Source organism: Alosa pseudoharengus, unplaced genomic scaffold (genome assembly GCF_046254945.1).
Source record: "Alosa pseudoharengus isolate Yale_2024_CS ecotype anadromous, Long Island Sound unplaced genomic scaffold, YU_APseudo_1.1 YU_APseudo_1.1_scf_16, whole genome shotgun sequence".
Lineage (NCBI taxonomy): Eukaryota > Metazoa > Chordata > Actinopteri > Clupeiformes > Clupeidae > Alosa > Alosa pseudoharengus.
The window spans coordinates 24,665,879-24,737,967 of NW_027468630.1; the positions used below are offsets into that span (position 1 = coordinate 24,665,879).

Here is a 72,089-nt window from a genome sequence, read left to right on the forward strand (position 1 = left end):
TAATAGTGTCTGACTAACAGAACCGCATACAAAAACGGCATATAAAATCTTATTTAATTTGTCCAATGATGATTCAATTACAACAAACTTGGTGACTATATAGACTACCATGAAAATCCCAGAATATCTACAAAGTGCTTGCTAGGCTTTTTTGAAAGTGTTAATGATATTATTTAAATCAATTTTATTTCCAATTAAACTCAGATTATTATAGTATACAGGTCACGAATGTCGGATGCATGCACAAAAACAATGCGAATGCGTTACTCCCGGCACAACCGCAAAATTGAAAGAATTGACAGGCTTACCTGCAGCTGGAAGTAGAGGACCAGAAAATGTAAACACCTGAAGGGACGGGGAAGAGAGAGAACAGGAGGGGTAAATCACGAGTAGGCCTAATTACACTGAATAAATATGTACCTTGTCGGCATCAGAAAGCTGGCTTTTAGCGACTTCTATTGGCAAGAATGTACGAGACTTAGGAATCGAAAGGAATTAAAAAATGGAATCCTTACACGTAGATGGACCTTGAAGGTAGCAAAGACATCTTGACTTGCTCGAATACACCTGTTTCCACAGTTTGAAGCCCCGAGAAACGCCGAAGAAAGCCCCGCCAGTCTTCTTATACAAAGAATCCCGGAGGAGCTTTGGAATCCCAGTGTGATGATAAATAGATGAAGTACAACTGCACCTCTGTAAGCAACATTAGGTGCTTCCTTGTTTAAAAAGATCGATCCAGTGGAATAAGTGTAGTCTACAAATAAGTTTCCACCTCCCCAAATCCCCTCGATCCACGGTCCTCTGTAGGGTGTATGCGGCGGAGACTTGCGCAGCGCGGAAAGGTTCAATTTGCCCCTTGTTCCACTGAGCGCACCTCTGTCCTCCCAAGGGTGCTGCTCCAAAGATCAGAGAAACCTCAATTCCGCCCGTAGCTGCAGGGGACATCTAAATGTACACCTTGCATATATGATCTTAAATCAGCGGAGTTTGCGGTAAATAGACTCAAAGAACAATTCTATATACCGACCAAACCTGTCAAAAAAGACACGCCGCGATTAATGCCTCGTCTTGTGTTGAAAGTTGACGTGTATCCAAACGGTGTTGGTATAAAACCTTATTCAGAGCTGCGACGGGTCCTTGTAGCACGGATGATGGTGTAACGCCTGTCAATGAAGTATCTGCCGCTAAGGATTTGGGCACAGTGAGGTTTTTTGTTGGTGGTGGGTGGAAACTTGTCAGCGGTTTGCACCTGATAGGGTAATCTTTGAGAGACCATCAGTTTTGGGAGAGTTTTTTTTCCCTCGCTCAAATGATTGTGGCAGGGCAGTTGCTTTCAAAGGAATACGAATTTCTTGGTTCAGTGGAATACGAATTTCTTGGGTTTCTCCTCCTCAACATTCCCTCTGCGATTTCATTTGATTTCAGTGTAATTTACAACGTATTCGTGAGTTGTTGCGTGATAAAATTGTAGATGATAAAATACCAGTCTTAATCAGTTCAAAGTTTTAATATGTCTTAACACGTCTCCAATCTTGCTAAAATTAGTATTATTATCATTATTATCTTTATCATTAGCCTATTATTAGCCTGAAAGCTAATACATTTTTCATTATGTCCCATAGATTGTTTATATAATCAAGACGCATCAGTCAGGCTGAATACAGGCTTTGCAGCTTGTTCTTCAAATAATCCGAAATGAGCTTGTTGGTCGACTTCCCTTCTCCTCGGGGTCTTTATTGGACCTCCTGGCGTTTGTTGATTCTGCGTTGCTTTCCCAGACACCATTGAGATGCAAGTTGTTGTCAAACTCGATTTTTTTGTCAATATTGTGCTATAACTTACGCATTTAAATGCCCGGGAGGTGTGAATGCCTGTAAAGCCACCCAAATTCGCTCAGTGAAGATCCACTTTAGGTTTACCACCCGTCGATCTCGCGTTCATTCTCACATTGGATTTAAAAGCTTCCTTTTACGCTAAGTGTCCTTTAGGCATGGGTTCCACTTGACAAGAGGACCTCGACAACAGCCTCGGGGTAATTAGTTAAAATATATATTAGCATTAGGCTACTGCACGGCTCTAAAGAAATTACCTGCATGCAGATATCCACACAGCACATAATATTAAAATTAAAATGCCTAATATAAACAGGCATTAGTCCATGCTTTGCTTGTGTGTTTTCATCAGTTTACCTGAGGCATCAGTTTGGTGGCTCTCCAAAATGCTTATCAGCAGACAGATGGAATGAAGGCTGAAGCGTTGCCTGGAATATGTGAATGACAAGAGATGGGAAAGTGATTAAACCGACGGGTATTATAAACAACAATTATGGCGCAGCACCTTAAATCCGGCATTGTGAAATCCGTCAGCATGTCTAGTGTTGAGGCCTGCGACCAGCCTACAGCATAAAAAATAAATCAGTGGCAATGACACGCGGGCTACGGTTAATGCGTCCATTCACCTCCAGAAATAAATCTGGAATAATTTATTAATAAATCATCCAACACAAACAGCATGGATGAATCAATAAAATCACAAAACATATACATCCTCAGGAAGGGAAATTTATAATTTAGGAAAACCACTTAATGTGAAATGACACCAGAAACCAGCATTTACTGGTCCATCTAAGATTGGTCTGTTGACAGACATGGAATAACAAATTGGTTGATTACAAACACCTACCAACATTAAGTATGGGTTTATAATACATACATAAATAGTGGCCTAAATAAATATCAGCAACTATTTTGTGTCCCTGCATTATGTAGGCTCTGGGATGTTGGTAATTATTGACATGGAAAGCAATCCATGAATTTATTTCTCTAAAACACTGTTGAAAAAAAGTTTAATGAAAATTAGACATGGTTCTAAATTAACCATTGAATTAAGTGTTGGGTGAATAAACAACTTACTTGCAGAGCAAGTAAAACGTTCTATGTGTCTTCAGTTTACATCACAACCGAAAAGAATAACATTGTTAACATTGTTAAGTCCACAAGTGTAACAAAGGCTTTTGGCAACATCCTCAGAAAGGGAACATTTTGTTAAATCATCTGTTAAGATTGTCTGTTGCCCAGCAGAACAACACACATTTTTCTCCAGTTAAAGTTTACTCTCTTGGTTTGCAAGGGTTTGTGGGTTATTGATTATCAGGAATGTGGAGAGAATCGCATCTGTGAAGTTCAATGAGGGGAGTTGGGGAGGGGTAGGGGGGTGGTGGGTGGGTGGGAGAGGAAACCCTTCTTCCAGGGGCGGTCACACACAGTTGTTCAAAGGCTTACGAGACCTTTTAAACCTGACAAAAGAACTTTGCAGTTCTATAAGTAAAGCCCAGTATACTACATTAGTGTCAGAATCCACCCCCACCCCCACCTCCACCCCCATCTCCGTCCCCAGCATCCCTCATCAACTCCACCCTTTTCTCTCCTCCCTGCCCACGGACACTTTCATCTCTGACACAAACACATCGACAGAACGGATGGAGGGGGGGGTAAGAGAGAGGCGTGAGAGTGGAGTGTGTGTGTGTGTGTGTGTGTGTGAGAGAGAGAGAGACAAAATGGGGGGTGTCGGCATCTCATTCAGTACTTTAGGTGAGTTTTGTGGCCTAGGAGAAAGTTCCCATCAGACCATGTGTGTCCAGTTGGAGTCAGGGCTGACTGTGTGTGTGTGTGTGGGCGGGGGGGGGGGGGGGGGGGGGGGGGGGGGGGGGGTTGCTGGGGGCACGCTTCATACACCCCCCCCCCACCCACAAAGGAAAACGAAATTCAAACCCACCCCATTGAAAGCAAGTTAAGCAAAGGCCTAACACACCAGCCACCAACCTTACCAGCAAACACACCACCCTACTCACCAGCAAACTAACACACCACCCTACTCACCAGCAAACTAACACACCACCCTACTCACCAGCAAACTAACACACCAGCAAACTAACAGCACACAGGCTTTCCATGTATGTGTGTGTGTGTGTCTGTGTGTGTGTGTGTAGGAGTGTATGTGGGGGGTCACCACAGGGTCATGACAGAGTGGTGTGAGAGGTGGTTAAGCGAGAGAGCAGAGGGACGCGAGTGTGACGCGGCCTTGATGCCCCTGGAGGGCACTGAGGGCGCTGAGGAGGGATACGAGCGGTCATCTGTCGCCCATCACACATTCTCGTCATGGAATCATTTACAGCAACCAGCACCCCCCCCCCCCCTCCACCCCAAACACACACACACACACACACACAGGCACACACATGCACGCATAAATACTGTTTGCAGTTAAATGAGGCCTGACATGTTTAGTAATATAGGTGAGTGCATGTGTGTGCGTGTGTGTGTGTGTGGTGGAGGTGCAGCAGATAATTAAGCCGTCATTCCAGCACAAACCACCGCTTACATACAGAAAGCATTTACAGATCCTTTACCCCACCTCATAGCCTGACGTTAATGATGACATTTCCCCAAACGGTTGCACTGCCGTCCTAAAGCTGTCTGAGCGCATGAACACTCTCTAAGGATCCTTGGCGGCTAGTTGCTAACATATGTCTTAATTCTCATGACTGCATGCACTTCCATTGCTCACTTAGCTCTTCTTGTCTTAATTATTCATTTATATAATTGTCTAAGGACAAGGGGTTAATAGATGTTAAATATCCAGCTGCCACACTATTAGACAAAAAGACTCTTTAAAACACACACAACATACATATACATACATGCACGACTGCACGCATGCACACACACACACACACACACACAGAAAGAGAGAGAGAGAGAGAATAAGTAAAATAGCACTATAGGAGGGGAAACCAGAATGTAATTGGGCCATACAGTGCTGAGCTGTATGGAGTTTCTCGGGCTGTTGCGGCGGCTAATCACCTGGCTTAAATTTGGCTCTGCCCTGCGTCAGTGTTGAGATACACAGGGACCGAGACTTTGGGAAACAGCGTGACTCAAACATGGGCGGGAGAGGTGCCGAGGTCACCCAGTGAATGATGTCATTGTTTTGTTTTCCTTCTCAGCAAGTGTGAAGCAAGTGCAAAACATGTCTAGAACAATTTAAGAAGTAATCGGAAAAGCATCATGCTTCAACTTCTTCACTTAGAAATAATCGGAAAAGCATCATGCTTCAACTTCACTTCACTTAGTTGAATTGTATGATGACAAGGATTGCTATCAGAATTTCCTATATTTAAATGGTAAATATATTACATATTAAACATATTTAAATACTGCATAGAGACATCAGACACACCATCATCATCAGACTTATCATATCAAATTTCAAGAAGACTGCCCTAATATGTTTGTGGAATTTTATATTATGTTAAATATCCAAAATCTACTTTCGCTTTCCCACTGCACAGAAATACAAAACACACATTTGTATATGCTGACATTTGTGCAGAACAGGTGTACGTACGTAAGTACACACACACACACACATACACAGACACAACACACGCACAGACACACACGCATGGACACAATCACACCCAATCACTCTTTTTCTCTCTTTCATGCGCGCAACACACACACACACATGCATGGGCTCCATCACACACACAATCACTCTTTTTCTCTCTCTCTCTTGCATGCACACACACACACACACAGCCTCACTCACTCACTCTCTGCTCCTCTCACCCAAACACATGGTGTTCTGGTGTGTTCTGTCCAAAAAGTTCTCACTGTCCCTCAGTGCTCTTCTCTGGACCTCTCCTGGACAGATGGCGGTCCGTGTGTACGTGTTTGTGTGTTGTGCGTACGTGTGTGTTTGTGTGTGTGTTGGGGGTACGGTAAGCCACTAGTAGACTAGGGCCTAGTCCACACGTACCAAACCGATCTTTTTTTCCTCCGTCTTCCCTGGAACCGTATCAAGAATATTTGCGTCCAAACGGATCCATCTCAACACGACTCAACACGTTATTTCATATACCAGGCCTATAGGTGGCACTGTTTAGTACATAAATTGACCAAAGCTTGCACGCTGTGTAGGCCATACAAACAGACAGAGTAGGCTACAACGAAAATGGCTAGTGCAAGGAAACCAGAATTGTTTGTGTGGACTTATAGTATAACTGTCAAGTGTAGTCAACTGTAAAACTAATAAACTTCATTTTTACGGTTTGTGAAGGATGCAGTCCCATCCTTTATTTGGCTAACGCAGGTACACATAATCTCCTTTACTTTCTTTGCTTGTAGGATAGTCCGCGATTCACATTAAGGCTAGGCGTAGCCTACCCAAGTTCTAGGCTATTCCGTCGCCACATTTATAATATTGCTATAATACCTTTGTTAGTAACAGTGGATACTTTTGCAAATCAAATCGCGCATTCGCATTTAGTGCGCATCTACCATAGGCTTAACATGAGTTCTAAGCGTCTTTGTATGCTCATATCTGACTTCACTAGACTATGAATGCATTTATTTATGTTGTAAGACATGTAAAATAAATGAATGACACCGGCACTACACACAAATTAATTTAAACTTACACCGCACTTCCCTAATAACTTCTGACTAGTTCTCTCGCATCACTGACAGTAGCTAGAATGCATAAAAAAACACCGGGAAAAACAGTGTTCAGTCCACCAAGTCATAAGCTATTGGCGCTGCGCAGCACCAGTTGTGATATTTATCCTACTGAGTGTAATCGTAGGTATTGTCATGTATGAAAACTAGTATTGTTAGGCAATACTATAAAGTGTCAAGTCCAGGGCAGCTGAGGTGTGGCGATGACTTCATCAAGGATATGCGGTTTCCCCATCCAAACGAACTCTACGCTACGGTTTCAGATTTTTCCACCCTGGGACCAGGTTTCAAAAAAGTGCGGTTTCGGGCAGTGAGTTTACAGGATTCGTTTGGACGATCGGCCAAGACGAAGCAAAACTGGTGCTTTTAACCCAAAAAGCGTCTCCGTGTGGACGGGGCCTAGATCTAAGTGGTGTGTGTGTGTGTAGCAGCGTGGCGCGGCACAGTGGAGTGCAGAGGGCAGTATGTCCTGTGTGGCCCTTCAGCTGGCCAGCCCCAACCTGTAGTGCCAGTGGAGCCTAACGTCCGAGGCCAATCCATTCCTCCTGTCTAACACGTCTTTAGAGACGGCGCACCCCCTTTGTTCTGACAATACACAAACGGCCATTCAAATGTGGACTCTGTAATCAGTGAAATACTGCCCTCCGGGCTTTTTCAGCAGGGTGACGGGGTGGGGTGGGGTGGGTTGGGTGTGGGGGTAAGGGGCGAAAGAGGAAGAAAAAAAATCCATCCATGACCAATCAACTCTCTAACTACCTGTCTGGCCTTTATGCAGCAGATGTTATTTGGGGGGCGGAGGAGCGGGTTCCAGATGTAGGATTTAGGGTTCTACAAAGACTTGAGATTGGTGCCATCACTTAAAACTAAATTGCAAAAGAAGCATGGAGTTTCTGTAAAGTGCTTGGAACCTACTTCAAAGTTGCATTGTGGAGTCTACTGGTCAAATGCGCAGGGTGTTGCATGGTCAACTCCCCCGTGTGCGGCAGTCATCAAAACAAACAAAGAATCGTTTTACAAACAGTTACCAAACTTAAATTACATGCCATCTATAGCATTATGCATCGTCAAAGTAAAGAAAATCAGTCTGCTGTCGGTGATCAATGTCAGTTTTCTGCGCCTTTAAAATATCCCAAAGGGGGAGGGAGGGCACTATGCAAACTCATTTGTATTGCTTATCTCCAACCCAAAGTGTTCTTAACAGCAACAGCATGCTGTTAAATGGGGTTAAAAAGCCTGCTGGGCAGGTCAGGAGAGTTCTCTGCCATCTCTTTTAAAGAGTATGGAGTCTTTTTCAAATGTATTTACCTGACATACACTATATCCTCTTTGTTATTGTAAAGTCTAAAATTTCTTGTGAACGTGCCTGTGCTCCCTTCTTTAAACAGCTGAACGCTGTTGAGACGATAGACAGAGGTAATCGCATGGGCACAGAAAGGCTACAAATCATATGGCCTGTCACAGACCATTTAGCCCCAAATGGGTTACATACATCTTGATAAGAGCCTGCAGTGCCGACGTACTCCTGCCGACGAGAAATCGAGCAAAAGTTCTCATCTCTCTACAGGTGCCCCACTCCCGAGCCTCTTCCAGACAGCATTTGAAGTGCAACATTGCTCCAAACCTCAAGGGCTGCAATCACAGGCTAATACAAACTCTTTTCCCTCTCTTTTTTTCCCTCCCTCTCTCGCTCGTAGAGAGATGTAAGGGAGTGACAAATTGCCCCTGTTTTAACTCACTGCATCATGAAAGGCCGTTTAGTCAAATGCCTTTTTAAACCCCAGGCCTGGGGTGGTGCTGGGATGGCTCGAGGAATCGGAAGGGGGGAAACTACAGGGGGTCTTTCCGAGGCAAATGAAGGATCTCAGGCTTTTTCTTCCCTCACAATTACAAGTCATTAGGGGAGGAGAATGTGTCATGTTGTTAGTGTTCCGACAAAACCTCACCGTGATCAGGCAGCTTGTATTTTCATGTAAACACTCTAATGTTATTCAGCAAAAGCATTACGTGAGAGGAGACTAAGACAGGCCTACATTAAACTGTGCATAGCTTGGTGGAGATGGCATTTAAAACCCAGTGAGTCATGCCACAGGATATTACAGGAACCTCAGACTGAGAAACATTTAACTTAAGTGACCACATGTATACAATATTGCTTCCTTTGTGCTTACTTAAAGTAGCCTATACATTGTCCATGTCTGACTGTGGACACAGTCTTAGAATCAAGGCCATAGACAACAAGCGCTGGCTTGGATGTGCACTACTGGAGCTGCAGAGTGGGACTGTTCCCTGCGTGTGCGTGCACAGCGCTTTCGTGAAGCAGCCCTCGGTTTCTAGTGGGTAGAGGAATGCGGCACACATCTCTGCCATAGCCAGCCGCGGATGTAATGTGCTCGCGTGTCGGCGCATGTCGAGGACAGCGCACCTCCTCTCGTTTTTAATCACCTCTGTTCTACTGCTGCATCAACGCGCCCTGTTTATCCAACCGCAGTGCCCTGGGTAGAGCCACGGCAGACGGGTCTCACCACGCTCCACTTGTCTTGTCACACTTCCCCTAACTATAACATGCTTTATGTGGTTTCCTACAGTACCATAGACCACATAGACCATGATGACAGTGGCTTGTATGAACCATTTAAATGTAGACTTGAGCAATGAATCTACTTCTGAACAATTTTTAAATGAGGAGAAATTATGTAGCTTTGAGAGGTCTGGATGTCAAACGTGTACTACTCTGCATGGGGGGAAAAAAGCCTGACAATGACAATGATGGCTTCCTCTTCGGCTAATATAAACATACCAGCATGATCACTTCTTTCCCCTCGGGCAAGCGTATTGTTCCAGTTCCATTTTGAAAGCTTTCCACAAATGCTTCAAATATTTCCTTCATTTTCCCCCCTCTTTTTTATTTAGCTGTATCTAGGTGGTGTGGTAACGTGTCAGTTTTGAAGACTCGTTTCACAACAAACAACGTGGAGTTTGAAGACAGGCCAAGACAGACTGTACTCCACAAACTACTTGTCAACAGACGATAAGCATGGGCCTACGAATGGGCCAACAAAAAAGAGGAGATATTAAAATGTCACACGGTGAAAAACTCACTCAGGATAGAGAGGCCAACTGCGCTGACACCGCACCCAAAGCTTGGCTCCGAGAGCTCGTAGACTCTGAGAGCGACTAAAAGAATGATCACAATGACAGTGTAATATTAAACAGCCATTTTTTACTGGCCTGGCACTCGGAGGAACGGTCCTGTCACAGGCCATGCCCCCGCTCACCAAAAACCCCTGCAGGGAACATGGAAGCACTGAGTCATGACTGAGCCTTTTACAAGACCATCGGGGTTCGATATGAGAGCAAAGAGCTCATCTGGCCGCTCCAGCGAGACATAAAACAGACAAAAGGCATTTTTGTGGCGCATCTGGATTTTGGGCTCTAACAATGTTTTGCGAGACAGGCCGATCACCATGTTTCATAATTGCTCCTGCAGCTCAGCCAAACTACAGCGCGCTCTCTCGATGTGACTGCCTGGCATGGTCCAGCTGTTGTCATGGACGTCAGCAGTGACAGAGAGATGGGCCTGGAACGGTGTATAGATTGGCCACTGCTAGCTCCTTAATTGTTCCTTCTGCTACTAGAGCCAGGTTGCTCACCCCTCTCTCTCTCTTTTTCTTTCTTTCTTTCTTTCCCTCTTGCTCTTGTCCTCCAGGTAGCAGCGAGCGCCTAAGAGGGAAAAGATTGCATAATCCCTACCCTGGGAATGGAAAAAAAAATGCCTGAAGTATGAGAGTAGTATGCTAATCATTCTGAAACTATTGCATTGGAATCCACATAGGGACAAAGGGCCGTCTCACTGAGGGGAAAAAAAGACAAGGGGGTTCAAGTCGCGTTCAAACCCAAAAGCCGGTGATGGCTTTCCAATCCCTGCCTCTGCCTCAACCATTCTAACCAATAAGTCCTGTGCACACAGGGACACAACACAGTGAGGACAACTCTTGAGGTCTCCCTCGGTAAAATATGCAGTGTTGTGGTTCAGCACCACTTCCACACCTGCTTTCAGCACCTCGGGCAGGTGATTGTGGTCAACACTCCTTATGCTGTGGTCATAGGCACTCCAAAGCACCTTTTGTTCACTGAAACCGCAATTGACTTTCACCCCGCACACCCTTCCAGTCCAGCCCATGCTGGAGGAAGAGAGATAGGGGCAGATGTCAGAGCGCTCCTCTTGGGAGGAGCGGGGTGGGGTTGAGGGGATGAGCGGAGGGTGCCCGTGTGTGTGTGAGAGGCACTGTGTCGAATGCTGCGAAGACCTCTCCAGGCGGCGGTGATTTCCGCGTTTCGGGAGTCCGCGTGTCCCTGTCCCGAGCAGCTCACATAGCTCACATTTTGCACATTGCCCCGGTCAGCGGGCAGCATGCACGGTCCCCGCCGCACGCCACCGGTCTCCACTGGCACTAGGGGCTCCAGAGCAAGCTCAAATGGGAGGAAGTAGAAGGGAAGGCTTTCTCTCTTGGAAGCTGGTGCCACCGTCTTCACCTTCACGCACAGGCAAACACCTGTCCACATCCCCAAGAGCTGCGATGACACGGGAACAATGCTGAGGAGGCAAGAACATGTCCTGAAACATTTCCTACCAGTCACCAGTCACAGACACGCACAAGCACTTAAACACACAGACTGTCAGCACAAGAGCTGTTAGTGATCAAACAATTCAACAATAAAGCCGCCTAAGCACTGGTCATTTGATCAGCAGAGCTTACGCACAAGAGGACATTTACCATTAACTTTCATTGTCTGGGCTGGCATTCAAGTCTAATGCTTCCAAGCCGACAGGTCCCCTCCCTCCCCTTCCCTTCATCCCTCACCTCTCTCTCTCTCTCTTTCTTTCTTCTGGCCCTGGAGCGACGGGAGTCTAGCCCCAGCCTGGAATTCTCCTCACCAGCGGAGCGCGGGGGATTTCCACACTGCCTGCTAGCCCCAGCCACCAAGCGCGCACGGCTGCGTCACTCTGCCTCCAGCCTCCTGCGGCCTGCCAGGACTTCCTGGTTACCAGACGTGATGGGCAGCGCTGCTTGGGAGACTGGGCTGGAGGGAGGGGAGTTGCTGTGCGGTGGACTGGGGTGAAGGGGATGTGATTCCAGGTAGTGGTTAATTAATGGGCTGCTCTGCACCACAAATGGGACTATGCCGCTTGTTAAATCATAAAGTGCTACTCATTATCGCCACCATGTGGTGAATGACACCATGCCCACAGCTCACTTATCGGCTACTTTCCGGACTGAAAAAAAAACAAAAACAAAAAAAAAAACAGTCAATATGACCTTTGTTTTGCTAAAAAATGCAAGACTGCTTGCTCTTCCTTGCTAGAACATTTGGTTGATTATTATTAGCAAGCCCTGTGAACTCGAGTTCGGGTGAGGCAATCAACTGTCAATTGATTCTCCAGACTTAAAATCTACAAATTGTTTCCACCCATGTTAATGTAAACACTGGGATGACAGATCATGTTATTACAGTGGCCAGACACCAGCTTTGCAGCCATTGGTTATGCAACGTGTCTTAAGGTCAAATGCACGCTACAAATGCTAGTCAAAAGAGAGAGAGAGAGAGCACATGTTTAGCCATCTACCTGTTATAGCAATCAAAGCACATTAAGGAAGTAATCTACGACGCTATACGGATCCATCAAAATCGTGAATGGGGTTACTGTTGGGAGGCTGAGTGATGTGTTCAACATATGACTGCTCTCTAAGAGTCGCCTGTGCTGCCAAATGGCCTTTTCCCCCTAATGAAAAGAACCTTTGTGACAAACGCGTCAATTCACACACACTTTAAAAAAGAAGAAAAGCCAATCAGAATCATTACCTTTTATTTATGTATACTGAAATTATTTGAAAAAAAAAAAAAAAAGTTTGCGGAACAAGCCAAGCATTAACAAGACAACCAGCATTCCCAATCCTCCCCCTTTGGGATGTCCAGAGAGAGTGGACACTGTGATTGCTTAGATATTTCCAGAAGGACTGGGGTGGCTTCGACTTCAGCAGGTACATCTAAGTCACATTTAACCATTGCAGGACATTTCAGGGGGAAAGTATACCCTGACAAGATCATATTCTATTCTATAAAGCTATTGTTAGGTATCAAACATCTACAACATCTGAATCCAAATCTGAGCTGAACTGAACATCTTTCCTGAACTGATGTATAACAGAGTTGAAAGAAGTCAAAACAAATGACAAAACAAACAACAACATAAACACAAGCATCATCATTATATCATTTCACTGTCCCTTTACCATGACAAATTTCAAAACTCAGATTTCATGGGAATCTATAATGTCCGTTATAAGCATTGATAGAGCACAAATCTATTACAAAGTTCAATAACATGAAAGAAATCAAAAGCAAAAATGCTTGTTAAAGCAAAAATGAAGCAACAGAGAATGACATATTCCAAGCAAATGTTACAAAAAAAAAAAAAAAAATCTTCCAAAAGCCCAGAATTAACACAAGCTTTCACAATAAACCCAAACTGTTGTACATGGCCAAACCAGATGAAAAGCTGTTTTTTGTTTTCTTTTCAACTCTGCACCCTCTGCTTGGTTTCAGCGGAGCCCTTTTGCGTTGGATGTGAGTTATGAGAGGGGTCTTTCCCCATGTCAGCGCTCCCTGGCCACGTGCCATTCTCTGGCCGACGCATTAAAAGTGCTCCAGCTGCTCAGGGTTGTGCGTCTCGGAGCTGCTGGGGTGAGCCTGAGGGGACGGGAACGGGAATGGGATTGGGAATGGGCTGGAAGTGAAGTCAGACGGAATCGGCAGGGCCAGACGGAACCCTTGGCTCAAACAGAGACGGAATCTTCACTGGGAGACGGAACCTTTAGGTGCAGAGGGATGGACCTCACAACTGGCCCTGCCAAAGCTGCCATTGCGAAAGTTTTTCACAGGTGTGTAGAGTGGGAAAGGGAAAGGGGTTGGGGGTTGGGGGGGGGGGTCTAGACCATTTGCTAAAAGGAATATTCTGGATTTGTTTTTGGAACTACAAAGGCTCTACCTAATTAGCTGTCTATTGCTAGACAATAATATCTATGTCTATTCAGAGGACGGAAAACCTGTTGACTATAAACACACTCACAGGGATCATTTTGCACAGTGACTGTGCAATATCCGTCAGAGGGATTTGAAGATTGTATCAAACTGACAGAAATAGACCTGGGACGTTTCTTACCCTTGCACTGTCAAAGAATCAAATCAGCCATCACATGTTTCTTCATAGAGCCCACACTTCCACTTAGGGTGTGAAGTCTTTTTTTTCTACTCTGTGGTAAGTGCAAGGAGTTATGCCAGTTACAGTAAGCAATTGTCTGCGGTAATGAGTTTGCTGCCAAAGCAGCACATACAAAAATACACTTGAAAGCTGGAACATTAGCCTATACACTACTTAGGTTAACCAAATCCAATAGCAGAAACAAAATAAAGAAATACATTTAATGTTAATCCTGTTACTCTAAATTAACTTTTTTTTTTTAAAAGAGCAGTGTTTTCCCCCCTCTATTACAGTTGCAGTACTGTAGCAATAAGATTTTGTATCGTTATTAATTCCTTACACAGCACTTTAGGGGGCAGAGTCAGACTCAAAGATTAGGGTTGGGATCCTAAGCGACTGTCTTGAAAGCGTCCATGTAACAGCAATAATCCAGATTACGTGGCTACTTCACGTCCACTGATTCCTTGCACTGTCAATAACTCACGCAGTGGACGGTATGAGACTAGTGAGAGTCAGAAGTCGTGGTGTGGTGTGTGAGCCCGTCACACATTGCTGAGTGAGGACACACACCTCTGTCCAGGTCTTCGTAGAGCGTTGAGGGACATAGAATCGCACGGGGTGGGACAGTTACAGTAAATGACAGGGCAACGGCGGCACAGCGGATAATTATTTTTTATCCGGTTTCAGCGTCTGTAAGAACTTCCAGAGGTCTTTCACCACCTGAAAAAAGACGAAAGAATGAGAGATAGCGGGGGGATGGGGTAAGGAGGGGTGGAGAGAGAGAGAGAGAGAGAGAGAGAGAGGGAGGGAGAGGGACAAAAGAGTGAGTCAGAGGAAGACAGGAAGAGCGACTGAAATGCAGAAGGTCATTAGGATGCTTTATAATTAGAGATGTATGAGTCAGTTGGGTTAAAAAGATCCACATTGCTTGTTGCCTGAGGAACAGTGAAAGGCAAGTTGGGTGGAGGTAGGAAAGAAGGGATGAAGGGTAGAGAGAGAGAGAAACAGAAAGGGAGACAGATAGAGAGCAAGAGAGAAAGAGGGAGAGAGAGAGAGAGAGAAAGACAGAGAGAGAGGGAGGGAGGGAGGAAAGGCGGCAGGGGAGGGGGTCTAATTGTACATACCAGAATGTATGACTAGTGCTTGGGCCTGACAGAAACATGTCTTACGTCTCTGCTTAGTTTTTGGACCAAAGTGGTTCCAGAGATGTTTTTTTCTCCTCCCTTCTCTGCACTATGATCAACAAAAACAGACCCCGGCAGGGAAACACACGCTCACCTGCAAAAGTGACCACTGCACGCCACCTCAGCACACACAAAAAACTGGGCAAAGTGTGATGTTTTTAACTTTTAACTTATTAACACACACACACACAAACACACATCCAGAGGAGGAAACACATGCACATGGACTGAATGTTAGATAGGAAGCACCAGCCTACACACACATGCACACGCACATGCACACACACGCTAAATCATTTTCAACTGCTAGAGCAAACTAATGAGAGGCTTAGTGCAAGCAGCTTTTTAAAAGAGGGATTTTGCTCATTTGACCCGAGCATTCCTATTTGGAGAAGGCTGCTTCGGTTTATACCGAGATTCCTCCGTAAATACTGGCCATCACTCTTCCTGCTTTACGGTATGTCTACGTCTAAGACCAAAACACACAGCCATTTTCCTTCTCTGCCTTTGTCCTGTCCCATGCTGTATGGCAAGCCACTCATCAAAGTCGCCTGCACCGTAAAAGCATTGGCCAACATCGTGAACCTGAACACTCCACCTGGAGTGTTCCCATCAAGAGATGTGTGCACCATCACGTATCACTCTGTGCCAGTGTATATGGCAACGTGATTTCATTTCAAAGTCAGTTTTGGCGAACAGAAAGTGAGACAGAATATGATTCTGCAGAGTTATGAATTGCATGCAGCCTTGGAGTGAGCAGTGTTGGAAGGAGGGCAGTATTGTGACCTGTCTCATCTCTGGATCCGTACGGATGAAGAGTCCAGCCGGGTCAGCGTGTCCTTGAACCTTCCCAGAGCGCCCGGTACCATACGCATACCACCAGTCCCCTCATTAGAGCAACAAGAGACACTTTGCGCCCGTAAATCAGGAGGGGAGAGGTTTGCCTTGGCAGCTCCACCCAGCTCCACTCTACTCTACGCCAACCCCACCTACAACCGCACTGCAGCGCCACCCACCGCCTTCACCTCACAAAGAACCTCTGGCCAGCAGCACAGCCATGTTTCACCGTCCACTTTCACGGCCAGCTCTTTACTACAGCCTGTAGCCGTGCACACGCACACACACACTCCCTCCCCCCCGTCTCTCTCTCTGTCTCTCTCAGACACACAAACACACTCTTATCACATACACACTTACTCACACACACACATATACACAATAACACACATAGCACAATATTACGCACTTACAAGCTGACTCACTCTCTCTCTCTCTCTCACATACACAGTAGACAGAGACAGACAGACAGAGAGAGGGAGGGAGGGAGAGAAAGAGGGCTGTTGGACTGGGATAGCCCAACTCTCTCTCCAGTCCACCCAACCTCAGTGTGAGGCCAGCAGAACGGCCAGCTCAGCGTGCATTCCTGCATGGCCATGTCCCAGTAGGCACGGATGGGTAGATTCTTCCATCCAAGAAGAACATTGAGATCTTGGTGGAGGTAATAACCCGCAAAACAAATTCTTGATAAGAACGATTAATACTCACTTGCTTGTCTGTGATCCTGAAGGAAAATTTGGCGTAATTCTCAAACTTCTGCTCCGTCTTTGGGAGGGATTTGCCCTGGTAGGAGGAGGAGGAGGAGGAGGAAAAACAGTGAGAGTGGCGCTGGTCACCCGGACCGGTCGAGCCCACGTGCTCACAGACCGCGCTGGAGAGACAGGCCGCCGGGCAGGGGGGTCGGGTCATTGGCCGTGGCGTTAAATTATGCATTAACATCGTCTTTCCACATAATCACATGCATCTGGCTGGGAGGACACTCACGTCCTTGCTAATTGCCAAGAGCATCTATGGTTTAGTCAACCAGCAAATCCCCCCCCCCCCCTCTGCTAAGACTTGTGTACCATTAGAATACGCTTAGTCAATAAATCCTTCCCCAACAGCAGGACAATTATCAGCGCGCACGTTTGACGGGCGTGGGGCCCGGCGGCGCAAGAAGAATGTGACGATCAACGTGTGCGGTCAATCAATGGAGGAAGTGATGCGCCCGAGTCAGGAAGGCAATCTAATCCTCTGGCCTGACGTAATGGCTGCCCGGGATAACAGCTCCGGGGCGTGTGGTTCTAACAGCGCTCCGACACACGGCTGCCCCTATGCCTGCTCTCTCGCTATCTCTCTCTCTCTCTCGCTCTCTCTCTCACACACACCCACAAACCTCAGGGAAGGAGTCTCCTGATGGACCCAATATAATGATGATTCAATCAGATACAATAAAACTGTGTGTGTATTCATGTGTGGAGAGAAAGAGTGAGAGCGAGAGAAACATAAAAATAGATATATTGCTACATTAATATAAATACATAAATATAAACAAGCACAAATATTGTGTGTAAGAGTAATCCTGAAATTGAATGAAAACACTGTGAGAACCACAGTAAGCTTAGGTGCTGGTTTTGTGAGGGGAATAGTACAAGTACAAGGTTTATTTATTCATTAGCCACGTTTACATGGACAGTTTTTTTGTCATTCCGATTCAAAATTACAAATGTGTGCTGTTTGTTTACATGGGGTGCATTCTATTCCGATCAGGTGCTCTCAAGCGCTTTAGAGTCTTTAATCGGAATAAAAGGTTGATGCCTACTTTTCTTTGAGAAGATACAGCAGGCAATCCGATTGACCATATACATGGTTGCTCAATCGGAATAGGAACGAATTACACCACCTCTTCCATTCTGATTGGAATCAGCCATTTTTATTCCGATTGAGGTGTTTATATGATCATTTTTAATTGAGCCGTTATTCTGTTTCTAATAGGATTTAAAGCGTCCATGTAAAGTGGCTATTTATTCATAAAGCGCTAGTATAAGGCGAGCCTGAGCCCAGACACTTCAGTGTTTCTGGACACATATAAAGAAGAGGCGCTGATGCTGTAGCAGGGGCCTCACCTCTTTGACGGCAGCGGTCAGCTTGCTCTTGACGTCGGCCAGACTGAGGCCCTTGGAGGATGTGCTGGGCCCTGTCTTATCTTTGCCTCCTCCCGGCGCCTGCACCAACGACAGCCAAAGCATCGTAACTCATTAGAACAGGGTCAATGGATGGATGGAGGTGTGCGTGTGGGTAGAGGGATGTGTGAGTATGTGTAAGTCTATGTGTACTGTAGGCACCAATGACAGCCAAAGCATTGTAACTCATCTCTCATATATTACACACACACACAGTTTACTGCATGTGTGTGTGGGCATCAAAGGCACCCAAAAGCATCGTAACTCACCTCTAATACCTTACACACACGCACCGTCATTTACTGCAGTTTATTGTATGTATACGTATGTAGGTGTGTGTGGGTGTGTGATAGTGTGTGTGTGTACAGTCATCAGCATGTGAGTGTCGACCAGGATGGGAGCAGCAGAGAGATGACCTATTTAGCCTGCATTGTTGTATTGTATGTATATACATTGTATGTATATACGTATGTGGGTGTGTGTGTGGGCCAGTTTGCCTAACATGACCAAGATAGTTGGAAAACAGAAACGTAGATTCTTCCTCCAAATGACGCCACCTTTGGTACCATTTGGAGCCAATCTGGTGGGCTGCAAAAGATGCTTTTGCAGTCGCTGCGCATGAGAGGGCAAGCCCAAACTCCTCACTGCACTAAGCAACAGGGAGAGGAAGGAGGACTGGTTTGCCAGGTGATAATGGAAGGGGGGGGGGGGGGTGCGTTTCAAGAGTCTAAAACCAAAAATGGGTGGCATTATTAATACACATTGGACTAGATTATGTAAGGGATATCAATGCACCTTAAGAGCTTCAAGGCTGGTTATACTACCCAATAAAACAACACACATAGTCAGTCTGCAGACTTCATCAAGCCCACAGAGAGGAAATGGTGACTCTCTCAACAGACATTACTCCAATAGAGGAGAGAAACATTACTGGAGAATCCACTCCACTTTGGATAAAAATGAAAAAAGAAAATGAATAAATGTAAGAATCGTGGGTGACCCAGGGCAGCTCTGAGCGGGTCTAATGTCTGTGAGAGCGTGGCAGCAGAAGAGAGGCCGCTGCGTCACTGGGCATGGTGGGCACAGGTGTGTCAACAACAAAAACAAAAACAACAACACACGTCACACACACACACACACACACATACACACACGCACGCAAACACACACAAGCCCTGTGCCGGCACCGGCGCTATGCGTTACACAAGCAGCGGCCTGTCCCTACACGCACACCAGCCTGGAATCCATTGTGATTGCAGGGTTTCATTGATGACTGAGCCACGTTGTTAACAGAGAGAGAGAGAGGGAGGGAGAGAGGGAGAAAGAGGGGGGGGGAGAAAGAGAGAGAGAAGGAGAGGGAGAGGGGGGGAGAAAGAGAGAGAAAGAGAAGACAGAGAGAGGGAGAAGGAAAGAGAGAAATACAGACAGACAGGAAGAGAGACAGAGATGGGGGAACAGAGACACAGGGAGGGACACATGGAAAGAGAGACAGACAGACAGACAGAGAGAGACGGAGGGACGGTCACAGGAAGAGAACAAGGGGACCGACAGTGGGATTTTCGCAGGTCGTTGGGAAGAATGGGAGACCCTAACATTTCACTATGTTAACATGCTCCACATGGGAAGAATGAAGCGTAATGGCTCCAGTGTGTGTGCCCTTTTCTGCATAATCCTCCTACAAGACAACAGATGTCCTTTTTCGCACCTGTGCTTGGGAGTGTGTACTGGTGGACCGTACATTGCCGGGGCGGCTCCATTGACCGCTCTCACGAGAGCCAAGCCACCTCACAATTACAGCGGATTTTGGTTCTATTAAAGCAGCAAAAAGGAAAATGTTTGGTAAAGAGCATTAGGGCAAATGGTTCAAGTCACAAAGAAGTACGCTGTGCAGAAAAGAAAGAAGAAAAAAAACACTAAATAGATGTTTCAAGTCACCATAAAAACACAAAACAACTGACACACAAAAAAGAGAAAAAAAAAGGAGAGGGGCTGGCATAGACCTCTTCCATTTAGTCCTTGAGAATGCAATAATCCCCTCTCTCTCTCTCTCTCCTTCTTCTTCAGAAATTGGCGTTCATCTCAGACATCAAAAGGTATCAAATTAAAGGACACACACATACACACACACACACACGCACGCACGCATGCACGCACACGCACACACACACACCTCTCAGGCTAAGAGAGCACACATGCTGCTGGCAGCGCGCCAGCGAGTGCTGTCCTGTGTATTTATTATTACTGGGCGTCTTTCTGGAGCGGAGGACAGCTGTGGGCCTGAGACAGCTGATAAACAGACAGCGCACAGCGAGCTTTTTAATCTGCACCAGACACTGATTACAGATGCCACAGGACACAGGACTTAATCACTTGCACGCCATCATTTGATGTAATCGCCCGGCTCCGATACGCTCTTTTAACACACCCTCTCAATGCCACTTTGACTTGCCCTCTATGACATGAAGGACTCTTCCTGCCGTTGTTTTGTAGGAGCCATACTGTAGTTGTCCTTCACCTATCAACCCCCCCCCCCCCCACCACCACCACCACCACCACCACCAACAAACAAAGGCCAAATTTTAATTCCCAGACCAGACAATTCATTTGAAATCCCTCTGCTTTTAGGCATTAAGGATGTTGAAGTAGAGCTGTCAATCACATGACACAAGCTGAGATTGATGCGTTACAAGGTGACCTTTGGGTCTGGGAGGCTAACAACTTTACAGCTCACCTACAGCCACACGTCGTCAGTCATCTCAGACGCTTTTCCTTTTGCAGTACAGTTTATAGTCCACTTCTGGCAGACATATAGGCCTCTAATTTGTAGATGGGGGGGGGGGGGGGGCAGGTGATATGCGGTGAGTTATCCTTCCACCACTTATCAGCTGTGCACCAGCGAACGAGAGAGAGGGAGAGGGGGAGAGAAAGAAAGAGAGGGAAAAAGAGGGAAAACGAGAGAAAGAGGGAGAGGGAAAGAATGAAAAAGAGAGGGAGAGGGAGAGAAAGAGAGGGAGACAGAGGGAAATGAGAGGGAGACAGAGGGAAATGAGAGGGAGAAAGGAAAAAGAGAGGGAAAGAGTGAAAAGAGAGGGCGAAAGAGAGAGGGAGAGAGAGAAAGAGGGGGACAGAGGTAAAAAGAGAGGGAGAGAAAGAAAAGGAGAGGGAAAGAGTGAAAAGAAAGGGAGAAAGAGGGAGAGAAAGAGTGAAAAAGAATAAGAGAGAGAGAGAGAGAGAGAGAGATAGGGGAGGACTGCATCTGACATCCCATAATCACCAGCCACCTGAACATGAAGCCGCTTCCTCCGTCCTGGGGGCTTCACACACTTCAAACACACACGCGGGTCATGAGGCGAGGTGCCAGCAGGAAGCTGAGGAGGGGCCGGGGCAAATGGGAGGGGGCAGGGGCAAGAGGTGAGGGCTTTAGGGGGCTTTAGGGGAAGGGGTGGGGTGGAGGGATGCGGAGAATTTTAGGAAAGAGTCTTTCACCATCATGTCACAGAGGGGGGATTGAGCTTCTCTCTGTGTCTGTGTGTGTGTGACTGGAAGGAGTGTAATCCCATTTCACACACCTAACTTCTTTTTTTTTGTTTTTTAACCACTACTGTTAAGTCTAAATGCAGTAATTAGGGAATTAGCCCTGCTCGTGTGCACACACACAAGCACAGTGGCGCTCTCTCTCTCTGTCTCTCACACACACACACAGACAGACACACACACACACACACAGACACACACACACACATACACAAAGCCCCAGGCTTCTTCACACACATTAGGTAAATAGTTCTCCTCACGACAAGTGCTCCTGTGTCTAATAACATACTAACATGGCCTGGCATCACTGGGTCAAGTGAATTGTCATTTGTGCACCAAGAAGTGGGGTGTGTATGTTGTTTGCACATTCCACCTGAGGGAAAAGCAGCAGGTAGGTGTGCAGGTCTGTGCTCTGTGTATGTGTGTGTGAGACGTGTGTGTGTGCACGAGAGACAGAAAGGAGAGAAAGAGAGAGAGAGAGAGAGAGAGAGAGAGAGAGAGAGAGAGAGAGAGAGAGAGAGAGATAAGTAATATAGTTATGCCATCCGATTTCTGTTTGATTTAAATCCAGGCTTTAACACAGTCATTTCAAAACATATAATGTTTTAATAAATGGCCTTGTGTGCTTCATGTTATTTGATGTTCACTTCAGAGACAGATATCCTGACATTTTACTGCACAATTACAGCAGAATTGCCTACATGTAAAATGTATAGTTCTATCAGTAATGGAGTGCCATCGATCCTGTATCAATAAAAAACTGAACACAGATTGCTATGCATATCAATATGTATATTCCCATGTATCAAAACAGTAATTTCTCTCTAAGGACATTGCGTTGTCTACAGTTGTAGTCCAACTAGAGGAATCAGAGAATTTATGGTTTTGTTTGATGGATGGGTTAAAAAAAAGAATAATTTAATTTAATTGAGAATCATTGATTTAGGTGAAAACAACAAGAAACCTTCCAACAAAAGCTCCCCACCCCAACAATAAAACAAGGCTATAATAATATGATGGTTTTTAACTGGTTTTCTGCCTCAGGACCAAGGCATCCTGCTACCGTTGACAGAAATATGGATTCTGCATTGGGCCAAATGTTTTTGTAGAAGACTGTCTGACTTCCTTGGCGAAGGAAGGTTGGACGGCTTAAAAAAGACAATTCTGACCACAAAAGTACTGAAAGTCCACCAAATGACATTTTGGCAATTTAATAATGGTTTATTTCATCCATTGAGGAATAGGTAACTTCATCTGTTTGATACTCAGCTTTTCTTAGGGCATACATCTGCATATCTCTATTTATTTATGAATATATTTATGCATTTCTATGAGATTCACAGTTTTTAAGCACCACTGTGGAGACTGTGTAGAGATGCAAAGAAAAGAGAGAAAATAATTAAAACAAATGCCTGTACTTTATGAATAGTGCAATACTGTATGAATGCACATGACGGCAGTGTGATACTCAGAGGAGGGGGGGGGGCAAAACTGTGGTGTCCCAGCTTTAACGGGAAGGTGGGTGAGAGGTCTTAAGTTTAACCCTAAACTGAAGGGGGGTCAAGCGTGATTATCTAAACAGGGGTGAGGCTTAGGCCCATCTCTACCCCCTGTGGTAGCTCCTGTTGTCCTGGAGACCGTAACTACAATTAAGGCACACTCCCTTCGGCCCACGCAATTTCTTACCAAATTCATGGAATAGTTGTGGATCCACGGGCAGGTTAAGAGCTCTACTGGCACGCTACTGACAGAGGTGTAGTGGGGGGGGGGGGGGGGGGTCCCTCCTCTAGGTGATGTCTCTTCTCTCTCTCTCTGACACACACATACACATCAGAGAATTTATGGTTTTGTTTGATGGATGGGTTCAAAAAAAGAATAATTTCATTTAATTGAGAATCATTGATTAAGGTGAAAACAACAACAATACACACATATACACTGAGATGTGTGCCTCATTTGGGTGTGTCTGATCAAAAAAGTGGCCATTTCAGGCATTTTATCGTTTCTTGGTTTTCAATGTCTGACAGGCATGTCTGAACTAATCTCTGCATAGTGTGACAGCATAACATTGGTCAATTTAGGAAGTGGGTGGACAATCACTTTCCTCAGGACAATGACAGTAGGCATCATTGCTAGTCTCTATTGACCTTTGCACTGCAGTCTTCATGAATACATATACTATGCATCTTGCTTTCAGGCATGTTTACTAGGTCTGTATATGCTGACAATTGTGAAGTTCATGGCTATGATAAAACGTTGGATGCTTGAAATGTGATGAGCCATCATCAATCCAACATGGCATCTTTCGCAATAACAATTTATTGCCAGCAGTTTAAATATTTTAAGCATATGAAATGATGTGTTGGACTTGGATCAAAGGAGTGACACGTGTGCTAGTCATCAAAGCACATACCAAAATTCCCCTTGTTATGTCTGGCTCAGATAACACAAATTCAATGACTCAACCGAAATTAATATACCATTCTACCAACAAAGGCTTTACCCCGCCCACAAAATTTGAGTTCGGGAAATTCAGTGTGGAGTCCCTCTACTGACAAGCCGGAACCAGAGCTGTTTGCATCAATCAAATCACCTGGGCAGGCTTGACACGATGATGGACAGATGAATGATGGTGCCTAGTTATTCACATCACCTGACAGCGCTTGAGTTGATTTTGTCACAACAAAAAGCTAGATGTTTAGATTTCTCTATGCCGTCTCTTGTACAATATATTGACAACACAACTTCAAAAAAACAAACAAAAAGAAAACAGTGATTAGGGCTTTGACTTTTGCCCAAAAATCGAAGTTCGTTTGTTTATTAATATTAAAATTTGAATATATTCGAATATGTATTAATAATATTTTAACCATTAAATGTCTTCAGCAGAACCCGTCTACAGAGAGCCTGGCCACTCGGTATTAGGTCCCATTGTGGTTTGGTTGCAGTTCCACCAGAGTTCCACTGGGGGCGATCGCCATGAGTGCAGAATGAGTCAATGCAGCTAGACGGCTAAATTTGTCTCTTTCACCTGATTGTCGTTGACAAATCTCAGCTTTGATTGTAGTTTGTATAACTTCAACATGGGTTATAGGTCAAAAGTTAAATGAACGAGTACTTATATCCTTTTGATTTCTTACAGGTTGGGTCGTTGTTGCCCATAACACGCTAGCATTGTGCTAATGAATGACATCATTGACACGTTTGAAAGGCTTTTTAGAACAATTAAGTGACTTTAAAAAATATAATACTCAACCAAGTGTATTTTCTTTACCTCCCCTTTCGAATACAATATTCAAATTACTTGAAAAACAATTATAACCCGAGAAAAGTGGATTTTGAGGGCTACAGCTCCATAGACCTCCATGCATTCTGCTCTCGTGGACGAGCACCCTCATGTGGAACCACAGGAGGAACTGCAACCAGTTCAGAAACCGGAAGTTTTCCGAGAGTGGCAGTTCTCCCCTTATTAGACATTCTCTGTCTTCAGTAAGACCGATATTGGTATCAAACTTAAGTTCTATATGTTCTGTCCACCAGAGGGCAGTGTATCAGTCAATGTCAATAGACAACGTGCACGAAAGGCTGATTATTTATGCGTGTGTTAAAATTGTTATTATTGACCATAGGGCTGGGCGATAAAACGATAGCGATATGTATCGCAATAGACATGTAATCGATATCAATAAAAAATACGTTCGATAGAACATTCATAATTAAAAGCAACACACACCTCCTGCCTTACGTTGTCCATAAATAAATAGGCTAAATATATCTTGCATTGTAGTATGTCAAACTCTACCAGAGTAGGCGATAGAAGTAGGCCTACCTCAACACACTCTCCTTGCCCCGTGCACTCTCTCTCTCTCTCTCCCTCAACAGGCGCATCCTTCCTCAGCATGCACATGTAATCCAAACATTAATCGTGCAAGACGACTGGCTAAATTGCTATTAAATCCGGTTAGCATCATTAGCACGCTGCACGAATTTGTTCAACTGTTGCATTCAAATTGACTGCTAAATTCTAATCATCTCAATCCCGATGCAAATGGAAAAGTATTCCAAGACTCAAACGGGCCTGTCCCAAGGAGAAAAAGTATTCATTTAAAACTTAAACACACGTGGGGAAACTGAACAGTCTAACCAGTAGTGCTAGACTATGATAAACTAGCAAATTAAGCTAACGTTACTTTGTTTACAATATTTCCAGGCTTCAACCAGTGCTGCTTTTCATTCAGACTTATCTGCACATTTATTTATTTGAGTGTTTTTCATGATTGTGTTGCCATTTCTTTTCCCTGTTTGCTTTGATCGATAACTGAGGTGATTAAAATCAGAGGAAGGTTAAGTTTAAAATAAAAGTGTCTATTATGTCTATGTGGAAGCTCACTAAGCGTGAACCAGCCAGGATGCCAACGTCACCTACAGGAGCCCAGATGACCAATAATAGCCTTGCTAATGAGCTCGCAATTTTACTTCAACAGGCGTGAAAAAACCTCGGAATCTGAATTGAAAGCAACGTTTACAACCAAATACATTTACAAACAATTATCTCCATAGGCTACAGGTTTGAATAATAAGAGATCCCTAAAATTCGTTCGAATATCTTTAATTTTTAAAATAATCGAATTATATTCGAATAACGAAGTTCGGAGTCAAAGCCCTAACAGTGATTAAGGCATTTGTCGAGAAGAAGGATTTTTTGGCTATTCTCCCTATAGAGCTGTTAAGTCCCGCCCCTTCCGCTAACCCCGCTGGACCTCTAGGTTGAAAAATCATTAATGCAAGTGAATGTGAGAAAATAATTCTTTTCTGGTCCCGTTTGAATTTTGCCATGAAAACATATGTTGTCTGTGAATTTTTAATATAAATTTTCGTGTAAAGAATGCTACAATTTAGCGGGTAGAAGTTTGATGCGGTTAAACTTTGTGTGAGAGCACTTTGTGGACTACAAGTTTCCCCTAGACGACAGCTAGCTCTCAGTTGGTCGAGATGGAGAGGGTTATTAAGATCGACTTTGAACACAGTGAACCATACAACTTTACAATCACACTGTATCATAGTGTTAATGTGTTGAGTGAAGCTAGACATGTTTCGAATATTTTTGTTACCATGTGTTTATTCCTGCCGTTACAAAAACTAGCATCTCAGCTAATGTTAGCGATTAGCTCACGTCACATAGGCGACATGTAGTCTTTCTCGTTATGTCTTTTCCACAACTGCTAGCCGAAGAATCATACAATATACTGTCAAACTCGTAACATGAAAATTTATATTAAAAATTCACAGACAACATGTTCACATTCATGGCAAAATTCAAACGGGACTAGAAAATAATTATTTTCTTACATTCACTTGCATTGACGATTTTTCAATCTAGAGGTCCACTGGGGCTTCAGCGGATGGGCGGGACTTACCAGCTCTATAGGATTCACATAGTCTATGTCGTTGCTCTGATTGGTTGGGTCTATCTAATTGCGTGCGGAGGCATTTTTTCCCTGTATCTGTTGAAACACGCCAATTCTGAAAAGCTAGCCTGGTTATGTCAGGCTAGCTTTCCTCTACTCAAGCGGTTCTATATATGCATACATACAAATAGGACTTCTCTTTGGCCCCTGCGTTTGATGTTGCCCTATTTAATGTGGTGTGATCATGTCCTGGTGCCACACAGAAAATTAGGTTATGTTTATTATCTTCCCAATAACGTAACAAATTAGGTAATGTTTATAATCTTCCCAATAATGTAACAAATTAGGTTACGTTTATTATCTTCCCAATAACGTAACAAATTAGGTTATGTTTATTATCTTCTCAATAACGTAACAAATTAGGTTATGTGTATCATCTTCCCAATAACGTAACAAATTAGGTTACGTTTATTATCTTCCCAATAACGTAACAAATTAGGTTATGTTTATTTGTTTATTATCTTTCCAATAATGTAACATGACCTGTACCGCTCGGCTATCCTCAACTGCTAGGTCTCTGCTACTAAATAATGTACTAGGCCTACTGCCAGTGGGTCTCCATAATAAACTTAAGATATTTTGAACAAAACCACATAATCCAAGTACTTCAATTAATGCAGTGAAAGATGCCTGATGTGGAAAACAAGAGGCCGATATATTAAATGCATCATTTGCCCAAATATAAGCTCCCCTGGAACAAAAAACAATCCCAAAACAGCAATTTTTCACTTTAAACTTGCTGGCACAGAGTGAGAAAATAGTCTGTAAAGAAGCTCGCTTGGAGCCCCTTGCCGTAAATGACCCGGTAAATTAAGCATGTGGGCCCACTGCCACAACCAAATGTTTAAAACACAGTGCTGCCATGTCAGGCGGCTGGCAGAGCCGCTAGGGGCCTGAGTGCTCTCCATGGATGTGCAACCCATGTCTCCGCTAGGGCTGCTGCTGCACCATTTGGGGGGAAAAATCTAATTGCAATTTTCTAGACAGATACTGTGATTGTGATTTGATTTACTATTTACTTCAGTTCAATATTTAAGATTTCACTTTAAGTTAGGCCACTTCTGAGTGGTGAGCATGCCTAGTGCATGAGAAGGCACAGCACTCCTGTTAGGGGAGTTTCAAAGCATGTGGTTAGTCCATTTTTAAGTCCTCTGCAGTAAGGGCTATTTAATATAAAGAGGGAGCCTTTCCTCTATAAAGCTGGGAACAAACGGTGCATTGCCATGTTGGAGGCGGTCAGTGGGTTTTGTTGTGGTTTTGATGAACGTCATTAGTAGCTCAGTTTAGCCAGAGATTGGGACTGTGCTGTCTGTGCTAGCCTACCTTAGACGCCTGGGCTTTTCCTGCAGGCCCGTTCTGTTTGAGCGTGCTCTTTGGACTCTTCTCTGGAAGTCCCTTACTCTGAGAGCAGAGTGGAGCGGATGGAATGAGAAAAGACAGAGAGAGAGAGACAGAAACAGAAAGGAGGGAGAGATAGAGAAAAAGAGAGAGGTAGAAAAGAGGGAGAGAGAAAGTAGGTGGAGAGAAAGAGGAAAAAAAGGAGGGAAAGAGAGAAAGAGAGGAGACAGACAGAACAATGAAAGAGAGAAAGAGAGGAGGAGAGAGGAAAAAAAGAAGGAGAGCAAGACATTAGAGATATAAGTAGTGTGTGTGACCCTGAAAACATTAGGATGTTTCTAGAAAACAAAAGACTCCTTCAACATCTTGAGCAGTACTCCTGTCACAATATCAAAAACACAACACATGAACGGCGCTGTCAAACTAAGGGCTTTAACATTGGACAATGCCTCGCCTTTGAAATGCAATACGTTTTTATTATCTTTTTGCTCAAACTGTCAGAAACGGGTGATAAAAGTGTGCAGTAATTTGTATGTGCTGTAGTCTGTCTAGTTATGGCCTCGAGCAATTGATGTGGGCTGTCAGTGTTAACCTGTTCATCTCAATGGCATAGGAAAGGGATTAGGGAAAAAAGAGAAAGATAGAGAGAGAGAGAGGGAGGGAGAGAGGAGATGGGGAGAAATGAGATGGGGAGAGAGAGAGAGATAGATGGGAGGGGAGAGAAAGTAGAGAGGTTGAAACAGAAGAAAAGAGAGAAAGGAGAGAGATAGAGAAAGGGAGAGGAGAGAGAGAAGAGAGTGAGAGAAAGAAGAGAGAGAGAGAGAGAGAGAGAGAGAAGAGGTAGAAACAGAGTAGAGAGGAGAGAAAGGAGAGCGATAAAGCGAGGGAAAGATTGAAAGAAAAAAAGAGAAAAAAAAAAGTGAGAGAGAAGAGAATGAGAGAGAGAGAGAGAAGAGAGACAAAAGGGAATGAGAGAAGAGAAAAGAGAGAAACAAGAGAGGAGAGAGAGAGAGCACACGAGGAGTGCAGAGAGGTCAGAACAGGGTGAGCGCTAAAGGGGGAGGAAGGAGTTGGGACACAAAAAAAGGAAAACACATGGAGAGCACAGAAGACTCGGAGAGGTTGTGGAGGGCAGAACAAGAGATAGAGGATAGAGCTGGAGGAGAGAGAGGGAGGGAGGGAGAGGTTGTGGAGGGCAGAACAAGAGATAGAGGATAGAGCTGGAGGAGAGAGAGGGAGGGAGGGAGGGAGGGAGAGAGAGAGGGAGAAAGAATGAACAGAGTAAATCAGTGTGTGACAGAAAACCTCAGCTGTCATCTCCCCCTCAGGCTAAGAATGGCTGCTCACAAAGCAGGTATGCACGTCTAGCCAGCTTTGATCTTTGCCTGGCACGGCTACACACACACACACACACACACACACACACACACACACACAATGACCATGTCTGGATGCACGCGCACACACACATTCACACACACACACACACACACAAACAAACACACACACACACACACACACACACACACACACACACACACACACACACACACATACACCTTGGATGTATAAACATGCTCTTTAAGCACAGAGGCCAGGTGCACTAGGGGACTTGATGAGAACCGGAGAGGGGTGGCGGTGGAATGGCTTCTTCAGAACACCAAGGGAACAGAACAGGGGTGGAAGCGCATGGGGTCCAGAACACGCCATTCTTATCCCCTAATGGGACGCACCTTCATGCTATAAACTCATCAGGATGGTGTAAAAATGATTCACCTACATGTCAGCCTACACTGGTCTGACTGATGACAGGTGATGTGTTGAAAGTACAAAAAATGAAGAAGATATATAGACAAGCAGCAATGTGCAGGCAATGGCTAAACTGATCAGTGTTTTAAAACATTTTCTCCTGTTTGTACCAAAGGATATTAAAATGCAAGTTGCATGTATACAATACATAGTTGTGCAACAATAAGGAACCATAAGCTTCTGATACAGTCTGGCACCTCTGGGCTCAACCCTAAGCATTCATTTCAATTAATAACTGGCTCAGTGCTTGCAGGTTACCTGGGGCCTACACATGCCTCACTTACCTGGGATTTCCCATCTCAGTGCAACACACAGCCTCTCCTTTGTCATTTGCAAAGATCCAACCTCTCAGACACACACTGACCCCTAATGGTTGCTACCACACGCTGCACCCCAGAAAGTGTAGAATATATCCATGGGAACTAATCGCTTAACAGCTGGCTAACCTAATGGCTACCTGAAACTAACAGCCAATGCTAAAAACGACTGCTTTGTCATACTTGTCCAGATTGTTGGTGGATCAATCAACATGTTCCAAAAAATACTGAAAAAAAATCACAGCACAGAGAGAGAGAATCACATCACTCAGCAGATGTGAGAAGTTTGTTTTTCCTTTCTTCTCTGCAGCTGGAAGATAAACCTTATTTTATCAATTACATACACATCAGTAAGGCTGAGTGCCTCTGATTTTCTTTTGGGCTAAAATGGAGTGAGGACTCTGGAATGTCTGAACCACGGGCATACAAATTGCTGAAACAAATCAGAAAAATAAGTTCACCCTTACCTTCTTAGGTGATTTTATTGAACTCGCCTTGATGACTGGCTTTTCGTCTTCCTCATCTTCATCATCTTCGCTGGAAAGGGAAATCAACAAGCATTTTAGAGTGTTCTGCCAAAGCTCTCCCACCAGCCCTTATTCAGCCAGACAGCTAAACACAGTGCTACCCTTTTAATTTTTTTATTCTTTTACTTTTAAACTTTTCTTTTACTATTGCCCTTCTATGCCTTTATTAGCTATTGTACTGTTTGCTTGTGTTTATGTAAAGCACATTGAATGACGTCTGTGTATGAAATGCACTATATAAATAAAGTTGACTTGACTTGACTCAACCAGGTCTAAATCTAAATCTAAAACTAAATGCAAATTATGAGGCAAGAGGAACCATAATTAAAATGGCACCTTGGCAAGACCATTAGCCTAACTACTGAAACTAGCATTTGGTAGACTTCACGTGGAAAGAGGTAGGAAAGTATTAGCCTGCAATCTTACTCATCCTCATCCTCACTGTCATCCTCATCATCCTCACTGTCTTCGTCTTCATCAGAATCAACTTTCAGTTTTTTCTGTTATGGGTAGAAAGAAGTACACACACACACACACACACACACACACAGATATTATACTCTCAGCAAGCTAAGCCTTCTGGGACGTATCCTGACCCCAAGGTTATGCGACATCCAGGGTAAATAAGGGATAAATAAGTCAACATTTTAAAAAATTAACTGGAAAAAAAACCCACATATTTCTACAGCTACAGGAGTGTCAAATAGCAATGCCTATTTAGTTAATGCTATGATTTTAATTTGACCTAAATACATCCAACTGTTCGGATAAAATTTCTTCTGACAAATTGCTTCCACAAGATGGCACAATACCTTGTTCTTTTCTTAGCCTGGTTTGTAAAGGACAGCATACAAAGTAGTCCATACACTCAATGGGTAATGTATTCACAGGTTGAAATAAGCTTGTTTTTTTCAGAGAATTAAATGAGAAGATTCAAATGAGATGAATTCAGGAGTATGCTATTTCTCTTATGACTGAACAGACTCGCAATGTAAAAAAATCACAATAAAAATGGATTGCTGCCAAAATGTTATAATAGTCGCATACCGGTAATCACCTTTGTGTCACTTCTTACTCCTAGAAAATGACTGCCCTAACAGTTCAACAACAGCAGGTCAATGCAAAACAGTACACAATACATAAAATACAGTTGCATGAAAACTTTTGGCAATAATGCTGGAACAAGACTAACAAGTCGGCTGGCTGAAGCTGGAGTTGACACAAAGGTAAGTTCACAACAGCATACCCACAAGCCGAGTGAAGTGCCAGCATGAACAGAGAAGCTTCAACATAAGTGATGCAACCCATTCCTTATACCGTGAAATCACCTGTTGCAGTTTAATCTAGTGTGCAATGCAATCCCTACTGGTATCATTCAGTTAATGAAATATCAATTGTCATACAGCTCAAATGTCAGAGTAAACCCTACTCTAGCCATTGATGGTTGCCCTCTCCTTGATAAAAAATACAATAATAACGTAATGCTTTTCATGCTAAAAAGAAATGCTCTCCTAGAGGGAGAAAGAGACTGGAAGAAGGCATGGTTATTACCTTATACATTTTGCCTTACCAACAAAGTTAAAGAATTACACTTCAACATTTTACACAACACTTGTCCTTGTAATGCATTGCTATCTACATTTATGGATATGGATAATACATGTGCCTTTAGTGATATGGAAGAATCTCTTTCTCATGTCTTTTATGAATGCAACGCTGTTTTTGATTTTTGGGTTGACCCGAAAGACTATCTGTCTCATTTGTTGAGTAGGTTATTTTATCCATGAAGACAAAGCTACTGACTTTCTTACCAATTTCTTTATTCTTTTATGCAAGTTTTTTATCCACAAACACAGATTACTTAAAACCAAACCAAAGCTGAAAGTATTCTTAATAGAATTTCAATTTCTCCTAAAATCTCTAAAAATGGTGAAAGATAAAAAGAATGCACTGCTTCTTGAATACTATGTCTACAATCTAACATCTGTATGACCCTCCCCCTCAGTTAAGATTGTGTAACTGTGTGACGCTTGTATGTAATTATCTATTTATTTATTTTTTAAAAATGTTTTTATTTTATGTATACGTGTGTATTTTTAATTTATTATAATGTTGATGAAATGAATGTACTGTTGTTTGATTGGGTATAGATTGTACTATATACTTGCATTTGTTCTTGCACCCTTTTTGCAATAAAAAAAAAACATGTTAGCACTACAAGGGTGACTAGGTTACAGTTAACATTATGGCAAGGTCACTTATACAGACCTTGGGCAGTGGTAGCATAGTGGTTAAGGAGCTGGGCTAGCATGCAGTAGAATGAAAGGTTGTGGGTTCAATACCCGGCCTCCACCGTTGTGACCTTGAACAACGCACTTAACCCCGAGATGCTCCGGGAACAGTGGATAAAAGCGTCCGTTAAACGAATAAATGGAATATACATAATACTCTTAGCCACCTTCTGTAAACCAACTGTATACTACTGTCTACACTGCACTATATTTCTTGTCATGTTTATGCACCACCTGTCTATACTTTGTATATCATATTGCTCTTTTCTGCTTTTTTGCACTTCTGGTTAGACGCAAACTGCATTTTGTTGCCTTTGTACTTGTACTCTGCACAATGACAATAAAGTTGAATCTAATCTAATTTAATCTAATGTACAGATGGACCAAGTCAGCTGTATGGTAAAGCTCCATTTGCATTTTCAGGTCAAAAGTACCTTCGGAGGAGCTTTTCCTGACAGCATAATGGAGGGCCTCTTCACTGGCGATGTGTTATTCTCCTCCTCTTCGTCATCAGAGTCTTTTACACCTGAAGGCAGCATTGGACACACAGATCAGACTACAAGTGCACAAGAACATCAAAAATACCATTTGAACAGAAGGTGTCTAACTAACACTTGAACTTTTTTTAGTATACGTTTTGGGGTTTTGCCTTTATATGGACAGGACAGTGAAGAGACTGACAGGAAGTGAGTGGGAGAGAAAGATGGGGATGGAAATGACCCGTGTCGGAATCGAACCCAGGTCCCCGTCAGCACTTGGGCCCGTATGTGGGTCAGGCGCTGTAGCACGTTACGCCACAGCGCCTCCCATAACACATGTACTTATGATCATAGATATTTGAAAGCTAGATACCGCATTGTTTATCATGTTCTATTAGGTCGCATAGGTAAACGTCGTCGCCATATTGCTGAGGGCAACACCTTTACTGTCTATGGGCAACACTTGCCGGCAATCAGAGACACCTGTCTGATTTCCAGTCAGAGACACCTGTTTCTCCATTGGCCTCCAGTGATTGTTGCCCCCACCAAGATGGTGGCGTTATTTTCGTACGTTCTGAAGCCCAATGCGGTATCTAGCTTTCTAATATCTATGCTTATGATGATATCTATTAACTCATTGAATGCCAAGCTGTTTTTGGAAGCTTTGTTCCAGAGTGCCAGCAATCTAGACCATTGTTGATGATTTTTGTACAGCCACAGCATATTCTGTGTTATAGCTATGAACACATACAATGGCTCGTTTGAAAGGTGAGACTTTAAGCTCTCAGTGGGTGCAAACCGTGTATTTCTACACGCCTCTGTTCCTGAGAAATCCCAAGCTAAACAGTGGCTAGTTTTCATCAAAATCGCAGAAATGGAGATATGGAGAACGTATTTCATGAAATATGAAGTAATTGCCTGTAAGGTTCCGGGAACTGACCTAGCGAGACCTGGCGAGACTTCCACCTAGTGATAGACCCACGAAAATGGCCTGGTTTTGAGCTGACGTGCATGCGTCACTGATTCGACCCAAAGCGGCAACCAAGTTATGATAAAATGTCCAGATAAAATGTCCAGATTGTGCGTTTTCGATCGTCATATATTTCATTTCCATTCATCACAGAGTTCCCAAAATCACATATAAGGTGTGTCTAGTTTCGTAATTAAAAAAAAAGCTAAAAACGAAATATTATGTTTTTGGCACTCAACGCATGGGAAGGAAAAACGTAATATTACGTTTTTGGCACTCAATGAGTTAAAAAAGCAACTTGTGGAGGAGATTGGTGTGGTAGAGCATGGCGGGTGACACTTTAACGTCCCAGGATGTACAGTATGTCCAGTGCTATGTGCTTTGTGCTTGTGTCTGTGTGCGAATCTCTGTGTGAGTGTACATTAGTGTGCATTATGTACTGTTTGTTTTGCCCTTCATCTATTATGATGTAAATAAGGCTTGAAATAAATACAAACTTAAATTACGTGTTTTCAATATTATGCCTTTGATCTGGTGGGAACACAATGGGGACATTCGATATCCACAACAATTTATGGACAGCCATAGACAGGGTCGTAATACTCACTGACAAAATGCTGGCCACTGATGTAGACTGGGCCGCTACCTGACTGCAGCCGAAAGCACACGGGAGGGGTGACCTCAAACCCCCCCAAACTCACCTGCAGATCGGGAAGAGGATGAGACATAGGTGGTTAGCAGGTATAATAATCTCACAAAAACACCTCCCCTGTGCCAACAATAAGATTTGTTGTGACGATTTCTCCTTAACCTACACCCTGTCTGCATTAGCACAGGACTACAATGGCCATCTCACGGATGATAGTTCTGCGTTATGAATTTCTAAATATCTTCATCCCTCAACACGTCCTAAGCAAAGATAACCAGTCAGTGCATGACTTGCTGAAAGGTATGCCAGAGTCTCCACCTTGTTCAGGGAAAACAACTATTAATATAATTTTTTAACTGTGAATCCATCTCTGCTTTTTTTCAGTTCTGACCTTAGCAGACAGAGCACTTAATCAAAACATCTTTTCTCACGTACGCGGCTGATTGTGTAACCCCGATGTGCTTGAAGGTGCAGTCTCAGATTCTCAATGAACATTCCACACGGCGAGGCGTTGTTGGCGTGACGTTGCAATGGCAACCAAATAACAACAGCTGCAGGCCTGTGGCACGCCACTCGACCTCAGAATACTTTTAATTGACAGCTGTACACCTGTCACAATTACAGCTGAACAGTGCGAACTTGCCGACTGTTGTAAACTGCGATTGATTACATGCAGATGTCAATCTCTGAGTGTTTGTGGATCTGCAGCCGAGCCCCAGAGCGTTTCTCTTTTCTCACATTGGGAATAATCTGTCAGGTCAAGGCAAGCATGAAGCATTGTGTTTCTTTTCACAGCTGGGTAAGAATACTCTTCAACACTGGTAAGCAAAACTACAAAGGAATGGGGACCAGCTGATAAGAGACAGGTGTTTTGCATGTGACTAAAACAAACCATTTTCTCATCACTGACACATCTGGAATTATCAGGTGTGCTTGTTCTGAAACAGAACATTCCTCTCAACAAAACAGCACAGCACAACCCCATAATGAACAACACTAGGTGGGTCTCCATGGACACGTTTAATCCGATTCAAATCAGAATAAGTATGTATAAGTAAGTAAGTATATATACTCTTTTGATCCCGTGCATTTATCCCAATCCGTGAATTAGTGAAACACACACAGCACACAGTGTACACACAGTGAGGTGAAGCACACACTAATCCCGGCGCAGTGAGCTGCCTGCATCAACAGCGGCGCTCGGGGAGCAGTGAGGGGTTAGGTGCCTTGCTCAAGGGCACTTCAGCCGTGCCTACTGGTCGGGGTTCGAACCGGCAACCCACTGGTTACAGGTCCGAAGTGCTAACCAGTAGGCCACGGCTGCCCCTAGCTCAATAATCAATAATGGCTCAATCGGAATAAAAATGACACATTTAAACACATTGATCAGAATTAAAACGGTCAATCTCATTATTTTAATCGGAATGAGAGGGGTGGTGTATTCCGTTTTTTATTCCGATTGAACAGCCATTTATACGGCCTGCTGTAGCTTCTCAAGGAAAAGTACAGTAGCAACGACTATTACGGGCAAAGATTCCAGAGCGCTTGTAAGCATTTGATCGGAATACAATGTAACCAAACAGATGGCAAAAATGTTTCATTCAGTTAGTTTAATCGGCATGACTGTCCATGTTAACATGGCTACTGATGGACAATGCCAATATTATTAACATGTTAAAAAAGGGGAAGGGGATTGGGGACCTCTCCCCCTTCAACGACTACATTGACATTAGAGTAAAGCTTCAGAGAAAGCTTATTTTTAAATCTTTTTCCTTGCACATCAAAACTTAAAAGGCTAGTTCAAGATCCCAAATGAAGGGCAACAGAGGGGATCAAGTTGCTGTGCTCTTGACATGGAACATAGTGTAGTGGCTTGTGGAGGCACTCACCGACGGTAACACAGATGGTTTGAGAACAACTAGGGGGAACTTTGTGGACTTCCCTTCATACGTCATCCCTTCAATCTCCACGGTGTGAAACTTATCTTCTGCCTCGGCACCCAAACACACCTGGAAACAAGCATCAGTAGAGGGCTGGTCAGAGAATGGTTGTGCTGTAGATGACTTTCAACTTAACATGTGCTGTTTGCCCTAAACTTAAAGATTCTAGACCCACCTGTGACAAGAGTGACCCACACTGTCACTAGTGAAGCTTAATTTTGGTAGTATTGGGTATGTTTCTTCATTATAGGCTATATGTTGTTCCTTTGGCAGAGTCTAGGTGCACATAGATTCTGTTATTATTATTTTTCTGCTAGTGATGTTTGATGATTTCAGGCCCTGATTGATTTAGTCTGTGTAGTTGCGATGGAGGCGCAAGAAGGGGCGTGTGCACCTGGGTACCCAAATTGGCTGATTAGCCTTATAAGGAGTAGGCCTGTTTTTTTCTCAATTAGGGAGGTCACCTGATCACTTTAAAACCCTGTGGAGGGAGGAGGCGAGGCTCTCTGGATTGCACATGTTGTGCATATCTGACACTGCTTTGAGTGTTAAAGAAGATTATTACAGTAAGAAACTATTCAGTATTATCAATGTTATCACCTAGAATTCCATAGGTATTTTAATTTATGATAACTACTTTCTGTACACTAAATACAAACAAAATATGTGTTGTTGAGGAGTTACAAAAACAATACCTTGCTCTATTCAGTTTTTTGTTTTCTCTGCTCTTTAACTTCCATGTACACTGACTTTCCTTAATGGATGCAATGCATGACAGATCAGTGTGCCTTCGAGCAGAGCTGGAAAACTCTGGTTTCAGAAAGTGAAAGGCCTACCATATTTGTTCCAACCAATCACTTAAACAGCCAGGTAGCTCTGCTAATTAGGGAATTCACCTGTGTTAAGTTGGAGTAGGAGCCTACTTTCACTTTCCGAAGTCTGAGATTTCCCAATTTCGCCCTCAATATCAGGTAGGAAGGAACTGCTTGTCTTACCGCTTTGAGTGACAACTGGTGTTCAGCTTCATCATCATCCACTTCCACTTTATGTTCTTTTTTATCTGCCTTAAGCGAACAACCTGTCGGACAAAAAAATATGTAGCCATTATGAATTCCCTGACTTTTGCAACGCGTAACTTTGATGTAGCCTTCATATTAGTTTGTTTACCACCTGCTTGACAGTCATCTCTGCCTATAGCATGGTCATGCGTTGGCTAGAAGAGTAAATTAGCAAATTGATCATCAAAGCCATACGGCCTCTCGGCTCATATCTGCAGAAACAACATCCTAAGCAAGCACATTTCAGGCCACCATTGGTACCACTGGCTATTAAAACGTTACTATTGTACACAACTGCATGTTACGCTTGTAGTAATATGACAGGAAAACAGATTATCTAGCAAATTCGTTCATTTAAGATGTCTGGTAAATATCGTATTGTAACTCTGGATATTCCCTTACGAAAACATGCATCATTTGCCTGAATATCAGTCTTAGCTGGTGCAAGCTAGACAGCTAGAGAATAAAGGGCTATTCAGCTAGCAACGGCTAACTTTGCACACCTAACCCACAGCAAATCTGACGTCCATGCCCGCTAACTCCGTGTCTACAGCAACATATTCAGTCAAATTACTATTCGGGTAAATTAAAAGACTGCTTGCGCATTAATTTGCATTGGGAATGAGAGAGGGTGCTTATTAACCTCACCAAATAAATACATCTGGGGTCGGCTAAGGTCGGGAATACTATCTTCAGCCATTTTTGCGCCACTATCGCTCTTGAATTGTAATTCCGGGGTCTGACTGATGGCTGGAGTAGCGAATGGGATTTGGCACACACTACTTCCCCCGCCCCAATGCTGATTCTGTCCAATTGAATGTTATTTTGTAAATTTGGACGCTGATAGCCTCACTTCTTATTTTCAACGCCAAGTGTCGCTATTGCAGAAGTTATTAATCCTATTGTCGTTTTTCCTGGAGGATTTTAGGTTCATAGGGTCGGTGCAATAGCCTAAATGTTAAATACAAAATTGCACTAGTCAACAATCACAAGAAGCAACAATTAACTGCAAATTATTTTAATGTAGTCTACTGTGAAAAAGTCTTAGGCATCCATTAGAGTCGTTGTTTTATAGCAATGTTATAGCCAATAACCACACATGTATTTCTCATTGTCTCATTGTCTAGCCTAGAACGCAACCAGAAGATACTGGGAATATAAAAGGCACAAACTATGTAGCCTACATTTGATATGTTTTTAAAGGGGGCTACTATGCAGACCTACATGTCTCTTGAGTATGCTGGCAATACTATATTAAGAGAATATGAAATAGGCTACATAAATGGTCCTTATAACATTGCTAAAGCAAAACAAGCTGCCAGAAGGCTTTTGCACATTAGGCCTATTACAAATAACTTTTTATGTAGGCCTAAGCTATCGGAAGGGCCACAGGCGTAGCATTCCTTTTTTTTTAATAAGGCACCAAGTGCACCAATGATAATTAAATTCAAAATGTCAAAATCCAAAATTAATTCAAATAATCCACCATGTACCTATCAGATTTACACACTCAAAACAATATAGGCTATACTTTATTTCACCATAATAACTATATGTTCTCAAGTATTGTGGTGACCCTTCTCTACCTGAGGTTTATTTTCATTGCCCAATTGGTAACAGTATGAGGAAACTGTGGGCACCAGTTTACGAATGACATGGTGAAGAGGCAACTTATAAGGAAAAGACATAATTAGGGGTGACACCAACCTATACATCTCTTGAACGCAGCTTGTGTATATGTGGCTAATTCTTAGAATAGGCCTACTGGAACATAGCCAATGCATGCATACCACACAAGAAACATTTAGGAATTAGCGTTAGAAAGATGTTATTGACAGAATTAATGTGTATAGGCATAGTCTGTGGAACAAAGAAAGCTCATTTAGGTTTATTTTTTTAAAAGTTTCTCATAGTTCACTTCAACTGTGTCCCAATTATGTTTTAGTAAAATTATCTCCTTATTATATTTGATCTACATTCTAATCTGTTCCCTGTTCAATTTTAAATATTATTATGTTGTTTTGTATTTATTGGACAAAGGCGTCTGCTAAATCCATAACCATAACCATAACCATAAAAGGCCCACATTTGAGAACGTAGTCGACCAAATAGGTCTATCATGTTTCAACAGCCCACATAATTAATCAAATTAGTACATCATCAAACAGCAAAAATTTGTGTGTATATGTGTATGTGTGTGTGTGTGTATATATATATATATATATATATATATATATAATATATTATTTTTAGTTTTTTATATATTTTTTTATTTTTTATTTATTCGTTCATTGATTTATTTTTTGTGGGGAAAGGTGTTTGGCCAGAAGCAGCATATTAGCCACAGTAGTCCTATAGCTTAACAATTAGTTATGAGGCCTAATTGTAATTTCGGAAAACCACAGGTTAATATCACACAACCAAAGCAAAAGAAGGTGTTTTTAAGAAACCATTTGAAATGTGTGTTGAAATGACAGAAAAGCCTACTATAAAGTATAAACATTGTTAACCTGCTGTCAGATAGGCCTAAAACAATTCAGCAGTTAAGTCCTTTACTCCCCATTTCACATTTAAGCATATTGTACATATTGCAATAAACCCTCTCTCTATAATTCTCTATAAAGAAAATTCAGTGACTTGCTTGTGCGCATTTCTTTGTCTATAGACCTTTTAATTGTACAGTGTCCTTGGGTGACTTGAAAGGCACTTATCAATAAAATTTATTATTATTATTATTATTATTATTATTATTATTATTATTATTATTGAGTTTAATAGAAATAGAAAGCTGCTGTTACTGAATTAAAGCATTATATATTGATATATGAGGGATGACTAGATTACATGCCTGGTCATGGGCTGTTTGTTTCATATCAGGTAGCCATCATGCCAGATCCAGCCTTCAATCATTCGGTTGGCCATATGGTGGTGCAGATGTTAATTTAAATCAACTCTATGTTTTCCTTCAGTTTCCTTCAATTTTCCTTCAAAATTAAGAGACCACTGCAAATTTGAATACGACCGTCAACTCATTCAAATGTCACTCAGCAACCGTAGGATGACATCAGAAAAATGTGCAGTGGTCTCTTAATTTTTTCCAGAGCTGTATATGATTAAGTCTTTGTATGTTTTAATTTGTTCATGTTGTTTTTGTTTGCATTTGTATCGACAAGTAGCATGCATTAGTAGTTTATTTTACCTTTTTGCAAGTATTTTTAAATGTACCTTAATTGAAAGTTCAATAATACGTATTCTACTTCATCAGTTATTTAGTCTGAAAAGCAGGTTGAATATTTGTTTTTCTCTAAGGCCAGGCTAACAGTACACCTTTTGTGTGAGTTCTAGTAGGCCTATTCTATTTGTTTACCAACTAAAGTAAGATTGAAAGAAGGAATGCTGTATGTTGGCCCACCAACTTGATAGCCTGTCTACAAACATAAGGAGATGGGAAGTCAGATATACTTTGAATCTGAGGTTGTTGTTCATCTTGTGCGGTGACATTTTATTGGGTAAGGATAAGACCCATTGCTAGATGGTAAAAAAGGAACCTCTTTCAGCCAGGGTTAAAATATTTGTTTTTAAATCATAAACCACCTGCAGTAAAACCACAATGCACGGTTTTGAAAACAAAGTAGGAGAGGAATTTTGGCGGAATGAGCCTAGTCACGTCGCCATGGTGTTGGAGACAGGAGGATGAAAGAGGTCGGCGTGCTGGCAGAGGAAATGGGGGTGGAGAGGGTGTCACCTGGACAACAGCCTGTCACTGACAGGATCTTAACCAGGCGGGACGCCATCGAAACTGACAAAACAAACCCTATCTGTAAATGCGGGGGGAGTGGCAAGAGAGCTGGTTTAAACTTGACCTCGATTCGCAACTTTAGAACATCACAGACTGTACTACAGAGCTGAACTGGAGCTTGTTGTAAAGGTTTCAAAGAAAAGGCTGAATAAGGCTAATGGGTTGCCAGTATCTTTCCCTCAGGCTTTTTTCCCAGGCCATGACATTTCATGAAATAGTCAGACTAAATGATGCATTCAAACTCAATATTGAAGTTGAATCTGAGAACTCCTTCACTTCACATGTTACCTCCAAGTATTAAGTCCTTGACAGTGCAAAGCGGTGGCTCAATACACCTTTTTAATACAACTCAAAAACAGAGATCTTAAGCAGAGAGCTAGAGATGTGTCAACTTGGTATTCAAGGCTGAGGTATGTTGACAAAGCAATAAGTAGGGGTAAGACGAGTGTGAGACACGCTTTGACCCTGACTTCTTTCGAATCTGAACCTGCGGAGGATGAGATTGTGATGTCTAACATTCAGTTTGATGGATGGACTATAAAATAATGTATGCTCACATATATATTTTATGCAGTAATGTTACACACAAATCATGTAATTGGCTCATTCAGGTCATACATTTAAGCAGGGCCCCACTTTCAAAACAGTGTGAAATGTCCCAAAACAAACAAATAAGCAAACATACAGTACAATTAGTGTAACCCATACAAAACTCTTTATTTCAGCTGCGCAATGTTAGTGGGCAATCCTTGGGGTAGTGGTGCGAGCTCACGTGTGTTTCTGGTTGTATGTGAGTCTCTGTGGCCTCTCTGTTGTGTGATGATCCTCGGGGATGATTCACTGGTGAGCAGCGAGAGAGCCATGCTGGGCGCTGCAGATCATGCGCAGAGGTAATCAGTTTACTTCTTCGGAACTTCCTGGGAGAGGCAGCCATGTGTACTGTGTGTGGCTGAGTGCTTGTAGGGGTGTGAAGCCTCATTTGCTGCGGAGAAAGCTAACGTCTAAAGCCTCCTCTGGCCCTTCCCCCTTCAGATCCACAGATAGTTGTGCTCCGAAGCCTCCAAAGAGGAAATTTCTGTTTTGACTCGAGTCTAGAGCTTTTGGAGCTCAGAGGTCAGATAAATCTTGTTTACACCCGTACAGTGTTTGGGTGGATATGGTTCACAAGCAGCACCGAAATAATAACCCGAAATGTTGGTTGGCGAAACATCAACCACGCATTGAGCTTGACAACTACAAGTTGTGGAGACAATGATCTGAGATGATAATAGGTAAACAAAGTCAGACAAAACAGACTTCTGCATGATGGCTTTTCAAAAAATCACAAGTATGTTTAATTATTATAAAACACCTTTAAATGTATATTATGTAGACTCGAGAGTCAGGGGAAAGAAACCATAACTGTTTTGTAGACTGCAGTCCAGAAGGTCTCTTAACCTTCATCAACTTTGATTCCCGTTCACAAGTGGAAACGTCAGGAGCATGCATCATGTTCAGTTCTGTTTTTTTTTTCTCTCTTTCTTTCTCTCTCTCTCTCTCTCTTTCTCTCTCTCTCTCTCTCTCTCTATACAAAGTCAAAGCAAAATACACAAGAACAAACGAGTCATTGGCTGAGTCAGTGTCTTGTTGATGCCTCATGGCACGTAGACAGTCAGTCAGCAGGACGCTCTGGATGGGGAAGAATCCATCCATCCATTTTGACAGGTGGTGAAGACAAACTGTAGATCCACCCTCTGTTAGACGGTCAGCTGAGGGGAAAGTGGAAAGGTAGCGTAAGGAATGAAAAAAAACTTGACAGACATCCTGTGGGAGTATCAAGACCAATTAACTGACATTTTAACAAGGAGTGTTTACTTTTGGCTTAAGTCACTGTGTGGAAACAGTCATTTCACGCTAAGGCTAAGTACACACATATCCGGTGAGATTTAAAGTATTTGAACACAGCTGTGTCAAAAAACCAACAAAAAAAACAAAACCAAAACAACAGTCATAAAAAACATTCAGTCAAGGATTTCACTTGGGCGCGATCCCTTGTAGCTCTGCACACCAGTTCAAGTTTGGTTCATTACATTGAGGAAAAACAGGGAAAAACTGAATATCCTGTACTGTCGGCTTGGACCGAGTGAAAACAAGGCAACACACGTAAGGAACAACCAGATTATACAAAAAGCCTCCAGCCCAGTCCTTCATAATAAGCACTTAACCTATAGCTGGAGGCTTGGTTTCATCAAATGATTTTTTGCGAGTAAACCAATGAAGCCTCAATTATTTTATTCCAGTTGGCATCCGATCTCCCTAATATGTCCTGTTTACAAACTGCTTCCCTTTCCCATAAAACAGCCCTCTCTCTCTCTTTCTCTCCCTCTATCTGCGCTACACATACACACACACATACACACACACACACACACACACACGCACACACATACGCCTGTGCTCAGACTACGGACGCTACTGAGGTGACGGAGGTCACCTTGTTGTCCTCAGCCCATGGCTGTAAGTTCTGTAGCGCGTACAATGAGGAGTTGTGCAGACACAGGGGGTCCGGCTGGAGCGGCTGACTCAGGGTCTTCTGAAAGGCCTCCTGCTGAAGCTGCATCATCAGACGATTGGCCTGCTGCCTCTCCGCCTCGCGCTCCTCCGCCGTCTGTCTCCTGCAGGTGACCGGCACAAACACACCACCGTGACGTTACTGCTGAGTTAAGGGACACACCGCTTCATCAATGATCTTTTAATGTATGAATGACTGAAATTAGGCGCATTTTAGTCTTGGTCCTTGGATATTAGTTTTGGTAATCAGTGAATTAATTTCGTTATTACTTCAGAGGTTAAATAAACATGGTCAGGAATTAATATCACACACACACAAATACATACGCACACACACGCGCATACACTCATTCACACACACGCATACACATTTGTCTTAGCTCTTGGTGTGCACGTAAATATTCCCCAACCTTATTTTTTTCCCCCCACAAACTGGGCACGTTTTCACTTAGAGTATCGGTACATGAATAATGGAATAGCAACGGACCATGCAGCATTTATATTTGATGATAAATCCTATTTTCACAAGCTTTGACATGGCTCCTTCCAAATTTTATATTTCCTCATTCAAGGGGGTTTGATTACAGCATAGTAAAACTGCACTGCTTTTAAACATCAATAAGCCTGGTCTGTGAAAACCTGGCATTGCAAATCAAGAATGCCAATTCCATTCAATCCATGAATAACTAAGAAACAAAAACTGGACATCATGATCTTATATTTATCTGACAGTAAGTCAGGGTGTGTGACCTTATAGATTTAATATTCTGAATAGCCTCATGAAAATCTCTACCATTTGATGTACCGCTAAAAAGGATCCAAGATTGAGCCTTACTGTGATTGACCTGAACACCATCATATTAGTCGGTGCTGTGAATTCGGCTTTCATGTCAAAGGCAGTCACGGTGTAACCCTAAAATCATGTTTCATACACGCCATCCTCCATCCATTAGCTACACGTTATGGCTAACTGCATCACTGTAATCCAATTGTTCCTCTCTCATTTGATCATGCGCTTGTTACTCATATGGTTGACACACAAATACATCCTTTATCCATATCCATTCGTAGGCTCTTGGAAAATACTATAAATCACATCAAAACTGGAGTTGGGCATTATCACTGAATGTGCTCTGTCTCAATCTTGCCTTGTAATACGTCTCTTTTCTAATATACCGGTTGTCTGGTTGTTGTCAGTACATTTTAAGTGTGTCATACAATATTGCCTTTGTGGGGAAATGAATAAGCAGGGTTTTATGACTGATGCCTCATTTATCTGCCAAGAACTAAAATGATTGATAGCGAATGACTGTAAGATTGACAGCATTTATGACAGTGAGTCATTAATATTTATATCAGCAAAACTACAGCTGACGAATGTTGCATGAAAGGCCAATGGATGAACAAGACTGTAATAATGTTTGGAGCCCTTTTCTCTTAAACGTCCATCTCCAATTGGATCAATGGAAAGGGCTGTGCATCTTCCATGAACTGTGTACTCAATTATTGTGACAAGAGATTGCAGCATAGATCTTTATTTAGTCAGTGGTCAGTTTATATTTTATGTCAACAAAAAAATGAAAATATTTTTTTTACTTTTGTCTGACTTATGGTGTACCTCATTTTTGTACATAATAAAGTCAAATGAAATTAAAAAATAATTGGATCTGTCCTTTTAAAATGCCAAACTGTTTTTTGTTATACGTTTTTTTATTATTATTAAAAATGGCTTACTGTTTTAGAGTGTCCTCAGCATTAGAACCCATTCATTTACACAATGGCATCATAAGCAAAAGTGTCCGATGGTGCCATACCTCCATTTAGTTCTTCTGTTTTGAAACCAGGTCTTGACCTGAGCATCTGTCATCTTAAGGGCCTTGGCCAGCGTGGCACGTTCCGCGGACGCCAGGTACTTCTGCCGGTGGAAGCGCTTTTCCAGCTCGCAGATCTGGACGCGGCTGAACGACGTGCGGGGCTTTTTCCTCTTGGGTGGCGTGCGGTTCTGGTATGGGTGTCCGATCCTCCGAGTCACAGAGAAAGGAGAGAGGGCTGCTGTGGAAATAAGAAATAAGAAGGAGTTAGCACTGGAAGAACCCCCCCACAGACGTGAGGAGCTGAGAGCAACACAACCCTTGAAGGCATAGTATTTCTCAGTTTCATTCACCCTGTAGGAATACTGTATGTCCCATAGTCTGAAGCTCCAGGACACAATTCAGTCTTCAAGTTGGAAGAAAAACTATTGGGGTCATATCAGTTCTTCCCTGATATGAATAGCAATTGTATTTTGTAAAATGTGCAAAATGTGCAACGGAATATTTTACCATATTATTTAATATAACATATTTGTTATTTGTTTATTTAAACAATAATATATTTTGTTTAATCAAGAAAACCTTTCATATTATGTATTAATCATTTTAATACATGTTTACTTATGAACAATAATATCCAAGGTTTTACCTTTAAAACGGGAATATTTTTAAAAGCTTCTGATGCTTAAACTTAATGTTTCTAAACTTGGGGGATCAAAACATGGTACTGCAGTTGTTTCACTAATGATGTACAGAAATCTTCAGCGTGGCAGTTCATGGTAAAACATCTTCCACGGTACAGTATGTGTATATATGTGAGTTTGAGAACATGTGTTATACATTTGATAACGGTCAGTCTATGTCTCACCTACAGTGCGACTGCACTGAAACACAAATTAAAAACTTACCTGGGCCTGCACCCTTTCCTAAGTAGTCCATGCGCGGACTACTGCAATAGTGTTTGGCTAGCATCTCCGCAGAGCTCCAGGGGGAGGCCCTGCCCATGTCCCCCTCAGGTAGAACCCCGAAGCTGAGCAGGGACGGCAGGAGAGCCCCAGGCATCCCTGTGGGGCCTCCTGCATGTTTGTCCATTGCCTGCTCTGCTGAAGAATGACAGGGGAGAGGGGAGAGATAATCAGGGCCTCGCGCTGGGAGCCTGGGGGAGGCTGGTAGAGGGTGTGGAGATGATGATGGGTTGCATATTTCTATTACCACAAAGCATAGCGCTCCACTTGGAGTTAACGGATGTTAAATTTAACATTTGAGTTTAATTGCGGTTTTCGGTGAAGAGACTGGATTGATGAGATAATATCCATAGGCATGCTAATTAAAACAGCAGTACCTTTGGAATGAGTGTCAGTCATCAGGGGAATCTTAAAGGGAAGGCTTTAGGATTCCGTGCTGACAAGAAGTTTGTATTTCATAGCTCTGACCTAGTGATAGAGATGTGCAAAATATCTCAAAAACCTATTTTTAGTTCTAAACCTTCAGGGATATTCCTATAACATTTACAAGACTCTCCAGTTGTAAATACACTTTCAAAAATAACACTGTTTTTAATTGCGCCACTGTCAAGTGAATTGGGGGAGATTTGTTTTTATTTGAACCAAGGTTGATTCATTGTATACCAAGGTTGTTTGTTGTCGTACATTTCCATACTTTAGCAAATGCCATTCCACTTAGTAATTTTTAACATATATTATTTACCTCTGCAACATGCTATTTTAAATTCAGCTGGAAAAAAGCCCTCCCATGCCATGCTGTTTATTGCGGCATGTACACATGTAGTTTTGTGTTTGGTGGCACACCAGGAGCCAAAATGCATATGAAAACATTTGCCGCCAAGCCCTCTGAGACCCCAGAGAGTGAAATGAGCCCAGTCAGCAGCATGCGGAGGGGAAAAGACAACGGCACCAAAACATGCACTGAGTCGCACCGGTGCCAGAGTATGAATGACCCTCTAAAGGCAATGGTGGTGAATACTGACCCATATCATCAGTGACATTCAGTAGCATGTCGTTTGGTTCAGGGAATTCACACTTCCATAGAGTGATCAGCAGGTGAAGCCCTAAACACTGTGCATCACTCAGAGATTTCAATGGAAAACAGAACTGGAAAGTGTTCTACTACTCTGAGTATGTGCCTTTGATGTCCGCACGAAGGTACTGCGTGTTATTTCTATTTCAGGACGTTTCAAATGCAGAGATGGGGGAAAAGCACATACAGTCACGTTCACGTGTAATTCAAGTTAAGCATGGCTAAGTGTGTGGCCATGAATCTCGAGCAGGGTTGATATATCGTTTTGGACTCCGCAGCGATGTCCTTCTTCAAGGTCAATGCAGTGATAGAAGATGGTGAACTTTTAAATGTGATTCATACAGACTGGACTCATTTTTTTAAAATCCACAAAAACAAATAAATGAAATGGTACCTCATTATTCTGGAAAGCAGTATGCTGACATTTTAATGCCTGTGCCTTCATTTGACTTATCCTGTTAACAATTTTAGATTGTCCACCATTTTGGACATCCAACAAGGATTGAGGCAGCTAATTGGATTTGGCCTCATGTCTCTTCATTTGTCAGTGTAACTTGATGTGATAGCTTTTAATCACTTCACAGATCGCAGGAGACACCACAGATTACAGGAGGTCATTGTCATCATAAATTTTTCAAGCAGCATTGGCAGTATGTCTGGCGAAACAGTATGTGCTGTCTACATCAGGCCATGCATAAAAGCCTCCTTCTGCACCCTGCTTGATATTTTTCCTTGAGGCACAGGTGAATTTGTAACAAGCCAGATTAAAAACTGCTGGGGAGGCCGCCTGCATCTCAAACATTGCCTACATGTCCTGCTTTTTCCCAGGTCTGGCCAGTTCTGGCCTATGAAACTAGGCGAAATATCTCCCCAAGCCCACTCTTTTATATATATATATATATATATATATATATATATATATATATATATATATATATATATATATATATATATATATATATACACACACACACACACATATGGGTCAGTTTGAGGCAGAAACAATCACTCCAATTCACGAAGGACACAGCCAGGGAGTGTACTAAATGATATGTCGGTGTAATAAAATTTGGCATAAGCACTTCAAAAAATAAAATGCTACCGTAGAGAATATGCGCCCAGTAATAAAATCATTTATACGTAATATCACTTTCATACGACAGCGCTTTCCTTCCCCTTTGCGAATATTACCTCTGAAGCAATCTAATAAATATAAACTTAATGGATTCTACCGAGGATATTGAAATATAACATGAACATTTACGGTTATGCATTGTTTTGTTAGGCAGCGTGAGGGGGCTCTGAATTTGCCATGACATTGTAATGACAATGAGGGTGAATAAAACCTAAACTGAAATGAATGCACAAGCTATAGTCTCGGTTCTTTCTGTTAGCATAATCATGCTTGTTTTCTTTTTATCCATCTCATAGGCCTGGACTTCCCTATGTTTATCATTTCATCTTTTTATTCTATACCTAATTATACCATCTGCAGATATCGATGTCCAAAATAGCCTATACGAGCATCCAACGAGCATCGTCATACACGTCCGTTTAAAATATGCAGTTTACAAAGAGAGGATTTATGTAATCTGGCAAATAGCCACATTGTTAATTTCGCACAGAATCATACTATCCCGTAAACATGTGTTCCCCTACTTCTGTGATGTGTGTTAATTTCTATGAAATAGATACAGTTTACTAGAAAATTCATAAGCACTCGCACAAAGCCGGCAGACCTTCACCAAACCCTTGAGACCACCACTGTTGACTAATCTGTGAGTGATCTGTTTATCCATCTCTTCTCTTGGATAAACTTGCAAACTGCCGAGGAGTCAATTAACAAAAAACATGTGGTATACCCTTTCAAAGCCCGACAATCTGTCCAGATATGTCCGGCCTGTGGTGAATATCAGATCTCAAGGCCGCGCCTGGCCTATGCATCGTCCTCAACACGCTGTGACACTTGCGGTGAAATGCACACGTGCAGTCTGAGAGGATGAGGGGAAATGCTTGAAAAGGACAGGGCTGTTCCGAGCATCTTGCCAACAGCTTTTCAAATAAACCCAAGAGCTACTGTGCAGGATCTTTGCCTACGTGTTTTGAAATGCATAGAGTTTGCCGCCTGACGGGTGCGTGCTGCAGCGTGATGTGACCGAATTTGGCGCAGGCCAATCGGTTTGGCATTACGCACGCGAGCTATAATGGTTTCGATCAAGACTGCCACACATCAAGGCGGATGTATCATAATGCATCAAACAATTAGGCTAAATTATAGGTCTTCTCAGTCAGAGGCCTAATTTTTAGAAGCTAGGTGAATAACCTTGATTAACGTCACAGCAAAATGTTTTTTGTTTGCTCGAAGATTTCAGAACCAGTGAATTTGCTTATCATAACAATAATAATAATAATAATAATAATAATAATAATAAAATAGCAGGGAAATAAAAACAAGCAAATAAGGCAATTAAGCTATTCAGTAGAATTAGCATAATAGAAGTTTTCCTATTGCTTGTGATGTCACATCCTGCACCTTGCTAAAGATAAAACATATTAAATGAGTGGCCCATGGTGGCTATGAGTAAAATTGATAAGCATATTTACAAAAGAGCTTGTGCAGTTGACATATCATTCCATGGCATGAATAATTAATGTGAAAAGAACAGCATAGTTAATATTTAATGTGCAGAGATCCATAATGCTCTTCATCTTCATCTTGGTATGAATGACGTCATTCTAGGGACCATCTCACTGACCAAGTGAAGAATAGGTGCAGTTCAAATGGATACTGCGCGTGCAGACCCTATGCCAGAGACACCTGCTCTTGGAGACAGCACGAGGCCACCTGCCCTGTGTCCTGACGTCGCACATATTCAAATGGGTCTATGAGGCTAGAATAATTGAGTCTTCGTTTTTCCCGAGAAAATGCAATAAAATCCAAACTGTAGGCTATTCTTGCGGAAAAAAAGGTCTCGCAAACCATGTTCTGGGACTGATACAGGCCACATTGTAAACGGGAAGCACGACCAAAACGCTTAATGCGATAAAAAGGTAATAGGCCATGATATTGTCCTAGACCTTTTCAGCATATGCTAGGATACGTATTGCTTATGTAAAGGATTATGTTTTCCTTATGTAAAGGAGTATGCTTTCCCAATTAGAAGTAATTTAGCCTACCATCATGCCCTGTGAAATATTATTTTAACCCAAGCCGGCCTGGCCTGATAAATCCTACCTTTCTGAAATATTTAATAACGTTTAGGCCCATCACCACCAGCATGAAGACTGGGCTAATCTGACATGAATTAGCAGGATGCCAACCACTGATTCAAATGCGAGAATAAAGCCTGAATTATTTCTTAATTATCATTAGACGTTTAACCATTCTGACAAGATATATTCAATTATAAGACTGACAGTGTCATTGACACAAATCTAATGACTGATGATCATTTGTATGACATTAGCCTATATTATTTAAGATTTGAAGTGTAAAGACTTTCTTTTCCACTGACTATTATTATTATTATTATTATTATTATTATTATTATTATTATTATTATTATCATCAATAATATTAGGCCTACTTTTAAAATAAAATGTAATTATAGTTGTAACCAAATGCACTATGATTAGGTCTGTCTTGAAAATACAAATGCATAAACTTGGATTTAACAGAATTACCTGAAATAATAATAATAATAATAATAATAATAATAATAATAATAATTTGTCTACAAAGACCAAGTTAATCATAAACAAGATTCAAAGACTCAAAACAAACTATAACGTTATATCTCACCCAACGAATTGAAATATTATTTTAAACTAGGCTATAGCTAAACTATTGCATATCTTACAATCAAGTGAATGAAGCCTGATACTCAAGCAAGTAGGCCTATTTAAATGAATGAGACGAGCATTCGGTGTAAGCCTGAGATAATCATAGTCTAGTTATACTTTTAAATGGCTTATAAACTATTCCTTTTGTGATGGCGAGGTTGATTTTTCGCCAAAAAAGCGCAATTCAATATAGACTTCGAGACAGTTAATTTCCAAACTTACCCGTGAGTCTGTCTTTCGCAAACCTCCTACTGCTTTCCATCCAGGGGAAGGTAAAATTGGCCGGGTTTCCCATGTTTGGTACCGTCGGTATCCCAGCAGCAATACCGGGTGGATGCGTCGGGGGAGGTGGGTGAGGCGCTGGTGGCATGGGTCTGTGGGCTGGGACGCGGATGACACCGCCAGCGTTCCCTGAGTTCACGTTAACGTTCATATTCATGCTAACATTCATGTTCATGTTCACGTTGTATGAGCCCGCCAACCCAGCTGCCATGGAACAGGCCGGATTGTATACACTGTTGTACCCATTGGAGTAAACGTTAGGTGCCAGCTGGTAATCCGGGTCGCTGGTTCGGTTCGGAAGCATGCAGCTGCTGGGTTGATCCGAACTGTTCAGAATCTGATCTATTCCAAAACTGATGGGTTCGTGTTGCTGGTGGGTCTGGTTCACTTCTTCAATGCCTGTGTGCTCCATAGTTGTATAAAGAGTATGTAAATTTAGATAGTGTTTGTGTCTTTTCTATGCTTTACCTTGAAAAGAAATACAAAGATGTTTAATCCTCTCTCATGAAGAATAGTTTTTCCCCTTCTTGTTAAGACATGGTATTGCTTGAGATGGCCAAGATCCACATTTTCGGTTATTACTCGAACTCGAAGTCTACAAAGGACGCAATTTAAAACTCTGCAATTAATCCATCGTGGCGGACAGCGCTTTACCTGAATAATATCCCAACTTATCCAACCTCTCTCACAATTCCTTCATTTTAGGTCTTGTTCATGCTGAAGTCATGAGACATGGGTGAAAACCTCTCCGTCTCGGAGCAAATCCATTCAGCGAAGAGTTGCCAAGTTGTAGCGAGGATGGTGCTCTGTGGCTATTGTCATCACTGAGGAAAACCCAGAACCAGACCTATGCAGACGCTTCAGTAGCCTACACTGTACTCTGATCTAAAATGAATCGTTTAACGAAGTTAACGTGCATATTAATTGGTAGACGCACAAAATCTCCCGTCCAAGCGCTTAGTGAAGTGATTTTTTCAGCAGGTGAACACTCCTACGAGACACTCCTTCTAAGTCTGACATTCTGTCATTGGCTCTCCAAATTTCCAGATAGACAATGGTTTACTACCGGCTTTCCTCTTAAAGAACCCGCATCTATTTTTCACTGGTGTCGTGTTGTAGGCTATGGCTACCTATTCGGATACATAGACACGTGTGCATCAAGTAAAAATGAAAACGACAGACGAAGCAACTTCGTCGGATTTATTATCACAGAAATAATTCAGTATGAGATTTCTATTATTATTATTATTATTATTATTATTAGTAGTAGTAGTATTTCCGTGTCTCCTTTGGATATCTCGACCGGATCGTAGTCTACACCAAGTCATCCAGGGTATAGGTAGGATGAAAGTTGTTCACATGTGTAGCCTACAGTAATCAATAGCTTACATGTTTTCCATTTTAGTTTGCTTAACATCAGTTGGAAAGTAACCAAGGTCTGGTCTCAAACGCCTATTTTAAACCTGAACTATCTGTAAAATGATTATCAGAATGAACATTTCTACAAAATTTGGACTATTTATCCTTCAGACTTATCTTGCATGCTCATCTTTGGACCTCCAATCACCTGGATGCGTGTCCAAATTAATTGTAGCTATGTATTTTTGGATCTGCACGGTCATATGCTTTGCCATAGTCATATTATTTGTAGTTGAAAAGGAATATACATTCAACAAGATCACTTATGCATGGTAGGCTATTCATGGACATGCTGGATGACATGATATTAAATTCTACTGATTTATGTGGCCTCGAGGTCCACACAATAACGGGATAACACTGAAATGCCGGAGTAGCCTTCAGTGATGCAAAAACAGTGTTGATTGGCTCAAATAATTTAACCTTTCTCCGCCCGAAGCAACTCCGCGGATTGTCTGCTTTCAATTCAATAAAAATGAAGAATGGCGCATAATAAAGCCCAACACGGTGAAAACGAATTTAATATATCATCGTTTTATTACGCTCTTATTTCAACTTTCACACGAATAAAAATATTTCTCGGCACAAGCTGGCTAGGGGGAAGCATAAAAATCAATTGTGTGAATTCACAGCTATATCAATAATGGACGCCTTCACCTATTTCTTTGCCAAAGTACAAGCTGGTTCTTTAATGGGATCGAATGGAAGGGTGTGCTGTATTCATAGCCCGCACGAGCAGAGGGAAATGGAGTTGACATCAAATGAACGAGAACAGGGCCCCTCACGGTTCTAAATCATGCTGAAATTAAACAAACCTTAATGCAATCGTTTGTGCAAGAGCAAAAACACAAGTTAAATTTATTGGAGTAGCTGTGTCCTACGCTATCCATTTTTTTTTTCATTTAATTTAGAACACTTTGTCAGTAATTTTGCAGAATACAGTGAGATTTGCTGGTGGGAGATTATTCAGAGTCTGACTGTGCAACCTGCAGTGGTCAGGGGTCACTGGTCCAAACTACTTCCTCTCTGATTGCTAAGATATGATGAGCGGAGTGTCGCAATGGGGCTCATCATAGCTGTAGGGACTTGCATGATAAACTCAGGTAAGCTGTCTCACCTAGACACGTACCTCATTCCCCATTCATTGAACGCTGAACGTTTTTTATTTAATGTCATCTAGACAACAATAAACCCTATCCCAACTGTAGGCCTTCTCTTTTCAGTCATGCCAACACGCAGCCTCCAAATGGGTTATGGTATTGCAAAAGTGATACTGAAAGAAATGGGCCTACTCACTTTCATTAGAGGTAAATATACTCTATATAGACAATATAGCCTGCATGAAATCAACGTTTTTGTTTGGTCTGTTAATTATTTAGGTCTATCTTCGTCAACAATCAAAGAACAACTCAATTTAACGAAGATGCAAATGGCGTATACTAATTACCCTATGCTCTCATTATTTTGAACACTAAGGAGCATTCTCTTAATTGAACCTGACAATTGGCCTCTGCTTGTTTCTTTTCATATGGCTCTCGAACGATCTATTATGTTCTTAAAATAAGAATAATATTAATAAGGCCCACTAAAACTAGACTATGTCAACGACGGAGCACTCCTAATGTGGAATTTAAGCATTAATATTAATATATTATTGAAAGAACAATAGGCTTATTTCTCTAGACAAACATTTCTAATTTTAACGTTCACAATCCCGATTATATATGTAGGTGGCAACTTGACGCAGCTGACTTGTGGAGGAGGCGGATTCAGAAACCCGTTGCTGGTTGCCCGGAGGCTGTGTCTGCAGTCGGTTCCAGCGTGTATGGAAGCCGATGATGAATCGTTATCTCCGGGCGGTGTGTGGGTTGTCTGTGTAATAAAGTAGGGACCAGAAGCGGAGACAATAGGAATTTGTCACAGTTTGGTTCTCGACATTTTCGGCGACCTGTCCCCCTCCCCATGGGTGTAAGATGTTTTGGATGACTTGGATAGATTTGCAAACAACTGTGCCATTGTTTGCAAAATAGGAAAAGAGTTATAGGTTACGTCAAATATCAACAAGAAATACATTTTGACAATACTTAATACTAATATTACAATAGATGGATGCATATGCATCAACACGTGTCAGAATTCCCAAAATATGTAGCCTATTTAAAGAAGGGATGTAGGTGTGTTTTGAAGGCTATGTCTGAACGTTATTGTCTCTAAAATGTTGTTAGCTGAGTGAAAACCATTGCACAGAGTAATGGGACTGTGGGTGGTTTATATAAAGATTGGCTAGCGTGTAAATTGTTGTCAATAAAAATATTGAGACACATTACGCACGTATCCTTTGGTCAGATTTTCTCTCTCTCTATTACACACACATGCACAGAGCGAGAGAGAGAGAGAGCTTAGTGGCTTCACTCGAAGATGTCGTGGATAACTCTGATGAGCCTGTCATCCCTGTCCATTTGCATCCAGAGCCCCCCTCTGCTCTGCCTGTTGTGCTTTCTGCTGTAATTAGGTTGAATTCTGACCAGATTGAATTACATTATTCTGCATTTCGAGCTATAGTCCTTGACTTTCCTGCTCCCTCGGGATAACCTGGCGCCTCTCGGCCAGATCAGACGGCTTAAACTGGACGCAGTGCTCAGAGGGAGGAAAAAAAGATGGATAGAAAAAAAGAAAACATTCAGCCGCAGGGCTGCTCACCCGGGAACTCCAGGACGTCATCTCGTAGCCTAATGTGGGCAGAACAGAAACTTGGTAGCGGAGAGGTATAGGCAATTAATTGTTGAGAAAAGCAAATAAGGGATCGCTTATTTTCTTAGTTCGCCCTAATCGATTTCAGACTGCTGTTTTTTTTTTACTTTTTTACTTTATGGTGTTGAATATCTTGAAATTGAAACATTGAAATTAAATGTTATGACAATATACTATGTTGCAGTAGCAAACAAAGAAAACAAATATTGTGGTAGTAATATAAGTATACTAATAATAACAATAACAGCAATAATGATACTAAAAATAACAATACTAATAGGCCTAATAATAATAATAATAATAATAATAATAACAATAATAGTCTAATGGTAATATGAGACTTTAGTAGTCACAACATCCACGCCAACCACAACTAGCTTATACGTCTATATTGAATGTGCTACTAGACTATTTCTACTAGACTACTACTACTACTACTACTACTACTACTACTACTACTATTATTGTTATTATTATGAATAATAATAATAATAATAATAATAATAATAATAATATCTGTCAGTGTTTTGTAAAAAATAAACTGTATTATTATTATTATTATTATTATTATTATTATTATTATTATTATTATTAATTGTTTAGTCCAATCAAAATATCACAATGCAGTAAGGACAGAAGAAGAAGAAACAGAGAGAAACATTGGGAGCAATTAGGCTTCAATAGGAGATAGTAAGTGGATGATATAATGTCTGATTATGCTATAGATTTAGGCCTACTACTGAATTCTTTTCACATCCTCTGCTCCTTAACGTCTGCCGTGCTCAATCTTACAAACGGATCTATAATCACAGTAGTTCTATTGTAGACATTTCTGTTGAACTTTTTAAAATTATTATTAAGCCAGTGGCAAAAAAGAAACATGTTATTATTTCTGGATTAAGTGCAATTTGCGGCACATGCTTTTAGACTTTATGTGTAGCCTATAAATAAGGCCTTTATTATAATGTAATAATTAATTTTATATTTGCCCTCTAAGTAAAAATACAAACAAAACAAATACAAAAACAGTGCAAACTGCACCTCATTGGATTGCGAAGCCTGTAGGCCCAAACCTATGTTAAAATTTTACTACACAGCCATGTTTGTTTATTTATAAGGATGCTCACGTCTTCAGTGCTGCGCTGGTAGCCTGCACGCGCCACTCAAGTCCGAATGTGTAATTAAGCGTATCATTGGCTTTGTGTTGTTTACAAACCTGAACAGCGCGAGCAGTAATTTAATTTCCTCTGCGCTTTGAGCTGCCACCAGCCGGCTGTCACCCCCTACCGCGGGCGTGGTGGTGGAAAAGTGGCCCGCGGGCACTTTTCGTAAGGAGACCTTATGCCAGCAACTAGAGGACAGTCCTGCAATGACTGCTAATAGCCTCCCAAATGGACTTACGCTGAACAAAGCTAAATCACACATGGTGCGGTACACGACACACCACACCAAACCACCAGTGGCAAATACAGTAGTCTTCACATTTGTAGGCTAGGTCTACTGTAAATAAAAATAGAAGCAGCAATCTTCAATTTCAATCATTTCCATGTTGCAGGCCTGCTAGGTATCCTTGGTTCCTGTGCAGTTGTATGCCAGATACAATACAAACACAAACACGACTAAACATGACTAATGACTATGGTGAGAGTAGGTAATTGAGGGTTGGTAAAGACCATTTATCACTAAGATGACTACAAAGTGTATCATACACAGAGGGACCAGGAAAGAAAATGATATGTTTGGCTTAATGATTATCAGTTGTTATGACTGGGATGACTTCATGTTTGGCATATGTCCTTTTTACTTTTTGTTGTTTCCATGTAAGAATTACATTAAATACATTATGTGTAAACTATCACTTTCAAAGAATCAAGCATGAAGGCAAATTGCAGTATGTATCTATAATATTTATGTTGTTTTACAATTATAAATAGCATTATGGTTTCTGTGAATTGTTGAGTCCTTGATACAATAGTGCAGCTGTGGCTCACCTGCAGAATTATTAACAAATCAATGAAATTATTTAATATCTACAGTATATATTCTCAAATGGCTATGGAATTGTGTGTGTGTCTCTGTCTGTCTGTCTGTCTGTGAGTGTGTGTTCTTGATCTTACAGGATTATTGTGGCCAATGCTTTCTCGAATATGTGCATTTGGATTGATTCATTTTGAAAATCCAAGTGAGGAAAATGGAATGGCAGAGGTATAGGGAGAGTGTGTGTATGTGTGTGTGACTGTGTGTGTCAATGAGAGAAATAGGAGTCACAGCAATAGACAGAAACAGAGAGGAGATATAAATGGTGTGTGTGTTTGTGTGTGTGTGTGTGTGTGTTTGTGCATGCCAGAGAGAGAGCCAAAGAGAGAGAGAGAGAGAGAGAGCAGGAGGAGGAAGGCATGCCCATGATCGACAGCTCCACAGCCTGGGGGTACATCATTATTACAAAAGCCCAGCTCGTGCCTCTCTCCTCTCCTCTCCTCTCCTCTCCTCTCTTCTCTTCTGTGGTCTCTGTCCCCCTCTCCCCATCCCTGCCTGCACAGTCTCACTGCAGACAGCCCGTGGAGGCAGCGGGGTGGTGGAGATGTGGGGAGACGGAGGTCCTGATCAGAATGGGTCCAGCAGCCTCATAACTGATTGCTCCCTGAGTGAGAAAAAACACTCTTGCAGATTGATGGCCTCGTAATCTAGGTTCCCCCCCCCCTCTTTCTTTTCCTTGTGTCTTTTCTTTCTTTCTTTCTTTCTGTTTTTTGTTTTGTTTTTGTAGAGTAGTCAATGCAGCGGCCATTAACTCAATAATTACTGGTAACTCAATAACTCAACCAGATATTATTCTCCACCCTAATAGGACTGCGTGACTGATTGCATTAATTTATTTGGGACTCACTCTCATAGCAAAAACGACCCCTGACACTTGTTTGTTTGTTTGTTTGTTTGCTTGCATGTCCTTTTGAAATTGCATTATTGTGTTTAACAAGTGAAATAATGAAATATACAGTGTTTTAATTAATATCTAAAGACTCATATAGAATTGCCCATAAATCACAGTATATTTTGTGATACGACTTACTTCAACAAAATGCACAATTGCCCTACTTTAGCTATTGTATATGAAAAATATTTTGTCGAATATGTTAAGAGATATACACTTATCCATAAAATAGGACATGTACAATGAACGATTATAGGCATATTCGCCCTATTAGCCTGCAAATGTTAATGACCTAAACCCGAGAGAGAGAGAGAGAGAGATAGATGTTGCCATAACGACATCCATATACCTTTATCAATCACATGATTTCAGACAAGGCAACAATGGCGGCAAGATGAAAACGCATTTTGTCTGTCACTCCGATTCACTTTTTGTTGTTCACGTCACATCATCATTGATACCCGTTCCTATAACCAGAACAGTTACCTGAGCGTAATATCTGTCGAGTCAGCGGGACAGCGCTTTTAATAAACACCGTGGCAGCGGAACGGTATAAAACCCAGTTTCTATCTATGAATGAACAGAACATATTGCTGCGCTACACTTTTTATCCAATGGACCAGAACTCCCCACCTCTCCCATGATGCCCGTGTTTGCGTTACCCCGGGATTTCCTTTGGCTGTATCTGCTGCAGAAGCTGGAGTCTGCCTTCCAAGCTAACCGAAGACGGTAATTACATTTATTCCGTGGAGAGGATGGGGGTTCTTCCCCCGTTATTAATCATAATGAGGGAATGCAATAAGCCCCCATACATCAAATCCCTGACAGACTCAACGTAAGACTTGCATGCACACGCATTCTTGCATTCCTCATAATGGCCTATTGGCAAATTGATGCACTCAGTGTATCCATCCAAGATCAATTATTGGTGAAAAGACAGTAAAGCTCTGCCCCTTCTAATCTACCAATTAGCTGTTGTATACAACTGCTTGTTCAAGTCTCATTGTAAGAGGATAGGTTTACCATCAGGCAGATATTATTATGAAATGCTGAGAACTGTAATGCATTAATGCCCCTACAAGGAAGCTGTGTTATTTTTTTTCTTCCTTTCATTAACTATGAGCATCAACAACAAATTCTCAGCAGACCTGAGATATATTAAATGTTCATCTGTGGTGCGAGTGTTTCACATGGAGTCATGCCTGTGCAATTTGAATGAGGAGCCCATAACTCATTAATTGTTCTTATGGTACCACCACACTCCATGGCAAGCATCAGAATAAATATCCATTCATCCCCTCATCCGATTAATACGTTCATTAATGCATGGCATATGTATGTGCTATAGCTCTGTATGTGTTTATTCCTTACTCAAGTGCGATGTAATGCTTTATTCTGATGTATGGTGCAGCCTATAGAAATAAATCACTGCAGGAGAGTTTAATAAAACAGGAGCGAAGATCAATAATGTATAAAAATGAAAAGATCTGGAGAAGAGTGCTGGCAAATTTAGTTATCCCCAGAAACAGCCTCATTGATACCATTTATTACGGTTCACTTTAAGACCTCAGGGCCAGCCCTTATAAATCCAAAAGTAACAAGTACACCACGCAGTGTGTGTGCTGCTCCGCAAAAGACACACAATTTAACAACTTCATTACGATCCTCACATCACGACAGGATTGATCTGGCTAGTGTTTCAGTGGGTTCATCAGTCTCAGTGAAGGTGCAGAGAGGAGAGCCACGATCAGACGTTGGTATTCCTTTACGGTCTGCTCGCCCTGGAGGACCAGCTGATTCAGATTCATTTCTGACGGGAGAGGCAAGAGCTCTTTGCTCCTCTTCTTCTCCCCTATAATTAAGAGTGTCCAAATGAACCTTGCAGTGCCCTTAGTAGCCCTGCAGTCCAACGCTGGCAAAAGAACAAATAAAGCACTAATGAGGAAATGATTGCACTTTCACAGAGAGTACAAAAGGAGAGAAAGAAAGAATTGAGTCGATAGTAGATATGCTTTGTCTCTTACATCCATATACTTGCACTCTCTGTTCAGTCTGTCATTAGACGGCTATGTAGCAAGGGATGTCGGCACGCATATCTTGCTGCAAGTGAACCTTGAGAAACCAGCTCAGTTGCTTGATGCCGCTGAGTGAGCTGGCATAACCATGTCAACATCCCATCATATCTATCCTCTGTGGAAAAATTCTGGCTCATATGAATGACGTTATGTTTTTGAGATCTGCCTGTGGTAAACAGGAACATGAAATCTGTTTTCGTTGACTAGCAGGATACGCTGTGCTCTAGCAGAACAATTGAATATGTATCATTGTTGAGGGTCCAGATGAAATTGAAAATGTGCTTTCATAAAAATCCAGAGCAAATGATATTAGAAAGTCTAAAATAACATCTAATAAGACATTTATAGGGATGGTTGCCGATAACCTCTTGAATGTTGAATGGATCCTGCCCATCCAGATCTATGTATTTGACTCCATCTCTTTAAATCGTATGATACACACAGTTACCATTAACTATAGCTATATAATAGCCACTATGGCACCATGAAACCTTTACAGACGCACATTTATAAGCAGTGTAAAAATTTCCATGGCATGAATCATTGAAAACATTTTGTTCCCCGTTTGAAAAAAAACAAAACTCACTAACTGTAGCCCAACAAAGTGCCCACATGAGGAGAATCTTTGCTCCCCATCTGAAATGAGTTAGTGTTTGGAAGTTTGTGCTTGTTTTACTCTGTAAGAACACAGCACTCCAGTGAGCCTTTCAGAAGTGGAATCAACTCCAGTGTGATTGTTCGGGGTGAATACGCGCTCTGAACATGTTTACCTCTGTCTGAAGATAACTGACAGATGATGAAGCCCTCTGAGCCGTTTGCGATGAAAGGTTTTGACTACAGAGATGAAAGTTTGTGAATTCCTGGGCACAGACACAGCTCACATTACAAAAGGGGTCAATCCAATTGTAATGACTACATGCAAGTGGCACAACAAAGCTGTGAAATAATGCTAGCCAAAGGCATGTAACCGTAGTCAGGCAGGCCTAGAGTGATACGTCTTCATGTCCAACTAACATGCATACAGTATTCTTCACATGGTGCTCAAGCAAGTATGGCAGGTAGCCTCGGCTCTTGGGTCAGAAGAACTCTTTGGCTGGAGGAAAATCTGATGACTACTTTGGCTGAAGGAGCTGTTGCAGAGACTTGCTGCTGCGCTTACTGGTGAAGTGTTGGCTCACCTGAAACCTGATCTCTCACATCTGCGTTTTCCCTCTATGCCCAAATTCCTGGCTACTGTAGCAAGAGGATTGTTTTTGTTCCACTGTAATGCAACTTCAATGCTCTTCTGCCTGCCCATTCCATAAAAGTGTCATGAGAGAAATATCTGGATTAGGCAGAAGTGCTACGGCATCTATTTCCAATGTGTTGTGTGAGATTCTGTGGTTGCAGAACCGTGTTCTCCCATAAGGGAAATGCATTAGTTGCGAGAAAGAAACAACCAATGCGTGCCCCCGGAAACAAGATCTGCAACAAAGCAGACTCCTTCAGTGTATAGCAAAGCAGATTTATGTTGGGATTAAAACCTGGCAAGTTGATTGACTTCCCTCAAGGTTGTTTTAGCTTTCAAGATTTTTTTGTATGAGGGAAAACAATGATCGCAGCAGGTGCTTGTGGAAAAAGCTTCAACTCATTTCAATAAATCTCCTCAATGACACCAAACTATAAGCCGTACACAGGAACAGGTTGTGGACTTTACTCCGACAGTAAATGTGCACTGCTCCCTGACCTCGAGGTCAAAGGTGGACTTTGACCCACTAACACCTGTGGAGTGAGATTGACTAAAAAAACAGAGCTGCCTTATGGAGTTGAGTCAAAACTACAAAAGTCGCATACTGCGTGTTTTATGGAAAGACGTTCTGGATGGAGGTGATACGTGCCAGGTAGTAGAGGTTACTCCATGCATTTCTCGCTTATTCAAGAGTTGAGTGGTCCTATTATCAGATGTCTGTTTTCACGAACACTCTGGGGTTCTTACTCTGTCCTCACCATGGTCGTCTACTGAAATGACTCTCAAGTGAAAGTGCCACTGCATGCAACCACAAGTCTGCTCCCCAGACTGGTGCACTTTCATTTCACATTTAAGCAGAGAGAGAGAGAGGCAGTGAGAGGGAGCAAAAGGTTTGTGGAGGCAGACAAGAGGAGAGGGGGGTAGGGTGGACGACAGGCCCTCCTGACAGACCCTCTGTGTCTCCCAAGGAACACTTAGGATGAAGGGTCTGGACAGTCTCTCATGTCTGGGCCTCCGAGCCATCCTGCCACTTGAAACGTTTCGTCGCCGCGCTGTCCATGCCGTGCCATTTTCATTCCATTCTTACTGGCACTCCCCTCCACCTGTCATTCTGCAAACCCCCGGCAGGCCGGTCGATGACAGCGCAGGGCCGTGAGCAGCCTCTCCAAACAGACCTGAGGTGAGTCGCTGCATGCTCTAAAGGCTTCTTCAGTCGCACAGGTTTTTACAAGGCTGGCGGTGGGAGAAGTGGTCATGTTGAAACGCTTGTATGTATTGGACTAAACTTAATCCATGTGTACATTTCACAAAATGTTTATATAAAGTGAGATTTTATCAGTGATGATGATGTGTTGTATTTATACAAAGTATTTTTGAAGTACAAAAAGTTTGTTGAACAGTCTCATGTTTATGTGTGAAATATTATTTTGGTGCAATCGTTTTAGACAAATGCTACATCAGTGAAATGTAATGGAATAATATGTAATAAAGGAAATATTTTCTGGCATATTATCTTTCCTTACATTCATATGTAATACATAAAGTATTTTCATTTTTCGATTATCCCATCAAGAATATGGTCTTGGTGTGTAATGTTTACATTAGAAGTCTGTGTAACGTTAACATGTTGCAACACTTCCTCAAAGATTCAGCCTTTCCTTGTTAAACCACTTCGACCGCACTCTGATAGTGACTGGGAGCGTTTGAATTTCTTCAGTACTTGTGTTGTTTTTAAGCTCCTGGTAGTGTAAAAAAAACAGTAGTGACCTTTCCACCTTTCCATCTCCAAATGTACAGAATCAAAGCAGTTACAGGCGACAGAGAGGGTAAATAATTGGACCTCATGCTTAACCCACCAAAGGACTGCACTGCACCCCATGGTTGATTAGATCAGTCTAACCTGCCTTTGAAACATCAATAGCAGAGCTCAATAACAGACGAAAGGTAAGCAGCATTCAGCTAAATTTACAAATATTTCACCATAGACGCTGAGGCGTGACTGATCCCTGACAGACGGCTTCGCAGCACTGGGCATCTTTGTGCTTCCCTCAGTTGTTACTTGGGAGAGGGAGCTGGATACAGATCTGAAGATTAGGGGCACAGGATGTGAAAAGCCCATAGCCACCATGATGACGGCTCTGATAAATGGGACGCTTTCCTTTTTACCGGGCGCGGGCCACAAAGCTGAGGGTGTTTGGTGTAATGTAAATAGTACCACCATGGGTCGGGTTCGCCATGACTGCTCCCTCTCTCTCTCGCTCATTCATTTCTCCGAGGATCTGAGGGCTATCTTCAGCTGTTGGTCAAGGTTGAGTTGTATTACCATCCATTCCTTTTGATCCTATTAAAGATGTTGGCTTTTCTGCCGAAAGCATGAGGTGTCTTGTCTTGTGAACCATTTTGATCCTCTTAGGACACTTTTGAGGCCTCAAAACTTATGACTAAAACATGGGAGAGATCTACGGGTATACTGCCATTTAAATTAGTATTTATAGTGTTCCCTTTGAATTTGACAAAAGGTGTCCAAGAGTAGAACCGTGAACTGTTACTTTAAACCACAACTGAAAATCAGCAACTGATTGTATCAGGGCTGCTAAAGCATTTCTTTGATTTTCTCAACACAAGGGGTAAGGGGGGTTACTGTAAAGGATAATACTGTTTTTAATAGCTGATATTAACTGGCCTGCACTAACTGATGCTGATGCTATCACTCCTATTATAGATGTGGTGGGCCCATCCAAACAGCTAAATGGACTAATAATGACATTGATCCACTGCTATAGTTATTGAAAGTAGATTTGCACTGATTTGTTTGAAACTTGATTCCTACTGCAGCTGGGCCCTACAAAAATGCATTACACGCACATACATACACACACACACACACACACACGCACAAACACCACTGTCGCTGTTTCACCATGGGACATGAACCCTCTGTTACCCGGTCGGATCGAGTCCAGAAACCCTTTGGAGTCAAGCTCTACCTTGAAAGAGTCTCAGGTGTCAGCTGGTTGGCATCGTATTACCTTCTGCATGGGAGGATGGCAATGAAAAGCATGAACTCATCCAGCCTGTAAATTAATGGGGATTATATGATTAAAATGTCACTGCATTTGTATTTCACAATACGAATTGTTAGCATATTGTGCTCTTCTCTTCATTGAAACCTGCCTGTCATGTTGCTCTCGTCACATATTCATTTTGATAGGTTTCTGAATTGAAATACCATTGCTAAGTGTTACATGGCCTGCTTAACCACTCAGCACTGGTAACAGTGTGTCAAAAGTATAACACTGTACTCTCAACAAGTTAGGAGATAAAGCCAATCAAGTCGTAAAGTTGAGTGGTGTGTCAGCTGTTATCCAAACGCTTCTTATATTCTTTTCATTTGGCATTAACTGCTCAAGTGTAATGGCTGTCCATAGGGACAGAAATCCCTTTTCAAATAACAGACAGGATTCATTTGCACAGTCACTCTTGGATTTCATGGGGAAATGTTTACACTGTCTCGTATTTTCAAGTCGAGAAGAGCGTTGACTGCTGTGAGTTGACTCCAGTCTGAGCTGATGTCAGCAAGTTTTGTCCATCAAGACTAATAACAAATCTTCACGGTTTTCGGGGTGAAGATAACGGCGTCTTGCTGTTCAAGTTGGCCGTTTGGTTTAAAAATAGCGCCCTTAATTGTCGAAGCGCACGTCTCGGTGGTTAGCAGTAAGCGTGAGTTAATGAGGCAGCAGGTACGCGTGGAGGCAGAGCACTAACGCGATTTGCTCTGGGTGAAACGGAGGATCCTATGGCGTGTAAGTGGCCGTGATGGATGAGAGGATCATCGCAATGCCCCCCCCCTGCTGCGGTCCCATCCAACACCCCACCCCTCTACAAAACACATTCAGTTGGGGCAGTGACGCCTGGATGGTGCCGACCTTTGTGACATCAACACCCAACCCCTCCCCCCCCCCCCCCCCTCTACACAAACACACACACACACACAAACACACTCCTTCCACCCCAACACCCCACCCCACATCCCCACATTCACCCCAGCGCCAAGTTGTGTGTTGCTGTTGCCTCTAAGTGATATCCGTGTCTCTCCTGCATCAATAATGCATTGCCTGGATTGTCGGGGCCTGGGATTTCAGCAAAGCACAACTGCAGCAATTACGGGTGGCGTGGCATCGAGTGGTCTGGGGCGTCCTTCCCCACCCTCCTCCACCCGGACGCAGTAGCACCCCACCTCTCAAGGGCGGAGCCGTGCGGTTTCTCTCCGAGGCCAGGGGGACCAGATGGTGTCAGGGCAAGGGAGAGTAACCTGACCAATCAATGGCGAGAGGGTGGATGGTTTTGCACTGTTTCCACTGTTGTGCTTTCTGACAGGGATGTTTTCTGAAAGCATTACAGCTTCTCCCAGGGACAAGACTTCCGTCCATCCTGAGACAGGGAGATGTTGGTAGAGAAGATGACCTTTAAACCAACAGCCAGGTGACCTCCAAATTGTGTCTGCTTCCTCCTGCTGTCATATCACGCAAATTATTGTTTTGTTTTTGTTTTGGGCTGTCTGCTGCAGTCTGTTGAAATTTACAATGTTAATTAGCTTAGTGGCCTAATTAGCATCGAAATGAAGTTGGAAAGAACACCAAGCATACATAAAAGTGAAAGATCCAAATTCTTGTTCGACAAGGTGTTGAATGCTTCCCAGCTTGCTCTTCCAAAGTAACTGGGGCATTTTATTCTGAGTTCAGGTGCATGTATATCTGTGGGTGTGTGTGCGTGCGTCTGTGTGTTTTATTTGGCAAGATTCTGCTATGTCTGTTAAGATATGCCATTTATGAGTCTTTTGCCACAGAAGGTAAATCTTATACAAAATGTCCATAAATGCATGTTCACAAGGAAACAGGTACGCACACAGTGATGGGGTCTGTTGATAAAATGTTTTGATGGTCATTTTTGAGTTATTTGCAACATGTGATAGATATTTTTAGCCAGGACCTTTAATAAATCAGTATTGTTAGAAAAGACGAGGATTGACTATATATGTCATACTATACTTTGTATTTCATGTTTCAGAAAGTAAAAGAAAGTTTTGTTACATGAACCCACAGATTTCAGTCATTAATGTGTGCTTTTGGTTCGGTGTTTTGGCTCGAATTGCAACTGATAACACACTGCCTTTAACTAGAGTAAGTGTTGAATTTGCTCATGTCAGTCTATCATTTTGAGCGACAGCATGGACTCCACGGCCATATGGCAAAGTCTACATAAACTTGACCTTTGGTGACAAGGGGCTTGACCTCTAGAACTGTTCTGCGACCTGCGTAGCATGAGGAGTGGCCCTGTGGAGGGAAAGGCCTTGGGAGAAATCACACTGACATCTGAGGGAGTCATCATTCCTTTCAGAGTCATTACCGTGGTGTTGTGGTTCCAAACTACACTACTGCTACCAACAAAACATCATGAAGAAAGAAAACAAGAAGAAGAGAAAGAATAAAGAAAAGGAGAAAGAAAGAAGTCAGCCCAGTGGTGTAGTCTACGTAGAACGCAGGTATACGCCGTATACCCACCTCAAAATGTTCCTAAAATGTTCAGTATACCCACTTATACCCACTTAAAATTAATTTTTCAATATTTAGAATAGCACAGCCACGTTTCATCAACGGCCACTTCTCATGGAAGCTTTGTAATTTAACAACACAACGATATTACACTTTAAAATATTCATTCGGAGATTGCGGCAGTCAATCTCCCATGGATTCTCCGTCAGTTGTTTCCAGATATGAAACCATGCAGCGTTGACCACTGGCACTGCTTTCTATGGGGACGAATGGCTGAATGTCAGATCACCGCCATGTTTAACCAGTATCACATATTGCCAGCATCAATCAGCCTTCCCCCCGACCCCGAGCTGCCAGGTTAAAGCAGCAGCACAGCAGCTGGTATTGCTACCAAGTTACCCTTCTAGGTTGTTTAATTTGTGTACATAACACGGTAATAACACAGGCTAGTCATGCTGTAGTCTAGCTTTCGTTCTTCTCTCAATACTAGCAAGCTAACGTACTCTGATCCACATTACCCTACTTAGTTTTAATTTCTGGACGTTTGTTTATCTGGGATTCTTCTTTGGGAATAACTCCTAATCGCCATGTCTGTCTGTAAACGGTCTACATGATGTGTACTGTGGCTGTCTGGATTAAGTATCTATCATGAACTTTATTTACTAGCCAGAACCATGCTATCTCCATGGTATGCATGGATGGAGAGATATATTATCTGTACTTATGGGTAATAACATTATCTACCACACTGTTACTGCGATATAATGCCAGATGCAAAAACATTTAGTGCATGTGATGAGTTTACAAAACAGGCTATATTTCTATTGACCAACATTTAAAAATCAGCTAATCTAATATTGTTTGGGCTTGACTTGCTGTAGGCCTACTTGATAGTAACATTTTTGATTGTCATAGATAAAAAATGCTTAAAAATGAAACTTAAAATTGGCCTATTTTTGTCATAGCTTTTAGAGGGCTTTGCATCTGAACTCTTTGCATCTGAACTCATATGAAACAGAGTTGTTCATTGTTTTCTCTAGATGGCAGTGGCAGTCAGCAACAAGGTGCAAGGGGAGCTGGAGGGGACCTTGACACTGAGATGGTGGACCAGCAGCTTCAAGAGCTGGAGAGGGTATTTGATGATTATTTACTATTGGTTTTGAAAGTGAATTTATGCTGTCCCTCACACATGCAGAGGCAGGTAAGTGCAAATCTGCGACCCCCACAAACATTTTTGTCCCTTAATATTGGTTCCGACGGTGTCCCGAGGGTCGAGTCCCGACCCCTAGTTTGGTAACCACTGAGCCCATTACTGGCCAAAATATACAGTATGCCCACCTCAAAAAAGTAGACTACACCACTGAGTCAGCCACATGTTTTAGGGGCAGACTACAGGCACTCCTCGTACTTTTCAGTGATGTCAGTACGTGCCCTGTCTTTCACAGCGCTTAACATGATGAATGCAGTCTGGGCTACGCCCGAGAAGCATTCCTTAGCAGTGCTTTTCACCAATGAACTGCAGGCTCACGGTACAAACTTTCATTTTCTCAAACCTTTTTTTTCCCCTTTCTTTGTTTTATGAGTGATCTGTTTCCCCTCCGTCTATGCCGTTGGAGACCATGTTGCTTGAGATGCTGTGAGGGGGCAGTCAGGCATTTAATTACACACTGGGAAAAAGAAAGTGAAGTGTTTTCATCAGGAGCTGTTATTGCAATACAGAGAAATACTTTTGCTTTTTTCCTGTTCTTGTATTTGTGTCGGTTCCTCGTGTTATTGTTGCTTAAGTAAACCCATGTGGAAGTGGGATTGTGGGAGGATTTTGCATATGCAGAATTCTGAGCCTTCAGGCTACCATAGTGAATTTCAAATCAGGGGAATACAAACAATGTGGAATTTCATGCTGCGGTATACCAACTTCCGCTGTTGTTTAGTAAGGTCACCATTATGACTGTGGCATTGTGTCCAGTTCAAGGGTTTCTATACATGTCCTGCTGAATCTGATACAAAATGTATAAATGAAAAAAAGGTGTTATTTGTTATTTATTTCCTTTGAACCAGCTAATGCTAGGATCCTCAGAGACAAATAGCAAGAGCAATGATTCAGTTAGGAAGAGCCATTTGATGCAATGTCAGAACTCATCAGCTGCTGTTAGAATTGCCGCAATAAGAGTGATTGGAAATAAAAAGAAGGGCTTCCGACTCCCACAAGGGCTATTTGGCCATGGCAGCAAACATGATCCATGTCTTAATACCTCCATGAAGACCAGAGAGGGAGTGAGCGCACCTTAGCACCAACTAATTACAGCACCATAAGAAGGGCTGCAGGAAGTGATGCATGCTGGGACATCCGTATGCCATTAGTTGTCATGGTGGGCAGAACGAACCAGAGTTGACCCTGGTGACAGAGCTGACCCTATTCTGCAACTTACTGACCATTGGTTGCATTACCCTGATGTGTCCTTGTATTGCATTTGTCTTTTCCTCATCTTTAAGCTAGTGTAAACAATGATTTTATTGTATTATTATTATGACCGCCGCGCAGCGAAGCGGCGGTCATATAGGTTTAGTCAGATTTTTTTTTTTTTATAATTTTTTTTTTTCGCATGCCCAAATTTCCGTCAATGATTCCCGGGACACTGAAAGACCGGGGTACACGAAACTTGGTGGGCATGTAACCCCACATGGATAGCATGGAACCATCGTTTTTCGTTTTGATCTGTAGCCCCCCCGCTGGACTGGACCCCCCGAAAGGATGGTAGGGCAGACACAGTTTTCTGTGAATATCTTGAAAACCGTAGGGTTTAGGAGGACCATTTTTTTTTGTATGTTGATCTCAAGGGGCCATGTCAACCCATTCCATAACCACTCATTTCATGTATAGCGCCACCTAGTTAAACACAAAAAAGTAAAAATGAGGTGTTGTATTTGAAGGTATCTGTGACCTAACATAGTCAAAACTGCACGAAATTGGAAGTGTAGGATCATTATGACACCCTCTGTATGCACGGCAAGTTTTGTGGAATTCCGTTCATGGGGGGCCACACAATAAATTAATTTATGTTACTATACACCAACTGGCCTGTAGGTGGCCGGAGACAGTTTTCTGTGAATATCTCAAGAACCGTAGGGCCTAGGAGGTCCACCTTTTTTATGTATGTTGGTCTTAAGGGGGCACGTCAACCCATCCCATTACCACTTATTTCATGTATAGCGCCACCTAGTTAAAAATTCAAAAGCAAAAAATTAGGTGTTTTCATCACAATATCTCTGGCTGACCAGGTCAAAACTGCACGAAATTAAAAGTGTAGGATCATTATGACCCCCTACGAATGCATGCCAAGTTTTGTGTACTTTCGTTCATGGGGGGCCTTACAATAAAATAATTTATGTGTACATTTAGTGACGTACACCAACAAGGATTCCCAGGACACTGAAAGACCGGGGTACACAAAACTTGGTGGGCATGTACCC

At 42.3% G+C, this 72,089-nt stretch overlaps 3 protein-coding genes and 1 long non-coding RNA gene across 12 annotated transcripts in view; 1 reads left to right on the forward strand and 3 right to left on the reverse strand.

The window, feature by feature from the left end:
• Window positions 1–1,168, reverse strand: part of fgf24 (fibroblast growth factor 24) — a 10,277-nt gene extending 9,109 nt beyond the window's left edge. The window contains exons 1-2 of the mRNA XM_076288171.1: window positions 516–1,168; window positions 309–345 (exon numbers count right to left, since the gene is read on the reverse strand). Coding sequence (XP_076144286.1) covers window positions 309–345; window positions 516–547 — 69 coding nt within the window. The 5' untranslated portion in view covers window positions 548–1,168. The remainder of the gene's footprint in view (window positions 1–308; window positions 346–515) is intronic.
• An 11,199-nt stretch (window positions 1,169–12,367) lies between these two features.
• npm1b (nucleophosmin 1b) lies at window positions 12,368–39,066 on the reverse strand. Of its 4 annotated transcripts, XM_076287518.1 has the most exons (11): window positions 38,991–39,066; window positions 38,280–38,362; window positions 37,234–37,353; window positions 35,303–35,396; window positions 33,681–33,772; window positions 31,382–31,455; window positions 30,896–30,965; window positions 28,288–28,365; window positions 17,906–18,004; window positions 16,509–16,583; window positions 12,368–14,499 (listed from the first exon to the last, which is right to left on the reverse strand). In XM_076287518.1, the coding sequence occupies exons 1-11, from the start codon at window positions 39,040–39,042 to the stop codon at window positions 14,446–14,448; spliced, it is 891 nt and encodes a 296-aa protein (XP_076143633.1). In that variant the 5' UTR covers window positions 39,043–39,066; the 3' UTR covers window positions 12,368–14,445. The 4 variants fall into 4 exon arrangements, with proteins under 4 accessions (XP_076143633.1, XP_076143635.1, XP_076143634.1 ...); XM_076287520.1 differs by lacking the exon at window positions 28,288–28,365; XM_076287519.1 differs by lacking the exon at window positions 16,509–16,583.
• Window positions 39,067–42,837: 3,771 nt separating this feature from the next.
• tlx2 (T cell leukemia homeobox 2) lies at window positions 42,838–53,636 on the reverse strand. 5 transcript variants are annotated; one of them, XM_076287526.1, is made up of 5 exons: window positions 52,605–53,636; window positions 47,411–47,605; window positions 46,506–46,743; window positions 44,658–44,795; window positions 42,838–43,889 (listed from the first exon to the last, which is right to left on the reverse strand). In XM_076287526.1, exons 1-5 carry the CDS (start codon window positions 53,074–53,076, stop codon window positions 43,886–43,888), a joined length of 1,047 nt encoding a protein of 348 aa, XP_076143641.1. In that variant the 5' UTR covers window positions 53,077–53,636; the 3' UTR covers window positions 42,838–43,885. The 5 variants fall into 5 exon arrangements, with proteins under 5 accessions (XP_076143641.1, XP_076143640.1, XP_076143639.1 ...); XM_076287525.1 differs by having other exon boundaries at window positions 44,615–44,795; window positions 52,605–53,635; XM_076287524.1 differs by lacking the exon at window positions 42,838–43,889 and having other exon boundaries at window positions 43,896–44,795; window positions 47,411–47,602.
• A 130-nt stretch (window positions 53,637–53,766) lies between these two features.
• LOC143125785 (uncharacterized) lies at window positions 53,767–56,409 on the forward strand. Of its 2 annotated transcripts, none has more exons than XR_012987318.1 (4): window positions 53,767–54,003; window positions 55,008–55,186; window positions 55,307–55,390; window positions 55,814–56,409. It is a non-coding gene; the product is annotated as an uncharacterized LOC143125785 (long non-coding RNA). The 2 variants fall into 2 exon arrangements; XR_012987319.1 differs by having other exon boundaries at window positions 53,767–53,886.
• Window positions 56,410–72,089: the final 15,680 nt, after the last annotated feature.

What these genes read in the sequence shown, in the direction of transcription:
- npm1b (XM_076287518.1), bottom strand. Translation starts at nt 39,042, where the DNA reads ATGGCTGAAGATAGTATTCCCGACCTTAGCCGACCCCAGATGTATTTA. An exon ending in ACCCCAGATGTATTTATTTG is followed by an intron (nt 38,363 to 38,990) that starts GTGAGGTTAATA and finishes TTTGTCCGACAG; the next exon opens with GTTGTTCGCTTAAGGCAGAT. An exon ending in CAGTGGCCAGCATTTTGTCA is followed by an intron (nt 33,773 to 35,302) that starts GTGAGTATTACG and finishes TGCTGCCTTCAG; the next exon opens with GTGTAAAAGACTCTGATGAC.
- tlx2 (XM_076287522.1), bottom strand. Translation starts at nt 53,076, where the DNA reads ATGGAGCACACAGGCATTGAAGAAGTGAACCAGACCCACCAGCAACAC. An exon ending in TGCGAAAGACAGACTCACGG is followed by an intron (nt 47,606 to 52,604) that starts GTAAGTTTGGAA and finishes GTCATTCTTCAG; the next exon opens with CAGAGCAGGCAATGGACAAA. An exon ending in AACAGAAGAACTAAATGGAG is followed by an intron (nt 44,796 to 46,505) that starts GTATGGCACCAT and finishes GGTCACCTGCAG; the next exon opens with GAGACAGACGGCGGAGGAGC.